The 72,089-nt window shown below is 41.2% G+C and overlaps 1 protein-coding gene across 1 annotated transcript; it reads right to left on the reverse strand.

The window, feature by feature from the left end:
• Positions 1-38,138: 38,138 nt before the first annotated feature.
• Positions 38,139-45,693, reverse strand: LOC107770428 (glutamate--tRNA ligase, chloroplastic/mitochondrial-like). Its single transcript, XM_075232455.1, has 6 exons — positions 45,596-45,693; positions 45,427-45,490; positions 45,226-45,340; positions 40,244-40,344; positions 39,469-39,616; positions 38,139-39,392 (listed from the first exon to the last, which is right to left on the reverse strand). The coding sequence occupies exons 1-6, from the start codon at positions 45,687-45,689 to the stop codon at positions 39,180-39,182; spliced, it is 735 nt and encodes a 244-aa protein (XP_075088556.1). The 5' UTR covers positions 45,690-45,693; the 3' UTR covers positions 38,139-39,179.
• Between the last annotated feature and the right edge of the window lie 26,396 nt (positions 45,694-72,089).

The raw sequence follows: 72,089 nt of genomic DNA on the forward strand, positions 1-72,089 counted from the left end.
GCCTCTAATTCCTTATTTTTTCATTTAAGCAATCTCTAGTCGAAGTTAAAGACTATAGTAGCATTGTCTGATTCGAAAGATGTTTTAGCAAGTGGTTCCTTTCAAATTTGCTTATTACTTTGATATTGGATCTTAACTTGTAACGTTTTTCCGCTCCCAATTCCTAATTTTAACAGTTCTATTTTTCGTTTAATCTCCTAGTTGAGTTTTAACATAACCATGATATTTTCGAAAAACTTTTAACATGGGTAAATACACCATAACAACGGTGAGTAGACTATAAATATCATCCACTTCTGATTTTAGCTAACACTTAAGTGGATTACTCAAACCTTTGTCTTGATAAGTTTGTAGTGTAATATCTCAATAATATCATTTATAATTAATCATCTGAAGACAAGTCATGGTGTTCGACATTTGCTCAATGTAAATAATCAAGGAATAGTAATTCATATCACGAAAACACTTTGCATGGAGTTATATTTAGCAGTATTAATTAGGCGACCATGATTAAGGGTCAAATAGCGGCACTTTGCATGGAGTTATATTTAGCAGTATTAATTAGGTGACCATGATTAAGGGTCAAATAGCGGCACTTAATTAGCGACGGTCACCGGTAACTCCCACAAATTGTATCAAAATTGTGGGACTTTCTCTGGCCGACGCAATTAATTATAATTTGCTTTCCCTCTTTTTTTTTCTCCCCCAAAACCTTTAAACCTTATTACCCAAAAAGTCGTCTCAGACCCGTCTCTCTCTTTCTCTCTCTAGTATCCCTGCCTCTCTCTTACAGTACTGAAAGAGCGTAGTTGTAACACCCCACACTTTAGACAGAGTCCCACATCGGTAAAACACAAGAGAGATGCTGGGTATATAAGTTAACAAGCCTTAGACCCTAGTGGTGCGTATTAAACCCGTGAGGGTGTCATGACCCGGTTCACCCTCCATGAACCATCGTGACGACACCTAGTCTCTACGACTAGGTAAGCCTAAAATGCAGAAGATAAACCAATTTGCGGAAGAAAAATAATTAAAAACAAAAATAGTAAAGTAAAACAGCGTTTAAAAGTGACGCTCGACATACACAATATCAACTCTAAAAAACTAATACATTTTCCCAAAACCCAGAATCTCATGAAACCACAAGCCTTTGAATGTCTACCAGTGTCTAACTCCAGAATATCTAATAAAGAAAAGAAATACAGAAGGGCTAATACTTAAAAGAGAGAATAAAAAGGGACTCCTCGGTCTGCGGACGCGGAAGATATACCTCGAAGTCTCTAGAGCAGTCGCCTCGCCTCAAGGGTGACAGAACTGAGTCGAAGTACCTGGATGTGCACATGAAAAACATGCGCAGAAAGGGCATGAGTGCACCACAGCGGTACTCAGTAAGTGCCAAGCCTAACCTCGGTCGGGTAGTGACGAGGAAGGTTAGGGCCCTACTGAGGTTAAATAAAATATAGGGTTCAACAGTGTAGAAATAAATAGTATAAATAAATACAACAGTAAAAGTAACGCAGGATATAAAGGACAACAACAACTACTACATAGGCAAAATAAACACAGAAAGAGATACAACTCAACACAAAGGTAACAACCGGGGATCTCCTAGGATACCGTCTTGTAGTCCCAAATGTAAATATCCAATGGATCTCCCACGATATCATCCCATAGTCCAACTCATAATGCGAGGGGATCTCCCGGAATACCAATCCGTAGTCTCAAATGTAAATACTCAGTACATGGGAAATCTACCGGGTGCGGTCCCGTATTTCCAATGTAAATGTGCAGGGGGATCTTCCGGAAAACCATTTCTTAGTCCTAAAGTAAACAAATAGGGGGATCTCCCAAGATACCGTCCCGTAGTCCCAAAGTAAACACACATCAACAACAAGAAAAGTTGCACAGTTCAATTCAAGTTCCATACCAAGGTAAATCAGGTATTTCTAACCTAGCATGTCGCACGTAATCCAAATAAGGAAGTTTGAACAAGTAAGGCAGTTAAGTCAATTTGACATGTTTTCCTATGCTAACAATAGGCTAAAATTGCAAGTAATATAAACAGGAAAGGAAACATACTAGTAATTACTTAATGAAAATCGGATTTCCAATAATTAGCACAAGTACGCACTCGTCACCTCACGCACATGGCATTTCAATTATCAATAATACCAAATCCTAAGGGGAAGGTCCCACACACAAGGTTAGGCAAGCCACTTACCTCGAACCGGCTCAATATTCAACCCGAGACCACGTTCTTGCCACGAGTACTCGACTCCAAATGGCCCAAATCTATTCAATTTAATTTCATTATGTAAATAAACTTCAAGTAACTGATTCTACAAAGAAATTCTAAGCTAATACGCAAAATTAGGTAACATGACCAAAACACCCCTCGGGGCCACGTCTCAGAATCGGGTAAAATTTACATTTCCAAAATCCTCATGCTCTCACGAGTTCAGTCATATCAAAAGTACCGAAATCGGACCTCATATGGTCCCTCAAATCATCACTCAAAGGTCTCTAATTAATCAAGCCCTAATCCCCAATTTACCACTGATTTTTCTTTAAATTTTCATGCTTATAATGATAAAATCACTCTAATAACGAGTTCAGGGACCAAAGACCTTACCCCAATAAATTCCTCTGAAAATCTCCCTTGAAAATGCTCCCAAAGGCTTCTTCCCATTTGAAAAGAGGTGAAAATAACTCAAATTTCGTGAAGGCAACTATTTATATGTTCTGCCGAGTTAATCTGCTTCTGCGGCTCTGAAACCGCATCTGCGGTCCCGCTTCTGTAAGGACATGGTCACATCTGCGACATTTCACTTAAGCCCAGCTACCGCACCTGCGGTTAATCTTACGCAGATGCAGTGCCGCTTCTGCGGTGAAACACCCGTTTCTGCGGTCCCTGTTGGCTTCTCCCCTTTCCGCTTCTGTGATGACTCTGTTGCTTCTGCGGCTCCGCACCTGTGGGACCTAACCGCAGGTGTGGTTATGACAAAGATCAGCAGCTTCAGCTGCTTCAAACCACTTCCATTTCTTCCGACAACTCTCTGAAATCACTCCGAGGCCCTCGGGACCTCAACCAAAAATATGAACAAGTCCAATACCACTGTCCAAACTTATACCAATCCTTAAAACACCTAAAACAACATCGAAACGACGAATCAACCACAGATTCAAGCCTAAGAACTCTCAAACTCTAAATTTACGCTTTTGATCAAAAAGTCTATCAAACCTCGTCTGAATGACCTAAAATTTTGCACACACGTCACATTCAACACTACGGAGTTTCTCCAACTTCCGGAATTCCATTCCGACCCTCGGATCAAAATCTCACTATCGAACTGGAAACTTCAAAATTTGACTTTCGGCATTTCAAGCCTAAATTAGCTACGGACCTCCAAAACACAATCCGAACACGCCCCTAAGCCCAAAATCACCCAACGGAGCTAACGGAACCATCAGAATTCCATTCCGAGGCCATATTCACACTGTTCCGAGTACCATCAAATTCTCAAGACTTAAAACTCTCATTTCGAGACTAAGTGTCCCAAAACTCTCCGAAACTCAAAACCGAACATCCCGGAAAATCAAAATAGCATAAATAAACTCGGGGAAAGCAGTTAATAGGGGATCAGGGCGTTAATTCTTAAAACGACTGGCTGGGTCGTTACATCCTCCCAAACCTAAACATTCGTTCGGCCTCTAACAAGCAAAGAGACATACGCGAAGTAGTGAAAAAAATATGGGTAACGGCTGCGCATATCCTACTCGGTCTCCCAGGTCGCCTCCTCGACCGGCTTACCCCGCTGTTGAACCTTTACTGATGCAATGTTATTTGACCTCAACTTTCAAACCTGCCTGTCCAATATCGTCGTTGGCTCTTCAATATAATATAGATCCTTGTCTAACTGGACTAAACTGAAATCCAACAAGTGCGATGGATCACTGTGATACTTCCGGAGCATCGAAACATGAAATACCAGATGAACCCATGCCAAGCTGGGAGGTAAGGAAAGCTCATAAGCAACCTCCACAACACACTGCAATATCTCAAAAGGGCCAATAAACCTCGGACTCAACTTCCCTTTCTTCCCAAATCTCATCATGCCCTTCATAGGCGAAACCTGAAGCAAAACCCACTCTCCAACCATATAGGAAACGTCACGAACCTTCCGGTCTGTGTAACTCTTCTGTGTGGACTGGGTTGTACGAGTCTATCCTAAATCACCTTAACCTTCTCCAAAGCATCCTGAACCAAGTCTGTGCCCAATAATCTAGCCTCACCCGGCTCAAACCAACCCACCGGGGATCTACACCGCCTACCATATAAAGCCTCATACGGTGTCATCTAAATGCTGGACTAATAGCTGTTGTTGTAAGCAAACTCCGCCAATGGCAAGAACGGATCCCAAGACCCTCCAAACTCAATCACACACGCACGAAGCATATCCTCAAGGATCTGAATAGTGCACTCGGACTGTCCGTCTGTCTGAGGGTGAAATGATGTGTTCAACTCCACCCGAGTACCCAACTCATGCTGATAGGCCCTTTAGAACCATGATGTGAGCTGAGTACCTCTATCTAAAATGATAGAAACTGGAATACCATGCAGACGAATAATCTCCCGGATATAAATCTCCGCCAGACGCTCTGAAGAATAGGTAGTACACACAGAAATGAAATGTGCGGACTTGGTCAGCCGATCCACAATCACCCAAATGGCATCAAACTTCCTCAAGATCCATGGGAGACTAACTATGAAGTCTGTGGTGATACGCTCCCACTTCCACTCTAGAATCTCTATATGCTGAAGCAACCCACCCGGTCTCTGGTGCTCATACTTCACCTGCTGACAGTTGAGGCACCGAGATACAAACCCAACTATATCTTTCTTCATCCGCCTCTACCAATAGTGATGTCTCAAATCTTGATACATCTTCGTGGCACCCGGATGAATGGAATACCGCGAACTATGGGCCTTGTCTAGAATCAACTCCCGAAGCCCCTCAACATTGGGTACACAAATCCGACCATTCATCCTCAATACCCCATCATCACCAATAGTCACATATCTGGCATCACCATGCTGAACCTTGTCCTTGAGGACAAGCAAATGAGGGTCATCATACTAACGCTCCCTGATACGATCAAATAAGGAAGACCGAGAAACCACGCAAGCTAGAACCCTACTGGGCTCCGAAAGATCAATCTTACAAATTGGTTGGCTAAGGCCTGAACATCCATCGCCATAGGCCTTTTCGATGCTGGTAAATAAGTCAAACTCCCCAAACTCTCTGCCCGGCGAATCAAGGCATCGGCTGCCATATTGGCCTTGCCCGGGTGATACAAAATAGTGATATCATAGTCCTTTAACAACTCTAACCATCTCCTCTAGCGTAAATTTAGATCCTTTTGCTTGAACAGGTGCTGCAAGCTCTGATGATCAGTATAAATCTCACAAGGAACCCCGTACAAATAATGATGCCAGATCTTTAAGGTGTGAACAATGGCAGCTAACTCAAGGTCATGGACAGGGTAATTCTTCTCGTGAACCTTCAACTGTCTGGACGCGTAGGCAATAACCCTACCGTCCTGCACCAAAACCGCTTCAAGGCCAATCCTCGAGGCATCACAATAGACAGTGTAAGATCCCTAACCAGTAGGCAGTATCAAAATTGGGGCTGTAGTCAAAGCTATCTTGAGCTTCTGAAAGTTCGCCTCACACTCTTTCGTCCGCTGGAATGGAGCACCCTTCTGGGTCAGTCTGGTCATAGGGGCTGTAATCGATGAAAACTCATCCACAAAATGACGGTAATAACCTGCCAAGCCAAGAAAACTGCAGATCTCTGTAGCTAAGAATGGTCTGGGCCAACTCTACACTGCCTTTACTTTCTTCGGATCCACCTGAATACTCTCACTCGACACCACTTGGCCTAAGAATACCACAAAATCCAACCAAAACTCACATTTCGAGAACTTAGCATATAACTTCTTTTCTCTCAAGGTTTGAAGCACTGTCCTCAGGTGCTGCTCATGATCTTCCCGACTCCAGGAATACACCAGAATATCATCAATAAAGACAATGACGAACGAATCAAGATACGGTCGGAACACATTGTGCATCAAATGTATGAAGGCTGCTGGGGCATTGGTTAGCCCAAATGACATAACAAGGAACTCGTAATGACCATATCGAGTCTTGAAAGCAGTCTTTGGGATATCTGGCTCCCGAATCTTCAACTGATAGTAACCTGAGCGCAAGTGAATCTTAGAAAACACCTGTGCGCCCTGAAGCTAGTCAAACAGATCATCAATACGAGGCAAAGGATAGCGATTCTTCACTGTAACTTTGTTCAATTGGCGATAATCAATACACATACGCATAGAACCATCCTTTTTCTTCACAAACAAGACAGGAGCTCCCCAAGGTGATATACTGGGCCGAATAAACCCCTTATCAAGCAATTCTTGTAACTGACCCTTCAACTCTTTCAACTTAGGAGGAGCCATACGATATGGAGGGATAGAAATGGGCTGAGTGCCCGACAACAGATCAATGCCAAAATCAATATCTGTATCAGGCGGCATGCCCGGAAGATCAGCTGGAAACACATCAGGAAAATCCCGTACTACTGGGACTAAATCAACTGAAAGGGTATCAATACTGACATCTCTCACATAAGCTAGATACGCATCACACCCCTTCTCAACCATATGCTAAGCCTTAAGGAAAGAAATAACTCTACAGGGAGTGTGATCTAAAGTACCCCTCCACTCAACACGCGGTACACCTGGTATAGCCAATGTCACGGTTTTGGCGTGACAATCAAGAATAGCATAATGGGGCGACAACCAGTCCATGCCTAAGATAATATCAAAATCTACCATGCTGAGCAACCATAAATCGGCTCTGGTCTCAAAACCACTAAGAGTAACCAAACATGACCGATAAACGCGGTCCACAACAAGGTAATCTCCCACAGGAGTAGAAACATAAATAGGGGAACTCAAAGAATCCCGAGGTACACCCAAATCCAGAGCAAAATAAGAAGACACATAAGAGTAAGTGGAGCCTGTATCGAATAGAACCGATGCATCTCTATGACAAACTAGTATAATACATGTGATGACAGAATTGGAGGCAACAACCTCGGTACGGGCAGGAAGGGTATAGTATCTGGCTTGGACTCCCCCTCTAGGGAGACCTCTACCTCCCCGACCTTCACTTCTAGCTGGCTGAGCAGGTGGGGTAGTAACTAGAGCTGTAACCATAGCCTGAGAACTCTACAGGGCACGCTGTGGCTGAGAAGTCTGTGGAGGTGCACCCCTCCTAAGTCTGGGGCAATACCTCACCATATGGCGTGTATCACCACACTCAAAACAAGCTCTGGGAGGATATGGTGGCTATGAATGGCTCGGGCCAGGTCTGCTGGACTGACTACTGAAAGCACCCCGCGCAGGAGGCATAGTAGATACTGGAGGTGCATAATAAAGTTCCTGAGGTCTAGAATGAGCCGGAATACCACTATCTGCTAGAAGAGCTAAATGAACAGGGCGACTTATATAACCCCTACCATGACGAACTGCAGCTGGGGCATATGCACCAGATTAATGGCCCGACTCTCGATACCTCTTGGCCTCTCTCTCCTCTCTCTCCCTAGCATGCATACCCCCAATCCTCCTAGCAATGCTCACCACTTGCTGATAAGAAATATCCATCTCCAACTCATGAGCCATGCTAGACCTAATGCTGGGAATAAGCCCATCAATAAACCGGCGAACTCTCTCACGAACAGTAGAAACCAAGGCTAGGGCATGTCTAGCCAAGCTAGTGTAATAGACAACATATTCCGAGACAGTCATAGCACCTTGGCGCAAATGCTTAAACTCTGCGCGCCATGCGTCCCTGAAGCTCTGAGGAACAAACTCTCTCAGGAACATATCTGAAAACTGAGTCCAGGTTAGTGAAACAACCTCTTCCGGACTGTTTAACTCATACGTGCGCCACCACTTATAGGCGGCTCCTTGAAGCTGGAAGGCATTTAAAAAAACCCCACTCGATTTCGATATACCCATAGTGCGGAGGATACGGTGACACTCCTCTAAAAATCCCAAGTCATCATCTGATGCTAACCCACTGAACATCGGAGGATCATACTTCTTGAACCTCTCAAGTCTCCGCTACTCATCCTTTGAAGTCGTTGCCCTGTCCTCGGCCTGAACTGGCACTGCAAGTGTTACACGAATAACCTCTGGGTCCTGATCAACATGCACACGCTGCTTAGGAGTGCGGGCGGCGGGAGTTTGTGCTCCTCCCTCGACTTGAGATGTGGCTGCAACAAGGGGAAGCAACCCTGCCTGAGCCAAAGTGGTGTACATGCTCATGAACTACGCAAGAGTCTGCTAGCGAGCTGGAGAAGTAGTAGCAGTAGGCGTACCAGGTGCCTGGACTCCGGCTGGAACTGCTGGTGGTACCTCGGCGGCAGCTTGCGCAGGTGCTCTGGCTGCACCACGTGCGCGTCCTCGGCCTCGACCCCAGCCCCGGCCTCTGACGGCTGCAGTAGGAAGCGCGCGTACCTGATCATCTCAGGTAGCACGTGTCCTCACCATCTATGAGAGAATAGAAGACAGAAGTTTAGAATTGTGATGTCAAAATCTCGCACGACAAGGAAATCAAATGAAGTGGAATTTTCCTAACAGTTACAAAGCCTCTCCTAGATAAGTACAGACGTCTCCATACCGATCAGCGAGACTCTAATAAACTGGCTTGCGATTCATGACTCCTATGAACCTAGAGCTCTAATACCAACTTGTCACGACCCGGTTTGCCCTCCATGAACCATCATGACGGCACCTAGTCTCTACAACTAGGTAAGCCTAAAATGCGGAAGATAATCCAATTTGCGGAAGAAAAATAATTAAAAACCAAATTAGTGAAGTAAAACAGTGTTTAAAAGTGTCGCTCGGCATACACAATATCAACTCTCAAAAACTAATACATTTTCCCAAAACTCGGATCTCATGAAACCACAAGCCTTTGAATGTCTACCAGTATCTAACTCCATAATATCTAACAAAGAAAAGAAATACAAAAGGGCTAATACTTAAAAAAGAGAATAGAAAGGGACTCCTCAGTCTGCGGACGCAATAGATATACCTCGAAGTCTCTAGAGCAATCGTCTTGCCTCAAGGGTGATAGGACTGAGTCAAAGTACCTGGATCTGCATATGAAAAACATGCGCAGAAAGGGCATGAGTTCACCACAGCGGTACTTAGTAAGTGCCAAGCCTAACCTCGGTCGGGTAGTGACGAGGAAGGTCAGGGCCCTACTCAGGTTAAATAAATATAAGGTTCAACAGTGTAGGAATAAATAGTATAAATAAATACAACAGTAAAAGTAATGCAGGATATAAAGCACAGCAACAACTACTACAGAGGCATAATAAACACAGAAAGAGATACAACTCAACACAAAGGTAACAACCGGGGATCTCCTAGGATATCATCTTATAGTCCCAAATGTAAATATCTAGTGGATTTCCAGGGATACCGTCCCATACTCCAACTCATAATGCAAGGGGATCTCCCGGAATACCGATCCGTAGTCCCAAATTTTCATACTTAGTACAGGGGGAATCTACCAGGTGCAGTCCCGTAGTTCCAATGTAAATGTGCAGGGGGATCTTCCAGAAAACCGCTCCATAGTCCCAAAGTAAACAAACAAGGGGATCTCCCGGGATACTGTCTCGTAGTCCCAAAGTAAACACATAGCAATATCAAGAAGATGTACACAGTTTAATTCAAGTTCTATACCAAGGTAAAACAAGTATTTCTAACCTAGCATGCTGCATGTAATCCAAATAAGGCAGTAGGAACAAGGTAGTTAAGTCAATTAGTCATGCTTTCCTAAGCAAACAATGTGCTAAAATTGCAAGTAATATAAAAAGGAAAGGAAACATACTAGTAATTACTTAATGAAAACCGGATACAGTGACCAAGGTGCAAAATTTGAAAGTTAAGTTTGATGGAAAAACAATCAATAACTACCTAGGCTTCCCGGAGGAGGTGAGACTTTATACTTAGAAAATGTAGCATTGGGGGAGGATGCCCATCCATGGTTAGCTGAGTACTTGGCAATCCCAGGTACCACCCCAGCATGGTTGACAGCAGGGGTCAAAATTTGGAGGAGAACACTGAACTTCGAGGCGAAAGGGTGGGAGATATTTGTATGCAGCAGGCTAGACCCCACCACTCATGAGAACTCTCTTCCTATCTCTCGGGCTATATTGGTGGCGTCTATCATAACGGGGTACCCGATAAACATCGAGAATGTTATGTCCAGGATAATTATACGGGTGGTGAATGAAGGTGATAGATCCTACCCCTTCCCAAATTTCCTTACTATGTACTTTGAGGACCAGGATGTAGACAAAAGGAGATTTGATGTGAAGGTGAAAGCAAAAGCACCCTTTTACTGGTACAGCCTACAGGGTGATGACAACCCCAAAGGCAAAGCTCCTAAAGGCAAATTCACTGCTTCTACTGGCCAATCTGAAGAGCTAGTAGTAGTAGCTCCTACTCAGCCTCCTTTAGCTACCCCAGATATGGCCCAAGGACCCTTTACTGCAACTGCCCTAGATATCCCCTCATCTTCAGCCTACCCATTGACTGCCCACCGGTTGAGCCAAACCCTTGCGAGTATTAACAACTGGATGCAGGCAGCGACTTCTAAGCTGTCTATGCATTCGAGCTCGGTGGAGACCCTGTCTGTACCCCCACATCCACAAGTCGCAGTCTCAGTGGAGGAGACTCTTAAGGAGCTTCTGGATAACCATAAGAAGTTCCTGGAGAACCAGAAATTGATATTGGATGTTGTAGATTCTCATGGAAAGGCACTGAAGGAGCTTGCAAAGGAGACAAAGAAGCTGAGAAAGACTCGAGCATCCAAGGAGTCGGTGAAAGAGTTGAGGATGGAGGTAGAGAAATTGAAGGCTGATCACTTGCCTTTGGACCTTTTATTGTATGACCCGGTTCCAGCAGCACAGCCTGAGTCAGAGCAGGAGACAGAGAGGCCAGCAAAGAGGAAGAGGGTGATCCCCCGAGTTGATGATGCAGTGATATATCTGGAGGACCCGCAGGGAGGTTCCTCTAGCCAGCCATAGGCCCCAATGCAGGTCCAGGTCCCAGTGGAGATACAGGTTACAGGGATCCAGTCACAGGTTCCCGAGCAGTCCGAGGACCCAGGGATCCAGGCTCATGAACCCATATAGACAGAGCGCTAATAGGGAATTTCTCTTTACTCTCTATCTTTTATTGATATTATTTTGGTTAGTTAGCATTGAGGACAATGCTAGCTCTCATTTGAGAGGGTAAGCCCTATTTTGATGACATTGGGTTGTATATATGACATTACTTTCTTTTTATTATGATTTCTTTTTACTTTTGGTATGTACATAATTTTACCATTTTAGTTCACTTTTCGTACTTTGTAACTTTGGTCTGTATATAAAGTTTTTCTGATGTATATATTCATTCCCCCTTATGTATATTCATCTAAATCCCCTCTTGTACATATTCATTCTACTTTCCGCATTTTCTCTTTCATAGCTTCTTATTTTATTTTGATGGCTTCTTATTTTGAGTTTTGTGTTCAATAAGCCTTTGATTTTCTTAATGTCATGGTTCTTTCCAAAGGTGGAATTTGTGTGAACCGGGTGGCTCTTCCCGATGATAGATGGCATGACAACCTTCTTAATGGTTTGAGTCTGTTTTCTTTTGCTTTTTGTGTAAATAGTAGCTAGTGAGCAAGGGTGCCTCAAGCAAAGCTTCACTTGGGCCTAACACATTTGCCTTTGATCATATGGTCAAAAACAAATCGTTGTGTATAGGATGGTGAAAGTTATGGCCTTGAAACTCTTGTGTTGGCTGATAATCATCAAGTGGTTTTCGAGACCATTCGTGTTGCTCAAATCTTAGCTAAGGTTGTTGTGGGCCCCCGACACTATCTCTTTAGCAATCCTATAGCTTGTGTGGTGAGAATTTGAATTGCAAGTCCAAGTCCCAAGCCATTAGTCTAAAACTTGCCCTGAATGTTTGTCTAGGCAAAATTCTAAGTGTAGTTTAACTTGAGATGTGATTATAGGATCTCCTTGATCCGAATGATGTCTTGAAAACTTCCATAGCTACCAATGATAATATCCATAGTCAACCCTTTTGAGCCATAAACCTTTTTCTTTCAAAAATCATGATACAAGCATTTATCCATTCTAAAAATACCCTCTCTTGGCACCCAATCTTTCCTTAGCATAAGGCAAAAGTATAAGTTTGGGGGAGAGACAAGGAATGCAACAAAGTGGTAAAAGGTACAAAATGAAGAAAAGTAAAGGCAATGAAAAAGAAAGAAAATCAAAAAGTCAAAAATAATGATCAATGTAGAAAAAAATGAAGGGATTCAATAAAAGTAAAGAGATGAAAGGTGTGAAAAGTTGAGAAAGGAGAAAAAGGTTTGAAATGAACAAGAAAGAGTGACAGTGTGTTTCTTTAACCCTTAAGAAAGAAGTTAATGACTCAAAAAAGTCAAGAGAATGTGTGCCAAAATGAAGCAAATAAAGTGCTTAAAGGAAGACGTAACCTACTTAGACCAAATATTTCCTACCCTAAACCAAAAGCCTTCACTATATCTCCACAAAAGCCCTATATGATCTTGAGTTAGGTGAATCTTACATTAGTGGTGACTCACATAAGGGGCAAGCTTATGGTACTTAGAGCCGAACTTGTGACCTTTCTTTGAGAGAGATGAGTGTGTTTTCCACAATCCTTGTTCTGAGTGCTACAACCTAAAGGTGAGGTTTGCTTAGGGAGATTTGAGGAGTATGAGTTTGGGTTCCACAATAACCAAAGTAGTAAAAAGAGTTTCTTTGATGGGTTGAGTCAACTCTTGATGCTCTTGTGTCGTACTAAATCCATGGTGCTTAGAAGGTCGAATGTTGTTAATGAATCATTTGAATTGAGGGCAATTGTTAGTCCCAATTGATGCTAGATGAGGTCACTTTAGGTCAGCTGAATTTTCTTGGATTTACTCTTAAGGAGGTGGGTCTTATTTTGTTTGCTTGAGAACAAGCAAAAGCTTAAGTTTGGGGGAGCTGATAACTAGGGATTCTAGTTCATTTTACACTCTTTTTTACTTGAGTTTTGATTTAAAATGTATACAAAATAGTCCCAAAGGCTTACATGTTGTACTTGTTTGCAGGGTTTGGTCAAAAAGGTGACAGCTAGTCAAAATCAGCTCAAAAAGGAGTGAAACATGCACAAGTACTAAGAACAAGTCAAAGCACAGCTGCAACAGACCCACCGCGGCCGCAAGCCATTTAGTGCGATCCGCAATAAGAAGATTCAAAGAGGTGCACTTTTGGGATCCCAATGCAATTCGGTCCGCTGAGGATTTTGTGCAGTCGTAGTAGCCTCTTCGCGGCCGCAATCCATTTTTTGCGGTCCGCGAAGATGGGGGTTCAGAGAGTTGGGAGTTTTAAGATAAAGGCCAATACGGTCCACGGTCCTTTTTGTGCGGACCGCAATTGAAACCACTGTGGCTGCGGTGCATTTTATGCGGCCCGCGGTGGCCAGATTCAGAGGATGATTAATCAAGCCAAGAAGCCTCATTACGGTCTGCGGTGCATTTTATGCGGACCGCAGTACCTCGTCAGGGGTATTTTTGTCTAGAAAATTTGGCCTAGTATAAATATTTTCTTTTCACATTTTTATGGCAACTTTTTGTAATCTGTAAAAGATCAGAGCACGTGAACGGCATTTTATGTCCATTTTGAGTAATTTGTAGCTAGATTAATACTGAATCTTCTTTATCTTAGTTTGTAATTAAATCATATAGGTTATTCTTCATCTATTTTTTTGCTTTCTTCCATTATTATGAGTAGCTAGACCCATTAGCTAGGGTTGTAGCTCAACCCTAGTGTGGGTATTTGATGGGTCTTTTGATTTAAGGGTTAGATGTTTATGGGTAGTTGATATTTGGACTGATTTGTGTTTTCCACATTGAATTAGTGGTTGCAAACACTAATTTGTGTCTATTTGACTTGGGATCTTCTTGAGAAAGAGAGCTTGAGTCTAGAAAAATCAGCCCAACAAGGAATTGGGGTGTCATCAAGAGATTGATAGACTCAATTAAAGGTTTAAACCTAGAGATAGTAATACCCGACTTGAGCCTATATTGCTTGCATAATTTTGACACCCAATTGGTCTTGAGAAAGTCAATTAGGGCAAAGTCACTCAAGCTACCGAGAGGTATAGAGTGAGTAATTCCGTGCATTAGCTGTATCACAATCCCCAACGTAACGTCTTTGCTTTAGGCTTTAGATCCCGTCAAGTATTCACCTAGGAGAATTCACTTCCCTAGTGCCTCTTTAACTATTTAGAAAACCTTACAAGCAATCATTCTTAGTTTAATTTAGCTTATTATTATCATAAATATTAGAAGTAATAACCAACCAAAAGATGATTGGAAGCGTAATTAAGAGCACTATGCATCTCTAGTTTAGATAGGAATCTAATTCCCACTTCTAGTTCCCTGCGGATTCGATCCCGACTATCTCGGGTAAAAGCTGCTTCAACCGCTCTCGCCACTTTGTAGTGGTGTAGGGTTGGCTCCGATCAGGGTCCGATGATGTCCATTCCCTATTTGATGAAAGACCTGGCTGAGGTGACTGAATGAAGGTGCTCGCCCGCTTGGTGAATCATGGGGGCGTATTTTTTGCATTGCTCGCACCTTTTGACGAAGTCGGTGGCCTCTGTTTTCATCATGGGCCAATAGTAGTCTGTCGTATGAGGCATCTAATGAGGAATCGGTTACCGGTGTGAGCTCCGTAGTGGCCTTCGAGTACTTCTTCGAGGACGCGCTGTGTTTTATTTCGTCTTAGGCACTTTGCTAGGGGACCACCAAACATTCTTTTATACAAGTCGTTATTGACGATGTTGTACCTGGCCACTTGCATTCGAAGCTTCTTGGCTTCTTATTTATCGGGTGGTAGCACTCCGTCCTGCAAGTATAAGAGAATACGATTACGCCAGTCCCAAGTCAGGTTTATAGATTGTACCTCGATTTGATCTATTGATGAATGGAGGAGAGTGACCACGTCCCCCTCTTTGATTATGATTTTGGTGGACGCTGCCAGTTTGGCAAGGCCGTTTTCCTCGATGTTCTATGATCGGGGTATTTGGTCGAGCTGGCATTTATTGAACTCGGGTAATAGTTTGCAAATTTCGGCCTAATATTTCTATAGTCGTTGCTCCTTAATTTGAAAAGTCTCTGTGACTTGGTTGATGATGAGTTGTGAGTCGCATCGAAGGATGAATCATCGTGCTCCATACTTGAGTGCCAACTTTAACCATGCAATCACGGCCTCACACTCGGCCTCATTGTTAGTCATATCAAGGCACCGTATGGACTAGCAGACAATTTCGCCTGTTGGGACCTCGAGCACAAGTCCCAGTCCAAATCCTGATGCGTTAGAAGAGCCATCGGTATACAAAATCCATTGGCCATGTATTTTTGCAGAAGTACTGGCAGTTTCCCTTTCTACTTCAGACATTATCTTCGTACTGAAGTGGCGACGAAGTCGGCAAGAACTTGTTACTTTATCGTCGTTCGCAGCTAATGGGTTATATCGTGATCGCTCATCTCTATGGCCCACCTGGCCAATTTGCCCGATAACTAGGGTTTGTGCAGGATACTCATTAAAGGGAAAGTCATGACCACCGAGATGGGGTGGCACTAGAAATAAGGTTTAAGCTTTTGTGAAGCTACGACCAGGGCCAGAGCTAACTTCTCGAGTTGGGGTCACCTTGTTTCAGCGTCGACCAAAGTTTTGCTAATGTAATAGATCGGAGATTACGTACCTTTATTTTCACGTACCAAGACTGCACTTACTGCGATATCAGACACAGCCAGGTAAACAAGGAGGCTTTCTTCGGGTTCTGACTTAGTGAGCAACAGTGGTGAAGAAAGGTAGGCCTTCAGTTCTTTTAAGGCATTGACACACTTAGAATTCCATTGGAGTCCGTTATCCTTTTTGAGTACGCCAAAAATTTGTGTTACCTATCGGAGGACCGCGAGATGAATATTGACAAGGCGGCTATCCAGCCAGCTTTTGCACTTGTTTTTTGCTGGTTAGATTTTTGGGATTCCTTCTATGGACTTGATTTGGTCGAGATTGACCTCGATGCCTCATTGTGATACCACAAAACCGAGAAACTTTCCATATATCACGACGAAAGCACATTTCTCGGGGTTTAGTTTCATGTCGTACCTTCTGAGTATGTCGAAGGCCTCCCTCAAGTGGTTGATATGGTCTTTATTTCTTTTTGACTTGACCAACATGTTGTCTATATATACTTCCATGGTCTTGCCGAGGTGATCTTTGAACATTTTGGTCACTAGCCTCTAGTACATTGCCCCCGCATTTTTTAACACGAACAACATCACCTTGTAGTAGTACGTCCCCTGGTGGGTGATGAAGGTGGTTTTTCCTGGTCCTCCTCCTCCATGAGGATTTGGTTGTAGCTCGAGTAGGCATCCAAGAAGCTCAGCAGTTCGTGCCTGGCTGTGGCGTCGATGAGTTGGTCGATGGGGGGCAGCGAGAATGAGTCTTTTGGGCAGGCTTTGTTCAGATTTGTGAAGTCTACGCACATCCTCCACTTACCGTTCTTCTTTTTCACCATGACCACATTTGCGACCCACTGAGGGTACTTCGATTCTCTGATAGGACCTTTCACTAGTAATTTCTCGACCTCTTCACGAACCACGTAGTTTATTATAGAGTTTAACATTCGTCTAATTTGCCTTACTGGGGGGGGGGGTAAAATGGGTCAACGTTCAACTTGTGAGTTGCTATTTCCTTTGGGATACCTGGTTTGTCTGCATGGGGAAAAGCAAATAGGTCTACGTTACTTTTTAAGAATTGGTGAAATTTACCTAGATCTTGGAGTTTATGGTCGATGAAAGTTTTCTTGTTGTGGTCGTTGTCGTCTAATTGGACGGGGTCGAGGTCTTCAACGGTTGACCTCGTGTCTTCTATGATTTCAGGGTCGTTGATGATGTCTTTCCTTTCATCGCCATTTGACCCCGACTTTGTTAATTGTTATGCTTCCTCGGCCTTTTCTTTCAACTGTTGGGTGTATGTGCAGTCTTGGGTTATGCGGTAGCATTCTCGGGCCGTACGTTGCTCTCCCCGGATGCAGAATACTCCCCAAGGGGTGGGAAATTTAATGACTTGGTACAAACTAGAGGGAATGACTTTCATGGTGTGTATCCACTTTCGGCCTATGATGGCATTGCATGTCGTATCTTGGTCCATGATGTGGAACGTAGTCTCCAAGGTGACGCCACTGGCTAGGACGGGCAGTGTGATCTCTCCAGATGTCCGCTCAATTGCATTGTTAGAACTTGTTAGTGTGATGCAACATGGCACTATCGAGGATGGATGATGCATGCGCCATTTCCATCATCGACCATAATGTGTCTTACATCAAAATCAAAAACATGTAAAGTAATGATAAGGGCATCATAGTGAGGAAAAACCAAACCGTGGGTATTTGACTTATCAAAGATGATACTTTCTTCGAGTTTGTCATACCGTTCTGTAGGTGATTGACCGCTTGAGTTTTTGGGTGGTGATGAACTTCAAGCTGTTGATAGATGCGTTGTCGCCTTTTCCGCTGATCATTTGAATGGTCCGGACTAGGGAAGGTGGTTTGGGCAGCCCCTGGAGTTGTTCTCGCCCTCGGGCAAAGTTGGCCCTCCCAGGATCGCTCATCAGCTTTTTCAGGTGCCCTTGGTGAAGCATGTTCGGACCTCCTGTCTAAAGGCGATGCAATCGTCGGTCTTATGACCGCGTTCCTAGTGGAATTCGCAGAGGGAATTTGACTTTCTGGTGCTCGAGTTGGACTTCATCTTCTATGGCCATTTTACCTTTGAGCTGAGCTTTTCCAGTGCGTAGACTATTTCTGAGGGGGAAACACAAAAATTGTGAGCTGATAATAAGGGGGCATACCTTTTTCGTTTCGGTGGATTCCCGTTCACGGCCTGGAAGGATCTTCATCGTGGCATGGAGGTGGTATGAGGGTGCCCCTGACATAAGGCTGATGTCTTTCTCGATTAGGTCGGGACCCTGCTAGTTCTCTCCTACTGTCGTTTCTTCGGTCTTTTCTAGACACCATTTGTACCGAGGTCAGATGTTGGGTAGGTCCGTTGAGATCGTCCTCATTGGCTCTTACCTTGGCACAATAGGCGTTATGTATCTCATCCCAAGTGGTTGGAGGGTATTTCATGAGGCGATTTAGCAACTTTTTGGTCGCCCGCGACCCATTTCTGCTCAGCCCATTCAGAAAAGCGGTTACCGCCATTCCTTCAGATACATTCGAAAGGGTCATTCTTACAAGGTTGAATCAAGCGAGGAAGTCCCTTAGCCCTTCGCTAGGCGATTGCTTAATGGCGAGTATGTTGTTCACCCTCGCCTCTGCTTTTTTGGCTCCGGCATAGGCAGTGACAAAATTGTCTGCCATTTCCTCGAACGTTTCTATGGATCACGCAGGTAGCTGTGAGTACCAAGTCAGGGCTCCGCTAGTTAGGGTCTCTCCAAACTTCTTTAGCAATATGGATGATACTTGTTCCTTTGTGAGGTCGTTGCATTTCACCGCAGTGACATAGTGGGTCACATGATCCTCCAGGTCCATCGTGTCGTCATATATTTTCAAGTACGGTGGCATTTTGAAGGCTTTTGGTATGATGTGTGATGCATCCTTGTCACTATATGGTTTCTCGACAAAACGACCGACGTCTCTTTTTGGCAGAAGTTTTGGGGCACCTGGTATTTGGTCTACCCTTTCTTGGTGCTCCTTCATTTGGCTACGGAGCATTTTTTTTCTTGTTATCCATCTCCTCTATTTTCCTCAAAATGGTTGTGAGGGTGTCATTACCTACATCACTAATATTATGAGTAATACCTAATGCGGGGGGAGCGTGCTGTTCGTCAGTTGTTGATGTGGCACCAGCTCTTGTTTATTCCCTATTCGAACTCTGAGCGGGCTTGTCGAGGAAGCCGGTTAGCGTATTTTCCAACCATGCCTCAAGTAACTTTTTTAGTGCTGGTGGTGCTTCTTCTATCGTGGACGTAGACACACCCTTTCCGTGCGAGGTCGTGACATTGTCGGGAGGTGGAGGTGAGCTATTTTGCCTGGGAGAGGTGTTTGGTTTTATGTCTTCACCCCCGTTTCGTCTACTTAGTTAATGGTGTTGAGGAGATTGCCGGTGAGATCGGCTACCGCCTTTCTCTTTTCCTCTCCATTGCCTGCCATAATAGATTTGTGCAAACATGGAAATATGAGATTTTGCAAAGTTTTGTTTATTCTTTTTTTTAGATCTAGAAGAAACTAAAATTTTAACTAGAAAATCCCAACAAATGACGCCAAATTGTTTGACCAAAAAGTGTTAAGCCTTTTAGCTAAACTAATTATATAAATGATAATGGAAAATTCTAGTTAAATATAATAAGTCATAGATCCAAGATTTATGGATATCAATAACATAAAAACCACATTCAAAGCTATTAAATATCAATGGGGTGTTTAATGATATTGTTATGAATGAATGAGGGGATAGTGACAATCAATAAATATGATAAATGGCAATAAATGTAAATAGAGAGAATGAGTCACCCAAATATTAAATGAGGTGGATGATTCTCCCTCTGACAGTGATGTAAGGTAACCAAACGTGAGAATATAAAGAACTTTATCAGATCTGATGTAAGAAAGCTTGGGACAAACAACAAATCGAATCTTTGGTAAAGATAATGTTTGTAGTTACTTGAGAGTCAACTTTTCTAGAGAGAGCTTATCATATATAATATTATATAACCCTTTCTTTTTCTCTCTCGTCCTACTTATATGGGACATATCCTTACCTAAAAGTACAAATGCAGACAATATTCGGCAGAATAGTTCTTTAAAATATCTTATTGCTAAACTAGCCGTTTTGGCCGATCTGAATGCTCGACCTCGACCTTAGCTGCTCGGCTCGCCAATGTTATTTCTTAAGCATGACCGCGGCCTAATTGATTCTTGATTGCCCTCTTTCAGACAAGGTCTCCTTGATCAGATTTTGACCCATACATCTATGAAGACATTTTTAAGTCAATATTAACCGATCATGGTACTCGTCTATTTTCAATAGTTCATCATGGAAAATCGTGCAGTAAATAAGAAAATTAAATAGTATACTTAAATATTACTTCAAGATCCAGGGTTTGATAACACCTCTATGTGATGACCCGCCATGTCATCATACCACATAGGCGCCATTTGGCATATATTAATGCTATGTGGAAGCTTACATAAGAAGAATGCTAGCATTTGTGAGAAGATTCTAGAGAGGCATGGACATTTCCTTAGGAAGAACCTAGATCTTTATGGATTTGCTAGGAAAGTCCTTGGAATCTTCTAGGCTTGTAGAGAATTCTAGAAAAAAACCCTTATCTTGTAAATATCAAGGACTTGTGTAATAATTAATATTTACACACTAGCCCCTAGAAAACTAGTATATAAAGGGGGTCATTCATTTGTAATTCACCAAGAAAACAATTCAAGTTCTCTCTAATACAAAGCTTCCTTTAACAATTCTCTTGTGTTCTTTCTTCCATTCTCTTGGAGATCTTGAGTGTAGTAAGGCTGACTTGACATAGCAAGAACGTGAGCAAGTTGTGCAAGATCGTGAGCGAGTTGTCAAGTGTCGCACGTGTACTTAGTTAGCAACTAAGGACGTGACATCGTGGTATCAGAGCGAAGGTTTCAACTAAGGGAATGGCGAACGATGGAGAAATTAACGTTGCCAACACCCAAGCCAACGTCATCCAGGATGCTGCTGGCAAGAGCGGCCGTAGCAAAAAAGAGGAATGCCACCAACAAGAGCCAGGAGGTGCCACCTGAGGTTGTGTCAAACAAAGGGCTTACATCCCAAGAACCATCTGCCACTGAGGCGAGCGAGGATGAAGTGGAGGTCCTTCCAGAGGACGTCTCGCTTGGTAAAGAGTGGGTGATGAAGATGAACGCGGGGATGGATGCCGTGGAGATATTTGGCCAACGCTTGGGGAAGGTGGAAGGCACCCTTAATGTTCTTGAGGGGCACACTCTTGAAGAGATTGAGAGTATCCGAAATGACTTGGAGGGACGTACACAGACTGAGATGGAACTAAGGCAAACCATCACTGCCTTAGAGTGCAGACTCATGGAGGCTTTGAGTACTATCGATGCTATGAAGGCAAAGATAGAGTCACTCGAGGAGCATGTCAATGCTGGCATGACCGAGGTAGCCAGCAATGTTGTGGTGACGAGGGAGGCCAAGATCGAGGCTCCCAAACCCTCGGTGTTCAAAGGTGTTCGTGATGAACAAGAAGTGGAAAACTTCCTTTGGCACTTGGAGAACTACTTCAGGCACGACAAAGTGAGGGACGACGAGGCTAAGATTAATATTGTGGTATTGTACCTCTCAGAAACTGCCATGCTATGGTGGAGAAGGAAGATGGCTGACGTGGAAAAAAGTCTAGGTACTATTAGCATATGGGATCAGTTCAAAGGGGAGTTCAAACGACAGTTCTTTCCAAAGAATGTCTTGTACGAGGCAAGGCGCAAGCTTAGGGAATTGAAGCAAATAGGGAGCATACATATCTATGTCAAGGAGTTCACTACCCTTATGCTTCAAATACCCAACCTGACCAATGATGACTTATTGTTCCACTTCATGGACGGGTTGCAAAATTGGGCTAAGTAGGAGTTGCAACGCCGACAAGTCACTGATATAGACCAAGCCATAGTGGAGGCCGAATCATTGATGGATTTCAGGCACGACAAAGGCAATGGCAAGGAGTCAAAGGTTAACAATGTCAAAGGTGGGGGAGACCGTGGCAAAGTCAAGGAGATACAACAACAATACTCCAAGACTCAAGACTTCAAAAGGTCGAGTGGTCGTCAGGGCTACGCCGAGAAGAAGGCACAGGTCAAGAAGAAGGGATGCTATATATGTGGAGGGCCACATGGCTTCAGGAATTGTCCTGACCTCAAGAGCCTCAGTGCCATGGTACGTGAGCGGAAGGAGAAGCCACAAGGAGAGAGTCCGAGAACCGCACAGTTGGGTATGATCAGATTATGTGGTGTTGTCACGAAGCAAGCTATCCAACCTACCGAGAATGGCAATCAGTACGTGGATATCACCATCAATAACAAGCCCACTCGTGCAATGGTGGACACTGGAGCAACTCATATTTTCGTGATTGAGGCTGCCGCAAAGAGACTGGAATTGAAGCTTGCTCCAACCAACTCTCGCGTCAAGACCGTGAATGCCGAAATACAGAATGCTCGTGGGGTAGCTAATGGATTTGGTGTCAAATTGGGAACTTGGAAAGGTATGACAAACTTTACCGTAACCGCTATGGATATCTTTGACATCATACTGGGGCAAGAGTTCTTTAGACATTGTCATACTTTAATCAACCCCTACCTCCAACGTCTCTTGGTTATGGAGAGAGAAGGAGCTTGCATGGTATCTACATTGACTATGCCACACGAACAGAGCCAAACACAACTCTCAGCTATGCAGGTTGTCAAGGGGATCAAGAAGGGGGAGCCGACGTTCGTGGAAACCATCACAAGTCTGGAGGAAAATAAGAGTTTTCAAGAGACACTGCCGCCTTGCATAGAGAAGTTGCTTGAGGAAAACAAAGATGTCATGCCCGAGGAGTTTCCTAAGCACCTGCCTCCTAGGCGAGAGGTGGATCACAAGATTGAGTTGGAGCTAGGGGCTAAGCCACCCGCATTTGCCCCATATCATATGGCACCTCCCGAGCTAGAGGAGCTCAGGAAACAATTGAAGGAGCTGCTAGATGTTGGTCACATTCGCCGATCAAAGGCACCTTTTGGCGAACCAGTATTGTTCCAGAAGAAGAAGGATGGATCGTTACGTTTGTTCATAGACTACCGAGTACTTAATAAAGTCACCGTGAAGAATAAGTACCTGATCCCGCTCATTGCTGACTTGTTCGATAGACTTGGGCAAGCCAAGTACTTTACCAAGGTGGATCTTCGAAAGGGCTACTACCAGGTTCGCATTGCAGAAGGGGATGAGCCAAAGACACCATGTGTGACGAGATATGGAGCCTTTGAGTGGTTGGTGATGCCCTTCGACTTAACCAATGCATCGGCCACATTTTGCACCCTTATGAACAAGATCTTCCATCCCTACCTTGATAAGTTCGTGGTAGTCTACCTAGACGACATAGTCATCTACAACAACACCTTGGAGGAGCACATAGAGCACTTAAGGAAGGTTTTCCAAGTCTTGCGAGAGAACGAGCTATACATCAAGAGGGAGAAATGTGAGTTCGCACAATCAAAGGTGCACTTCTTGGGCCATGTCATTAGCAACGGAGAGCTACGCATGGACGAGGCTAAGGTACGTGCTATCCAGGAGTGGGAGGCACCTATAAAGGTAACTGAGTTGAGATCCTTCCTTGGCCTTGTTAACTACTATCGTCGGTTCATCAATGGATACTCAGCAAAGGCCTCTCCATTTACTGAGTTGCTAAAGAAGAACAAGCCATGGGTTTGGACGGAGCATTGTCAAAAGTCATTTGAATGCCTTAAGGCAGCTGTAACAAAGGAGCCAGTCTTGGCATTACCTGACTTTGCCAAGATTTTTGAGGTGCACACAGATGCCGCAGACTTTGCCATTGGGGGTGTCCTGATGCAAGATAAGCATCCCATAGCATTTGAGAGCAGCAAGTTAAATGAGACGGAGCAGGGTTACACGGTACAAGAGAAGGAAATGACTGCCATTGTGCATTGCCTTCGTACATGGAGACATTATCTGCTCGGGTCGAGGTTCGTGGTCAAGACTGATAATGTGGCTACTAGCTACTTTCAGACACAGAAAAAGCTCACACCAAAGCAGGCTAGGTGGCAGGATTTCTTGGTCGAGTTTGATTATGCGATGGAGTATAAGCCAGGAAAAGGTAATGTTGTAGCCGATGCCTTGAGCCGGAAAGCCGAGCTTGCTGCAATTACTTCAGCAAGATGGGACATTAGGGAGGCTATAAAAGAAGGCATGCAGCATGATCTAGTAGCCAAACAGCTTATCGAGTTAGCCAACAAAGGCAAGACGAGACGGTTTTGGATAGAAGACGGCCTACTACTTACCATAGGTTGGCGGGTCTACGTGCCTAAGTTTGGGGACATTAGACGACGGATCATAAGGGAGAGTCATGATACAATGTGGGCTGGTCATCCAGGTCAACGTCGCACTAGGGCCTTGGTTGAGTCAGTCTACTATTGGCCATGCATGCGAGATTATATAGAATGTTATGTGCAAACTTGTCTTGTATGTCAGCAGGACAAGGTGGAGCAACAACAGCCCGGAGGACTTTTGGAGCCACTACCAGTTGCAGAGCTTCCATGGGAGAGCGTGACTATGGACTTTATTACTTGCCTACTGAAGTCCGACGGTTATGGTACTATTATGGTGGTCGTGGATAGATTTTCCAAATATGCCACCTTCATACCTGCCTCACCAGGTTGCACAGCCAAGGAAGCCGCCAAGCTGTTCTTTAAGAGCGTGGTGAAGTATTGGGGCTTACCAAGGCATATAATCAGTGATCGAGACCCCTGCTTTATTGGAAACTTTTGGAGAGAGTTGTTTGACATACTTGGTACGGAGCTGCACTTTTCTACTAGTTTCCACCCACAGACGGATGGACAAACAGAACGAGTCAATGCCTTACTAGAATGCTACTTGAGGCATTATGTAAGCGCGCATCAGAAAGATTGGGCAAAGCTCCTAGACATCGCCCAATTCTCTTATAACTTGCAATGGAGTGAGTCCACTAGGCGGACACCATTTGATCTAGCCACATGCCAACAACCACAAACTCCACATTCATTACCAGTCGTGTCCTAGGGAAAGAGTTTGGGGGCTTATCATATGGCCAAAGGATGGGAGGAGCAGCTCGACACTGCTAAGTCCTACTTGGATAAGGCAACTAAGAAGATGAAGAAGTTTGCTGACCGTAAGCGGCGTCCCATAGACTATAGAGTTGGGGACATAGTCATGGTGAAGTTTAACCCAAGACAGCTCAAGGCACTACGGGGCATGCATCAGAATCCAATTTGCAAGTACGAGGGGACATTTAAGATTGTCACAAAGGTAGGCAAGATCTCATGCAAGCTTGACATGCCATCGTATCTTAAGATCTACCCTGTCTTCCATGCCAGCATGCTTAAACCATATCATGAAGATAAGGATGATCCAAGTAGGGGTCAATCAAGTCGAGCGCCAATGACTATCACCGCCACACATGATCGAGAGATTGAGGCTATCATAGATTACCAGGCCAGGCGAAAACAAGGGCAAAAAGCCACCGCTATGTTCCTCGTCCATTTGGAAAGGGCAATCACCGGAGGAGGCCACGTGGGAACGATATGAAGACTTGTGGCAATTCAAAGATAAGATCCGAGAGTTTATGCAGCAGCACTGTGTCGCGGTCGTCGCAATATTGGGTGGGGGAGAGTGTGATGACCCGCCATGTCATCATACCACATAGGCGCCATTTGGCCTATATTAATGTCATGTGGAAGCTTACATAAGAAGAATGCTAGCATTTGTGAGAAGATTCTAGAGAGGTATGGACATTTCCTTAGGAAGAACCTAGATCTTTATGGATTTGCTAGGAAAGTCCTTGGAATCTTCTAGGCTTGTAGAGAATTCTAGAAAAAGCCCTTATCTTGTAAATATCAAGGATTTGTGTAATAATTAATATTTACACACTAGCCCCTAGGAAACTAGTATATAAAGGGGGCCATTAATTTGTAATTCACCAAGCAAACAATTCAAGTTCTCTCTAATACAAAGCTTCCTTTAACAATTCTCTTGTGTTCTTTCTTCCATTCTCTTGGAGATCTTGAGTGTAGTAAGGTTGACTTGACATAGCAAGAACGTGAGCAAGTTGTGCAAGATCGTGAGCGAGTTATCAAGTGTCGCACGTGTACTTAGTTAGCAACTAAGGGCGTGACATCTATCTCTAAAAGGAACAACAAAGAATATTTCAAGAATCAATGTTCTGTAACCCTTCTTTCTTTAAAGGGAATAACAATAACCACTTTTTTCCGTAACTTTATGTGTGGCTTAGTTATCCCAATACTCTTTTTCTTCCCATATATCTCTCCATGCACCAACGTCAAACCCAAAGACCATTATTCCAAGCTTCTCTATGAAAAATGATTTAAGCTCATGGTTAGCGATTGTTTCCATAGTCTTATTGGTTCGCCCATGGAATTCTGAACTTCCTGAGAATAGAGAATTTTTTCAATTTCGACGCTCAGAATATGCAGGTATAAAAATGTGAACATACAATAAATTAATATTGCTCTGCTTCTTCCATAAATAGGCTGAAATTGGTATCCTTATGATCAGAAGATAATTTTCACAGAGATAAGATAATACCAAAGAGTTTATGTGCAAAGATTAATAGAATTTTTTTAATCTATTCCGAAATCAGTCTCCTCGCAAAGTTACTTGAACCCCTCATGACTTCAGGTGCATCTTTGAATTTTAAAAATCCGTTATACAAACTATAAAATATCAATCTATTTATTGGAGATTGCCACTACTCAACACATTGAAAATTTTCAAAATAATTGATAGCGCACCACAATACCAAGAATAAATATATACAGGATTTCTAAAGTTTATCAAAAGCTTGAGATTACGTCTTTGGTATTTCCTATGCACGGCAAAATTTAAAGACGCCAAAATTTACGTCTTTGGATAAAATAAATTTTCTGCCTCTTCCATGAAATGGGATGCATTTTTATCCTTATGAGTAGTCAATTTTTGCGAGACAAGATAATACAAAGAACTTTGTGCCAAAATAAATGATTTTTTAGCCGAGCTAAGACTGAAGAGGAGTAAGTTATTCGAGACGTTGTAAACTTGACATACGATTATCATAGAAAATTTAGCACAAAGGATGAGTAGATACAAAAATACATCAAGAAATTAATATATACAAATCAGAGATTTTAGCTCCCCCTATATATTAACAGTTCAATGGGATTATAGAGGCGGTTTCCTTTCAGACACTTCTTGTCCATTTCTCTCATATGTTTTGTTTGACTTTACCTCCCAAATTAATCAATGTAAATATAAAGACATGAGCTTAGAGCGAAAAAGAGCAAATTTTCCTAAGGAAGGCCGAGAATTTGATTGCAACATCAATACAAATAATTGCCAAGTCTAAAAAAATATATATAAGAAACTGCGTAGTTATGATGCCAAAGGAAGGCTGTCACGATCCCAAACCGGACCCGATCGTAATGGCGCCTTTCGTGAAGACAAGGTCAGCCGACACAATTTCCAAATCAACCATTTCCCATTAAAAGTTGTTTTTATACCATTTATAACTCAATAATCTCATAATGAATATCAAAAGAAAAATGCGGAATAATTACACATGCCCGACATCGGAGTGTCACTAGTCATGAGCATCTACCAAGGTCTGAATACAACAACAACAGTCAAAAGTGTACTAAGTACAGTAATGAAAATGAGAGGAAAGAAGCAGTGTTGCGAACGTCGTGCAACCACCTTGCTAACTCTAATGACCCCGCATCTGAGCAATCAACATCCGCTACCGGGTTCCGAAATACCTGAATCTGCACACGAGGTACATGGAGTAATGTGAGTACTCCAACCCAGTAAGTAATAAGAGTAAATAAAGACGGAGCAGTAGGAAACGATGAATCCATAAATATGATAACTCAATAAGCACAACATGCTTTCAATCAGAATACAAGTCAAACGTCTCATTTAAAATCCAGCTTTTGGTAAAAATCATTTAAAATACTTTCCAACAGTTTCAGTAGGGGTTCGATACCATTTATAATAAAAGAGATGAAAACCATAATCGGCCCCTCAGGCAAAACATAGTTCGTAAACAGCCCCTCGGGCAAAACAAGAATCATAAACACCTCACAACATAAAAATCTTAGTGGAAATAACAAAGCCAACTCAGTGATTAAATACTGAATATCTCATAAAAACTCCAGCTTAAATGAAAGTTGTTTAAAAATATTTGTTCCACATTTTCAACAGAGGCTCAGTATAAAAAGGAGTGAAAACAACAATTACATCAAAACAAGCCCCTTGGGTAGAGCATCACTCATATATGTATACAGCCCCTCGGGCAAGCCTCTCAGTCACTCGAGACTCAACTCTCATCAGTCCATGCTCACACTCAGCACTCACACTCAATAAGTGCAATCCAATCCGTATATCGCTGCGGCGTGCAACCTGATCCATATATATATAGTCGATTGCGCTCACTGGGGCTGTGCAGACTCCGGAGGAGCTCCTACAGCCCAAGCGCTATATCGCTACGGCGTGCAGCCCGATCCATATATATATAATCCTCACAACCAGGCCCTCGGCCTCTCTCAGTCATTAGCCTTACAATCAGACTCTCGGTCTATCTCAGTCATCAACCTCACAATCAGACCCTCGGTCTATCTCAGTCATCAACCTCACGATCACTCGGACCATCAGTAAAACAGGGAACTCAGCCCAAATAGTATTCACATTTTTAAGAAATAAAGTGATAAAACCAGATTTAAACAATAACAGGTAAAACATGACTGAGGATATGCTTTCAAAACAAATAAAGTGAGGAAAAATAGTGAAAATGCCTCTAAGGGTCTCAGCAGGTCGGCACAAGGCCCCAAACATGGCTTATAGCCCAAAATATAATATAAATCTCTAGAACGTGGAATATCATAAGATTTCAAATAAAATACGCGACTTAACAGTCGTATGGGACGGACCATGTCACAATCGCCAACGGTGCATGAGTCCACGCCGTCATCTAGCGTGTACGTCACCTCAAAGTAACACTACATGTGTAATCCGGGGTTTCAAACCCTTAGTATTTACAATCATTACTTACCTTGATCCGGTCCAAACTCTAGCCCGCGATGCCTTTGCCCGCATGAATCGACCTCCGGATGCTCCAAGTCTAGCCACAATCAGTACATAACTATTAAAATATGCTAAGAGAATAAAGCCCACTCGAAAATATCCAATTTACATCAAAATCCCGAAATTGCTCCAACCCGGCCTCCGGGCCCACGTCTCGAAATTAGGAAAATTTTATATCAATAGGATCCTTATCTCTCACGAGTTCATACATATCAAAAGTTCTCAAATCCGACCCTAAATGGTCCTTCAAATCCTCAATTAAAGGCCTAAGTTCCCAAGCCCTAGTTTCCCCAATTTTAACCTTTGATTTCCATAATTTCTAGCTTTAATCCATGAAATAATAGCATAGGAACGAGTTTTGGGTCCAAATTCCTTACCTCAATGAAGTTCTCTTGAAATCCCCTTCTCAAATCACCCAAGAAGCTCCCAAGCAGAAGTCAAAAATGGTGAAATAGCTAAATCTCGCGAAATGAAATGACTTATATGTTCTGCCCAGACCCTTCTGCATCTGCGGTCCAAAACCCGCTTCTGTGGTACCGCATATGCGGTCAAATCCTCCCCTTCTGCGAAATTCACTTACCAGCCGCAAACTGCATCTGCGATCCTCTCTCCGCATCTGCGATTCCGCAGATGTGATCTCATTAGCCGCTTCTGCGGTTTACTCCCGCTTCTGCGACGCCGTACCTGTGGCCCCCAAACCGCAAGTGCGAAAATACCAGAAGCAGCAATATCAGTTGCTGCAACAAGATTCCAACCTCTCCGTTAACCATTCGAAATCACCCTGAGGCCCCCGGGACCTCAACCAGAAGCACAAGCATAACCCAATACCTTATACAAACTTGTACCAACCTTCAAAATACCTCAAACAACATCAAATCAACCAAAGCACATCGGATTCAAGCTAAACTTTCTAAAATCTTCCAAATTTCGTTTTTGATCAAAAACCCAACCAAATCACGTCTGAATGACCTGGAATTTTGCACACACATCCCAAATGACATAACGGAACTACTGCAACTTCAGGAATTCTATTCCGACCCCTATATCAAAATCTCACCTATCAACTGGAAAACGCCAAAATCTCAATTCGCCAATTCAAGCCTAAACCTTCCACGGACTTCTAAAAATGCATTCCGATCACGCTCCTAAGTCCCAAATCATCTAACGGAGCTAACCAAATCATAAAAATTCCTCTTCGAGATCATATACCAACAAGTCAAATCTTGGTCAAACTTTTCAAATTTTAAGTTTCAAATTGGGAACTGTTCTTCCAAATTCATTCCGATTACCCTGAAAATCAAAACCAACGATTTACATAAGTCGTAATATATCACGCGGGGCTTTTCATGCTCGAGAACTGGCGAGCAAAGTAAAAAAGCTCAAAACGACCGGTCGGGTCGTTACAAAGGCAAATAGTTCCACATGATGATTACATTAAAGGACACCTCTATTGCCGGATTGTAGTTGTATCACAAATGATGAATATATTGAATTCCTAACTAATCCCTAAAATCTAAATCTAATTAGAGTCTCCATAAGATATTAAACATGATTGGCAGAGGAGCAACATAGCTTGCAGAAGAATGCTAATTAATTAGGTGGCAATTCAAAAATCACAGCAATAGATAAGACTGAGCATGGTGTATCTGACTGAGCATATTGTATCTAGATTTCTATTTATACCTCTTCATACTACACTTATTTTTCTGGAACATGTCAATCAAGTCTTATTTCTCTGAGGTCGCTATAATTTTCTTCAAAATGTAATATCCGGTTCATTGATCTACACAACAAACATATCTTTTTCTCCCCCAACATTAGAGAATGTCCAATATTTATTAAAATTATGCCCACAAAATTGACGATAATTTGTTGATGGTGAGGGTTCATGTCATACTATACCATAGAAATGTGCTAATTACACACACCAAAAAAAAGTTAACTTTTTTGGCAACAGAAAGTCTGCAAAAACACTAAAAAATATGGGAGCAGCAAATTACTAAGAGATTCACGGAAGCTTAATAGTTAATACAACGGCTCACTAGAGGAGTTTAACAATATCACAGTTTCAACATCCAATGCATTCATCAATGATAGGTTATATGCATCTTTGTTATGTTTTGATGATCTAACAAACTTAATGATAAGAACCAGATAAGGAACCTGTTACAAATTCTCAAGTACTTAAGAACAACAAATCTCAATCTGAGGGCGTGGTTAAATTCTTCAGAGTCAAAGAAACAATAGAGGAAACAGATGGACACTTATTCCCTTGCTGACTGTACCAGTCAATCCCCCCTCCCCCTCTTCCCCCACAGCTGTAAAGTTGCTATATGCACATGCAATAGTGCAAACAGTGCAGCAGTCAACTTTATGGGGAATGCCCTTGTACCAAACATGCTTGCATCATTCAAGTGATGTCACCTATGTAATATTAACATTGAAGCAAATGCAAAACAACACACTTGCACATTCAAGAATCTAAGAAGCATTTCTCTCAAGTGTGTGTGTCAATCCTGCAAGTGATACTCAAGGGCATCAAGAACAAAGAACAACATAACAAAGGACCGTTTCCTGTATTGAGTCATTACATGTCCTTAGTTGTGTTGCACCTTTGTTAAAGTACTTTACTTGTAATTCCTACTTAGCTTAGTTAGAAGCATTGTGTAGGAAACCTTTTGTAAAATCATAAACCTTGTGTTTGTATCTTGACTAGAGTTAGTTGAGTTGTAAGCTTTGTAATAGACTTATTACAAAAGGGCTTGTAATATAGTTGTTACAAGTTAGTGAGGGATTAAGAGGTTAATTCCTATGTTACAATAGGTTGTAATATGAAGTTTACTCAGTCGTGAAGTTTAAATCCTACAAGGGTATGTCGTGGTTTTTAATCCCGTGAGCTGGGAGTTTTTCACGTAAAACTCTACTGTGTATTTACTTACTGATGTGTGTGCTTTATGTGGGAACTAATAGAGAACCTGGTTCTCTATATAGTTTTGTGGACCCTTAATTTTGTGTGTGTATGTGTGTGTGTGTGTGTATATATATATATATATATATATATATATATATATATATATATATATATATAAAGAACTCAATTTGGCGCCATGTATCAACTCAGCCTACTAATTGGTAACTCATTTTTCACTTATTGGTATCGGGTAGCTAATAAATATATATCTCACAATAATAATGTGTATATCAAAATGTATATCACAAATTTGTTTTCTCTATTTACATATATCAAAGTGTATATCAAAAATATATTTTCCTTCTTTGTATAAATATGGTGGATTATAATTTATTTTTGTCTCTATATCCAAGCATATAATACAAAAATAATTATATTGTTTGTATATCACTGCGTATAATACATCAAATAATATGTATACCAAAATGCAAATCGCAACTTTATTTTCCTTCTTTATGTATATCAAAATATAGAACAATTTTTTTCTTTTTTTTTTGTATAACCAAAATTATTTTTTTCTTTGTATATATAAATATAAAACAAATAATTTCTGGTAGATAATATATATATATATATATATATATTTGTTTCTCGGCATGTGCATTGCACGTGTATATTAAGTCATGTAATACCCGATTATATTTCTTGCACCTCTCAAGTGAAAGACAGAGCTTGATACTTGCAAAAATGAAGATGATTGGTCATTCATTTGGGTCATATATTGGGCATTTTTATTCGGTGTCAATGATAACTTTTTTATTACAGTGATCCAAGAAGTGTTTCTAATAAGTTTATCTCGAGCTTAAAATATTTTCTAAAGTCCAAGATAACAAATGGTTTACAGTTGCACTCTTAGTAACGTAAAGGATACACATAATAAAGAATAAAATAGATAAAATTAAAGCCAAACAATTCAAACTCAATTAAATTCTACTCATTTCCAAATTACGACTATTTTACATAACATATACAACTCAACAATAAAAGATATTTAGAACTCATATCAGAAATCAATTGATAAACAAAAACAAGGAGGAACATGAGAGGTTTGTATGAATATAAATGTTTTTTGCTAATTAAATAGAAGTGAATTTAAAAGTTGATTTTGCTGAAAATTAATAATATGAAAGTTTAGCAGATAAATAGAAGAAGATGACTGAAGAAAGAAGATGATGGTCTGGTGAAGAAGTAGTAAGAAGCCATTAACAGAGAAGATGGAAAAGGTGATTGCTTATTTTACCATGTTTTTGAGTCAAAATTTTCAAACTACGTTCAACGTACTATGTATTATGTCGAGTATTCCATGCATCCAACATCTTATGTATATATGCCTTTTAATTGTTTCTTTTTTATTGTAAAGAGCACAGTTTGTTGTACTAATAATAATTTGTCTTTCAAATCTCTAGAAAGGCAGGGAAATAGGATATAACGAATAATTACAAAGAAAATAACCATGCACTTGTATTAAGAAACATATTTTCTTAGTGATATATTTATTTGCAACAAATTATTTGGGTAGAGAGACAGGTAAGAAAATTCTAAGAGATTATCCAAATAAAGATAGTGAACCCAACTTCTTCTCAATCACTAATCCCTACACATCAAATATTATGATATCTTTTAATTGCTGGGTCATTAATATGAGACAGTTAACCATGTCACCTAACAACGCCTTATCTTTTATTAGGGAAAACTATCTATGTTTTGAAAGTATGTTAACGCCATATTCACTTCTTGGGGCGAACGTAGAAATATATAAAAAATTTATTATTTATCTTCTATTAGGAACCATGCTGAAATCTTGATAGTTTGGAATGGTGTAGCACAAATGGTACTTCATCATTATGATGGTGAATTCAAAAATTTCACCAAGCGGGCATTACATGTTAAATTAAGTTTAGTTCACATGATGTATCTAAATGCAGCAACATTGAAAGCACTTCCAAATTATAAATTTATCTATTATGTTGGATCATCAAAATATTTTTATTTTATGAACTTTAAACAGAGAGAAAAAAGGAGGAAAAAATAATACTTGATAAAATATGTTTTGGCATGTTATTAAATCAAAACAAAGTTAAAAGTTAGGCAATTAGACGGTGGAAAAGATATTTATGGATTAACTTAGTTATCATACAAATGAATAACACGATTTACATGAGAATGCATCTTTCATTTGCAAGAAGCTGATATGGCATTTACCGAAGTGAGCATATTACAGTTTATGTAACGTATTAAGGGAATCAAACAACAATAGCATGTACAATATAGTCATTATAAGAGTTTTATTTAGAAGAAGATTATTCACTCGATAGTTCAAGGGCGGCCAGACCCTAAAGCATGTGAAGCACTTGCTTAAGGCCCCAAGAATTATAGGGCCCCAAAATTATTATTTCTCTATATACAATATATTATTTGTATAATTATTTCTTAGTATTGATAAATTTATTTCTTTATTTTCATATTAATAATAACTTAGTATCTTCCTCTAATTAATATAACCAAAATAGTTTTCCGTCAATCTTATTTTACGTTTTTACTGAATTATATTTCTCTATTCATTAGTTAGTCATGTAAATATACCTAATAATCTAACATATCATGTATTTTTCTCACATAAATTATACTCCCTCCGTCCTAATTTATATGAAGGTATTTGAATGGACATGGAGCTTATGAAATAAAGAAAGATTTTAAAACTTGTGATCTACAACAAATCAAAGAAACTTATGTTGCTAGAAATTATCTTATTAAGGGTTAAAAAAAATCAAAGTTGAATTATTATTAAATATAGAAAAGGGCTGACTAAAAAAATAAATATATCACATAAGTTGAGACAGAGGACGTATGTTTTATGGATTCTCTCATTTCACAAGTTAAATTCATTCAATTTTTTGTACTTTATAAAACCAAGTTCTTATTTTTTTCATTTCATACTCACTTCTCATATATATATATACACACACACTTGAGGAATTAGACCAAATAAATACCTTAGGAAATAGCCAAACATACATAATAGACATAATTAATTCCAGTGAAAGACATTTACTTATAATATATATGACAAAAAAATAAAATTAATTTTGTGGTACCTGAAGTACGACTACAGTACTACATAACGGCAAATTCATGTGCTCCTTCCATGTATCTCGTTTTTGCAATTGTCCTGCTTTCATCTCGAAGTAAATTTTTAAGAAAGAAGAAAAATAAATGGGAATGATAATGAGAGAATTAAAGTAACCCAAAACTTGGTGTCTCTTTGCAAACGCTTTTTCCCTCTTTCCAAGCGTCGGTTCTTTTCCTTGTTGTTTTATTTTTGTAGGCATCTTTATGTATTGTAGGTGTCTCTTTGTATTTTTTTAGTTTAATAGGTTATTAAAATAAAAAGGTATTTTAACTTTTAAATTAAGAGGTTCTTGTTTTTAATATAGTATAAATAAATAAATATATAAACACACACATTGATATACAAGATGGGAATTTGATTTATTAAGAGAGAAGAAAAACGAATACAGTTATCATGTTCATACTGCATAACGCATCAAATAGACACATTGTAGTTTTCTTTTTCTTTTTCAATGAACTTGTTCCGACATAAATGGGCTAGGTTGCTCTATAGGCTCTGCCATATGCCAAGTGCAGCCGGCGTTTATGGGGGAGAAATTCAAAAATAGCCAGATTTACAATTGGTCGTTACCCAATTTTAAAAGTAATCGAAATTTAGCCACTTTTCATGTAAAGATAAATCTGAGCGAAAACACTGTTCAAAACCCGGAAAATACGCCAGTATATTATACTGGAGTTCTAGCATAAGTATACTTGAACTCCAACATATTATACTGGAGTTCCACGATAAGTATGCTGGAACTCCAGCATAGTATGATAGAGTTCCAGCATAAGTACACTAGAACTCCAGCATAATATATTGGAGTTCCAGCAAGTATAATTGTCCAGTATAATATACTGGAGTTTGGAACACCGGTGCTCCAGTCTCCAGTACATTATACTGGAGTCAACAAAGTATACCGGTCCAGAATAATATACTGGAGTTCATACACAGGTGCACCGAACTCCAGTATATTATGCTGGACTGGTCTCTGTTGCAGCAAAATAGTGGCTATTTTTTATTGACTTCGTAAACGCTAGCTATTTTTGAATGACCAGTCCGAAAATTGACTATACCGTATTATTTTTACTGTTTATGGTAGTTTGGTCCTATATATGTTTGTTTAGGTCCAATCAATAGGGCTTAACCTGCAATCGACAATTCAAATTTTCACGGATGTGTAATCAGATCTCACTGATATTTGCATGATTTGCAATAATATTCCCTAGACCGTGTGAGAGAGAAGCAATAGAAGAAGATATAGGGGGAGAGAGAAATGGGGAGAGAGAGTAAATAGAGAAGTAAGAGCCTGTTTGGATGGGCTTAAAAGATGGTTTGACCAGCTGATGAAATTCAAAAATATCCAGATTTACAACTGGTCGTTCAAAAATAGCCTAGTTTCAAAAGTAATCGAAATTTAGACACTTTTCAAGTAAAGATAAATCTGAGCGAAAATACCGTTCAAAACCCGAAAAATACGCCAGTATATTATGCTGGAGTTTCAGCATAAGTATACTTGAACTCCAGCATATTATACTGGAACTCCAGCATAATATGATGGAGTTCCAGCATAAGTACACTAGAATTCCAGCATAATATACTGGAGTTCCAGCAAGTATACCGGTCCAGCATAATATATTGGAGTTTGGAGCACCGGTGCTCCAGTCTCCAGTATATTATACTGGAGCCAACAAAGTATACCGATCCAGCATAATATGCTGGAGTTCATACACAGGTGCACCGAACTCCAGTATATTATGCTGGACCGGTCTCTGCTGCAGCAAAATAGTGGCTATTTTTCATTGACTTGGTAAACGCTTGCTATTTTTGAATGACCAGTCCGAAAACTGGCTATACCGTGCTATTTACTTTTTAACTTGTGAAAGCGTTTGGCAGCCATAAAAAGGGCTTAAAAAAGTTAAAATCTACTTTTAAAAAAAGCCAAAATCAATAAGTTGGAAAACCCAACTTTTTCGAAATTGGCTTAAAAGTCATATTGCTTTGACCAAGTATATTATATTTTTATCCTTTATAATTTTTCTTAATCCTGAAATTACCCCTTAATAGAAAACCCTACAACATACTAACTTTTTCTTTTCTCCATTCTTGCTGCAGCAACCTTCTTCTCCATTCTTGTTATAACATACTCTGCATTCTTCTTCCTCTTCTTCCATAACTTCCCTCTTTTTTCCTTTCATTTCTTTCTTTACATTTCATTCATTATTTTCCCCTCTTTTTCTTTTTCTTTTCCTTTCATTTCTTTGTTTACGCACTCCTCATATTTTTCAGTAAAACACTTTTACATTTGGTTTACTAATAGCAGACCAAATATATATACTGCTCCTTTCTGTAAATTTCATAGGTCGTAACTACGACTTTTGTGGCTAATTTGCCAACTTTTTCTTTTATCTTTTTTTGGGATTTTCATTTTTCAACTCAAGAATAGCAGCAACAGCAACTCAAGAATGGATTTGATTAACAAAGAAAACGCGTAGAGGGTTTATGACATTTGCATTGAAAACTAAATCCGATAGCTTTTGCCTATATCCGATATTTGTATTGAAAATTTCATTAAATGTATAAGCATATTTAACTTGGAAACTAATTCATTAATCCAGTTATTATTGTTTATTAACTTGAGATTTCTGTAGGAACCCATAAACTTAAAATTCTGGATCCGCCTCTGTCGGCCTTATAGGTCCGTATGTCACATGTATAAGTTTGTATATCATGTTAAGTCGTCCTATATCGAATATTCTCTTATATTTTATTCCAATTATCTCATGACGGCCTTTCCGACACATTTACGCATGATAGTGTAATAATGAGAACGCAAGAAAAGAAACTTAAGTATCTAGAGAAGCTAACTTATCAAATGATGAACTGCTACCGACAGTATCACACCTAATTCCACTGTTTAACCAAGAAAGTGAATGCACGGTTTAGCACTTAACCCAAAAAAGATATCCTCGTCAGTCACGGAAAGTTATACATGTAGAACAATAAATGAAATACATAGCCATTGTTTTTATGAATATTCAACGAAACCCAGTTTGGAGCTGCAAATATGCCCTGCTATCTCTTCTACCATTGTTGTATGACTTGCCCCAACCAGCAAGTGGCAGTAAGATATCAGGCCGGTCATGGTCACACCATTCAAAAATTAAAAGTAGTTTCACACTCAACACGCCCTTACCCCGTGGAGGGGGAGGGGGGAAGATACAAAAAGGAATACCACTAGCGACGGTAGCCCTCTTCGTATTCGGAAGAGAGGAGGTGCAAATACAAAAGAACCCCACTCGTTAGCAGCCCTCTTTGTTTCTACAAGGGAGGGGAGAGACAGAAGGCATAAGATCGAAAATCAAACCAAAAATTGCCTCAATATCAATGAGTTACAGCACCAGCAGACAGAGGCACATATGTGCTGAACGACTCCCATTGAACTTCTCTTAATATTTTAAAATCTTTTATCAAACCCAGCTTTATAGAGCCAGATGTTCCAGCTTTATAGTGTTGGGAATAAACCCCTTGCCAAAATAATATTCACGGTAATAAAGCGGAATAATAATGTAGCACCGAGATACGGTAATTAACAAGAATAAAAGAGTAACAATGACACCAAGATTTTTACGTGGAAAATCCTTCTGAATAAGGGAAAAAATCACGACCCCGAGAGGAGCAACTGATATCACTATAGTAAGGAATTTTACACTTTGTAGGCCGGAGATAAATACTCCAAAGACCACTACAACACTCAAAAGAAATAACCCTCTTTTGATATTCCCACCTCACTACAATATCGCTCACTCTCTATTTTCCTCACAGACTATTTTCTTATACCTTGTCTGTGAAACCTCACTCTTTCTTTCTCTCTTTGTTGGTGTGAAGAAATGAGAGTTGAAGCTCTCATTTTATAGTCAAAGCTTCACCCTCTAAAGCCTACAATATTTGACAATTTACACACACTTTTCACAATTCAACAAAGTTGGCTACCAAACCAAAGAAATTCAACAAGATTGGCTACCAAACCAAACTAATTCAACAAGATTGGCTACCAACCAAACCAAGTCAACAAGGTTGGCTACCAAACCAAAGAAAACTCTTATTAGGCACACTTCTTCAGTGAGATGGACATCATCGTATAGAGCAAAACTATGAATATCAGGTCCATGAAGCTTTCCTGTTAGTAACACCCGAAGGGGCATGAAGAGAGATTTTCCCTGGTACATAAAGCAACCTTATTAAATACTGAAAAAGAATCTTAATTAAGGGGAAAAGAAAATACTCAGATCTAACCTTGCGCTTCAGCAATTTACCAAAATTCTTCACCCACTTTTGCCATCCTTCTGCAAGTGCACCAGAGAGCTCGCCACTGTCGTAGGCAGCTAACAAGCTCTTAGCAACTTCAGAAACCCCATCTTCTAAGATTGGTTTTCCTTCAGCGCTGCAAATGGCATTGCGTATATCATAATAAGTATGTCACATACTATAAGCTTTTCTCCTTTAATTTAACATCATTTCAGGCCTTGTAATAGATAATTGGTTGCTCTTTACAAAGAATCAATGTTTTGTTGAATTGTCTTTTGTATTCAATTTGTAAAGGACTAAATGGGGAATCATTTTTGTGGAAATTATCTTTTCTGTTCGTCTTGTAAATGGGGATAACCATCCGTTTTGCTATAATTAATACCTTTACTTATTCGAACAAATTAAGCTCATTAATCAACAAATATTTTCATTAACACCTTAATGAATAGACCAAGTTGAAATTGTTGAAAACATAATTAAGTAAATAAAAGTATGTTCTCTCTAACATTTTAAGCTTTTAGTTGAGATGGTTACACACTTCAACAATGTACCAGAGCAGGCTGAGGTCTTGGGGTCGAGTCTCATCGTCACCTAATATCAAAAGGAATTTTCACGTGTTTGGCTCATAAAAAAGAATCAAGTCCGCATGTGAGGGGCTTGTTGAAGACATTTTCTATCTAGACTATTCATTCTCTTTAACTAGAGAACTTTTCATCTATAAGCATCACATAGTACAGTTTCTCAAGAGGATTTCATAAATCACCTTGCCAAAGTTTCATATAAAGGATAAGATAGCAAACTTGAAAGCGCTTTCTCTGAATCTGTTATCAAGTCAATCCCATCCTTCAGGAGCAAAACAGCATCCTGTACATATAGAAAAGTTAACAGGTATAAGAACCATAACTCCAATGTACACTGAACATCAACTTTTGAATTGATGTTTAACGAATAGCATTTATGCAACAGTCATTGGGTAAAGGGGGGAATATTTTCAGCATTTCAAAAGTTTCGATCATGTTTGACATTTAGCTAATTCTGTACCTGATGCATTAAGAATCATACCAGCAAACAAAACCGCCAGTTGTGTATTCTACCTCGACTAATTCAACTTTTGCAAAAGTTCGGTCTGATTTTCAGTTAGTGAATTTTGATAACTGAAACGGAACCGTAATAAATTCCGTACGGCTTCGTTATAATTTTCGACTAAATTTACACCTACCGTTAGTACACTAAACAAATTTGCCCTTATACCTAACGGATATCCACAGTGGCCATCTGACGCAGTAAATAAAATGCTAAGGTAGATTCCATGTCACCATTTTTTACTAATATCTTATTTTTTACATTTATCAAATTAGAAAATTTAAAGAGAAATTATCCCACATTTAACCTAGTTTTGTTTAATAACTCACTCCCTCTCTCCTTTAGCAGTTATCGGCGACGGCGAGATCAACAGGCCAGTTAACCAGCAAATCAGATCTCTCTTTACTTAACTCTCTCCCTTTTTTTCCACCCTCCTCTCCCTCTCTCTCATATACTGTATCCGCCTGCAACCTACACGAAAACACCCACCCAGCACCAGAAACCAAATCTGTCCGAACACCACCGGAAGCCACCAGACCCAAAAACTCTTCGACCACAATTTACCTTTCTTGCTTACCCAAATTCAGATCCTAGTCGAAAAAAAGGAAACGATGGTGAATAGCACTGGCCTAAAAAACGGCAAGTCGGGGAAATACAAATATAGATCTGTCCAAAAATAAGAAAAGCAGCTCCACCACCAGTATCTTGCCGGAAGTTGCTTCGGCGTTTGTCGCCGTTAGTAGCAGTGTCTGACATTTTCTTTGCCACTATTTAGCTGATTTATTTCTTAATTGGATATAATTGATTTGAATAATACTACACTGCTAATTAACCTTGGCCAAGAAAACAAGCAAGAACTTTCAGGTCTTGAGTCCTTTTCTTTTTAACAATCAATGAAGACCTCGATTTTATGTGATCCCATGTGATCGATTCAAAGATAATGAAAGTATCTAAAGCTTATTCCCGACCTCAACTTCTTCTACTGTGCCACCTGACATGGCTCTTTGTAAGGTTCTGATAGTGCTTTGCTTTGAGGATGAAATTTGTAGAAGAAAAATATGTTAAATTGTAGAGAATTTTTTCCAAGGGTTTCTCTTTTTTGGGACAATTTCTTTTTAAATTTTCTAATTTAATAAATTTAAAAAATAAAATATTTTTAAAAAATGGTGACTTGGACTAGGATGCTCCAAGGGGCTAATCGATAATTTTCTTTGTACTTTCCATGTGAGAGTTGTAAAGACCCGTAAAATTCTTAACCAAAACTCGGGGTTTCGTGGTGCTGAGTTGGATTTCGGCGTTATTAGCGGTTCGGCCCTTTTGGATTGAACCGTACCTTTCAGACTTGGAGGAAAATGTTGCTCAAAAGGACGCGTTTCTGCGGCCCATTATGCGGCCGCATAATCACTCTGCGGACCGCATAATGGCCGCAGAGTGCAACAGAAAGTTGGCCAATTTTGAGGCTAGTTATGCGACCCAATTATGCGATCGCATAATCGCTATGCAGGTCGCATATTAATCGCATATATGCCCTGAACTTTTGTGAAAGGGAAGTTCTGCGGTGCATTATGCGACCGCAGAACAGGTGTGCGGACCGCATACTGGTCGCATACACAGTCAGAAAACTCAACTTCCTAAGGCCCCTTCTGCGGTGACTTTGCGGGTCGCATAACCATTATGCGGTCGCATATGTGACCGCAAACCTGTGTCGGGGCACCCATTTTCTTAATTTAAAACCGACCCCCATTCCGTTAAAATACCCCTTCCCCCGGGCCATTTTCAACACATTTCTCTGATAATTAGAGTAAGAGGGAGGGGTCAAAGAGAAGGGAAGGGGTCTCCACTCCCTCCCAATAGGTAAGTTTCTATCACCCAAGCTCTCAATTCCATATTGTAGCTAAAGGGACCATTAGTGCGGTAATTCATGGGATTAGGGTGGTTACCTTGCATGCATGTGATCCTAAGGTATGTGGAGGAGTGCTAAAACAAAGATAGGAAAGAATGGGGAGTGGGTTGGGGGAATCTTCCACTAAAAAGGAGTCATGAGACCCTAACTCATAATGTTTGATATAATGCTCAAATGAGCTAGGGTTATGATCAATTTCTTAATAATGACTTCAATTGTGCTACATTGTTAAATAGATTGAAGGTGCTAAAGGTTCCGGAACTTGATGTAGGAATTAGGAAAAGACTCAATTAAGGTATGTATGGCTAACCCTCTTCTTCTTAGTGTTGAACTCTTGGTATCCGAATAATTGGCGTGAGTTCCGAGTTGACCATACTAGATGGATTGCCTTAATGTGTTGGGTTGAAAGATTTTGTTCCAAATTTATTCTAAGTGTTTACCCTGAAATCATGACAGTTGAAAATGTGATTATGCTCCCCAAGTGCTCTTTTTCTTTCCTTATGTGTGCATGCCTTATATGATAGCACTTGTCGTCATGGATTATGAAGTTATTTGAACGAACAATAAAATGGGAAGACTTGAATTATAAAAATGTGTCCAAGTGCTAAGAATTACTTAATAAATGGGGGTGTTTGTGCCATGTAATGAAAAAATGGAAAGAAATGTGAATTCAGGAATAATTGAAAGAGGTTATGTCCCAAGTGAGATGGCTTAGCCGATCGGGCCGAGATCGGACGTCATGCTATACACATGGTGGCATTTACGTTGGATTTCTAATTATCATTGTGAATTTAGATATATCTTACTTGGAATGACTTAGTCGGTCGGGCCGAGACCGGACTCCGTGTAAAAACATGGTGGCATCATGGATTGTGGTACTTGGCATTAAAGATCATTAACCTAAAGAGATGGAAAGATTTAACCGGAACTATGTGAATCTTATTTGGTGTTCCCTTGTAATTCCGTGAAGTACTTGTTGATCTCATAGTTGCCTTCTATTTGTTCATTGTTCATCCTATTAAGATTTGTGTTTGTCTTACATACTAGTACTATTCGACAGTACTAACGTCCATTTTGCGGGGGCGCTACATCTTTGAATGGATGTAGGTGGGTCTATCACATATAGCGTTGATTGCATATAGTGGTGCTCTTTTTCTCTCCTCACAGCAATCTTGGTGAGCCCCATTTCTCCCAGGGGTCATGTAGTCCTTCTTTTGTATAAGTTTTCATATTTTAAGGTATAGTCGGGGCCTTGTTGCCGGCATTGTCATATTGGTCTTTTGTATCCTTAGAGGCTCCATAGACAGTTATGCGGGTCATGTATGGGTGTCGGGGTGGTCATTGGATCACATTGTATTTTGAAACTCTTCGCTACTAGATTGTCAACTGTATGTAATTTTGGAAACTTAACTATGGCATATTGTGTTTAAGTAAAAATGAACTAGCAACGTTTATATATTTATATAACTAATCTCTCCTGTGTTTAACAATTGGTGATGCATTACTTCTTCGGATTATGAATGAGTCGGGTAGGAAAGGCTGGATAGGCTTGCTCGACCAGGTTCACTCGGTTGCGCACTGGTCGCGCTCCCCGAGGATTGGGGCGTGACAAGTGTTTAGCCCTATTTGTTAATTGTCCTCAGCCTAGTATTAAAACAAGTGAAATTAATGTTTTACAATGTTATAGCTACAACTAAGTTTCAGGAACATCACTAGCCTTATATCCCCCAGATCCCAGAGTTTTAAATTAGAAAATTAGAAAATTAGAAATTTAGGATTCTTTTACATCAACACACATCAAATTAAGATTTTCAAGTTTTGATAGAAGGTTGTTAAAATTGCCATCCAACTCCTACAACTCCACAGTTTTATGGATCGAAATATACTGAAGCAACCCTGCCATGAAAACACCTTAATGTGATATACTTAGAGAAATATACCAACCTTTCCAACATCAAGTCACTTTTACATTATGTGACAATAAATTTCTTAATTAGCTTGCTAGTTAACAGCACAAAGAATGTGTTTCACACTTCTAAATTGTAAGTCAAGTTCCAAGATGTTGACTTTCCTGATAGCCTCTAAGGGTAGTACATTTTGATATCATATTACAATTTTCGTTCCAACTCTTTTATGAGACATTTAGGTCATAAATTTATAATGTTTTATAAGGTACTGGGGTATCTTTTTTTCTTTTTCCGGTAACTTTGCATAGAGACACTATCTGCAACAATTTATAACTTGAAGATCCGACCCCAGAGAATCTTAAGTTATCCTAAGTAGGATCTTGAGTTTAATGACTTAGTGTCATATCCGGCACCAAACATCCCTGATTCTTCAGTCATGCAGAAAGAATCCCTGATTTAATTCAACTGGCCGTGTTACACTAGGTCTATCCAGAATCAGCCAGCCAAGTCGTAGCAGACCATCACATGGTAAAACAACTACCTATAGTGGTACTGCTGCTTGTTGCATTTCATACAAGGGTCTGCAACCACTTTATCCCAACTTGCACCAACAGTGCATTAAGAATAAGCTCCATCAGAAGCTATCAGTCACAATACATAAGAAGGTGCTCCCAACCATTAACACGGAACTGTCAGATCACATCACATTGCACAAACATAGTTTATTCTTCTTGGATTGATAAAACTTAGAAGGGATAGGAACAATCACTTAAGGAAGAATGAGAGTCAAACTCTTCATCGAACAGGCTAGAAGATGTGGTGGAGAAGAGAAAAAAAGAGAAAAAGTTCTACCTGTATAAAGATTCCTTGTGATTCTGTAGTGATGCCTGCATCCTTCCACCTTTCACCAATAATTCGGTTCAGCTCTTCAGATGGTATAGATCTCAAATGCTGACCATTCATCCACCTGAAGTTCATATTCAGATTTTAAACAAGAATCAAGAAATGTAAAACCAAGAAATCCTATCTATATAGCAGAAGAAAATATAATACCTTAACTTGGTCGAATCAAAAATGGCACCACTTTTGTTTACACGTTCAATTGTGAACTTTTCAACTGCAAATGAGATGAGAAGCTATCACACTTGAAAGGCAAATAAATAGAAATGAATGCAAGCTAAAATTAGCTATGTGAACATCAGCATAGAGGCAACCAACTGACCAAGTTGTTCAAGAGTGAAAAACTCATTTTCTGTACCATCACCCCATCCCAAAAGAGCTAGATAATTCGCCATTGCCTGAGGCAAATAGCCCATGTCCCTGAACTGTCAGGGAAAAGGAAAACACTGAGATTTCTCCCTTTTCCAGTTCAAAAGGAAAGGGTAGAGAAAATCCAAAGCAAAGGAAGAACATATTTTGCCCGACATGTAAACCCCTAAAATTGTTTCAAAAGGGAAGCATGCTCGTGTCTATCATTTCTGACCGGGGTACGCAGTTTACCTCTCATTTCTAAAGGGCAGTTCAGCATGAGTTGGGTACGCGGGTCGAGTTGAGCATAACATTTCATCCTCAAATGGACGGTTAGTCCGTGCGTACTATTCAGATTTTGGAGGACATGCTCCGCGCCTGTGTTATTGACTTTGGAGGTTCTTGGGATCAGTTCTTGCCGTTAGCGGAGTTTGCCTACAACAACAGCTATCAGTCGAGCATCCAGATGGCTCTCTATGAGGCGTTGTATGGTAGACGGTGTCGACCACCGATTGGGTGGTTTGAGCCGGGGGAGGCTCGGTTAATGGGTACAGACTAAGTGCAGGATGCCTTAGACAAAGTTAAGATCATTCAGGATAGACTTCGTACAGCTCAGTCCAGGAAAAAGAGTTATGTCGACCGTAAGGTTCGTGATGTGACATTCATGGTCGGAGAGAGAGTGTTGCTCCGAGTGTCGCCCATGAAGGGCGTGATAAGATTTGGGAGGAAGGGCAAGCTAAGCCCTAGGTTCATTGGGCCTTTTGAGATAGAGTGGGAGAGGTGGCTTACAAACTTGTGTTGCCTCCAGGTTTATCAGCTGTGCATCCAATGTTTCATGTGTCCATGCTTCGGAAGCATCATGGCGATCCATCCCACATGTTAGATTTCAGCACTGTCCAGTTGGACAAGGATTTGACCTACGAGGAGGAGCCGGTAGCTATTCTAGACCGGCAGGTTCGTCAGTTGAGATCGAAGAGTTATCCTTTGGTTCGTGTGCTGTGAAGAGGTCAGCCTGTTGAGGCAACTACCTGGGAGTCCGAGTTCGATATGCGGAGCAGATATCCCCATATTTTCACTGACTGAGGTACTTTTCTATGTTTGTTCGAGGACGAACGGTTGTTTTAGAAGTGGAGAATGTGATGACCCAAAAGGTCATCTTTTGTTTTAGACCTCGAATCCGTGTTTCGAGGCCTTGAAAACCTCATTTTATCTCTTATCAATTTGCGTGCACAGTCCGGGCGTGTTTCCAAAAAGTCTTTACGTGGAAATTTGAAAAATAATAATGTTGCCTTTAAAAGTTGGTTTTAGTTGACTTAGGTCAACATTTTAGGTAAACAGACCCGGATCCGTGTTCCGACGGTCCCGTAGGGTCCGTAGTAAAATATGGAACCTGGGCGTATGCCCGAAATCGAATTCTGAGGTCCCCTAGACCGAGAAATAAATTTTTGATAAAATTGTTAAACTGAAATTCCAAAGGTTTTGAGAAATTAGTAAATGTTTGATCTCGTTAGTATCGGGCCCATATTTTGGTTCCGGAGCCCGTTACAGGTTTAATATGGCAATTACATCATGTCTATGAAATTTGGTAAAACGGAGTTTATTTGACGTGATTCGGACCTTTGGTTGAGAAAATAGAAGTTTGAAACTATCTTAAAAATTTTATTGATTTTGATGCTAAATCAGTAGTTTTAAGTGTTATTGTAGCAATTTGATCGCACGAGCAAGTCCGTATGATATTTTTAGACTTGTGTGCATGTTTGGTTTAGAGCCCCGAGGGCTCGGGTGAGTTTTCAATAGGCTACAAAGTGATTTGAACTTAAGGAATTTTGCTGGTGTGCTTCGGGTCTGCAGACTTCGCGTCTGGCTCGCAAATGCGAGCATCGCATTTGCGAAGTTATTTCGCATTTGCGATCAAAAGGCTGGGAAGGGGACCTTCGCATTTGCGAAGCTCAGCGTCACAATTGCGATGAGAACGTAGGCCACATTTGTGAACACTTGTTCGCATTTGCGAAGCTAGCAAGCCAAGCCCATCTTCGCATTTGCGAAGTAAAGTCCGCATTTGCGAGTTCACATTTGGAAGTTCGCATTTGCAAGCATGTGATCGCAAATCTGATACCTGCAACTGTTCAAAACGATTTTTGGACGAGGTTTTTCATTCATTCTCCCATTTTTCAAAACCTAAAATTCAAGAGGCGATTTTCCAAAGACTAGTTCTTCCCTAAATCATAGATAAATGATTCTTAACTCATTTCTTTCGATCTATTTCATCTTTTTACAAAATTTCATCCTAGAATCTAGGGTTTTTCATGGGAGAATTGGGTGTTTTTGGGTAGAACTTAGGAATTTCAAAATTTGGGGATTTAGACCTCAAATTGAGGTCGGATTCCAAAACCAATTGTATATCCGGGCTTGGGGGTGAATGGGTAATCGGATTTTGGTCCGAATTTTGAGTTTGGGCCAAGCGGGCCCGGGGTCGAGTTTTGACCTTTTTGGGGAAAATATTATAAAACCTATAATTATACATTGGAATTGATTTCTTTAGCGTTTATTGATGTTATTATGTTAATTATGACTAGATTGGTGGTGGAATCGAGAGGTAAAGCGGTAATTGAGCTTTGAAATACCCGTTGGCTTGAGGTAAGTATTTGATCTAACTTTGACTTGAGGGATTAGGGATCCCCGACTTATTTGCTATGTGAAATCCCATGTGTGTGGCGTATAGGTGTGGTGACGAATACTTATACGCCACCAAATTATTTATTTAGCCTGTTCCCTTCCCCGTTTCCTTATATATTGCTTTCCTGTCTTAACTGCTACTTGCTTATTGATGCTTCCATGTCTAATTGCTTCTTGTTAGATGTTGCTTTCCCTATTGAAGGTATTAATTGTTCCGTAGTTTCATTATATCATATTGTTAGTTTATGTAGGATTGTTGACGTTTCATGGTATACCTTGGTTGGTCTCGCTGTGTAGTATTAACTGTTGGAGTTTCATAATGGTATAGATCTCCTGTTGTTATGATTTGAGGTATTAATATTGTGGATGGTGTTGAGCTAAATTGTGAAATACTTGTTCTTATTTTATGATTGGTACTGATATGTTGGGATCGGGTTGCACTCAGCAACAGGAGGAATAAGGGTGAATTGTGATTATCTGGTGGGATCGGATTGCGCGCTGCAACAAGGAGTAATAAGGTTGGACATGTGGGATCGGGTTGCACGCCGCAACAGGAGGAATAAGGATGATATATTGAGGAGGAATAAGGGTGGACTAGTGGGATCGGGTTGCACGCCGCAATAAGGAGTAATAAGGGAGAATGTTTAAACTGTTATTGATTATATAGTGGGATCGGGATGCGCGCCGCATCATTTGCTGCTTATATATTCTTCTTCTGCTGAGAATCATTATTTTGGTGTTGAAACTGCCTTAAGGATTGGTTATAGCTGTGTATTAGTAGAACGACAAGGTTACGTATTTTCTTAATGCAAGTTATTGTCATATTTCATTCCATATTTTCTTTTTGCCCTATTATAAACTATTGCAGGATATATTGTTTATACCCCGCCGTAGCCTCGTCACTACTTCGTAGAGGTTAGGCTCGACACTTACCAGTACATGGGGACGGTTGTACTGATACTGTACTCTACACTTTCTGTGCATATTTCGGAGCTAGTAGTTGCTGATCGAGAGGTCGATTGTTGATACTTCAGACAGGAGACCCAAGGTAGTCTTGCAGGCGTCCGCAGGCCCTGGTGTCCCCTCCTATCTTTACTTCATTTCTGTTTTACTTTCTTCGAGACAAATGTATTTTCTTTCAAACCATTACTTGTAGTATTCATAGAATGTTCGTGAGATGTGACACCAATTTCTGGGTGGTATCTATTTCGGCTTTCGTTAATAGTATATGAGTAATTAGTTAAATTATGTACTTTCACTTTTATTTTCACTAATTTAGTTTTGTTAAATTTTAATTATAAAAAGGATAAAGAAAAAATGTGAAATATTATGTAACGTTGGCTTGCCTAGCGAGTGCAATGATAGGCGCCATCACGGTCCCGAAGGTGGGAAATTCGGGTCGTGATAGAAGAGTCAAGGTCTACGGACGTCAGGCAGCTTCCTCGAAATCTTCGAATGACTAAGCTGCTCAGATAATCAGCACCCACTGTGACCGAAAACACTGTATCTGCACACGAAGTGCAGGGTATAGTGTGAGTACAACCAAATCAATAAGTAATAAATCTAACCTTTGGACTGAAAGTAGCGACGAGTTTGAGTAACACATTCCACATGCAGTATGAACAGTACCGAAACTTACAACAGATATAACAGTGATATCTCAGAAATTTAAAATCTACAAGAATTTTGACATGCTTGTAGATTTTGCAATAAAACTCAACACAGAACAGGGCAGATCCAGCCTAAAATGCAAATAAACCAACGCAGATCCAGCCCAAATATAAATAACTACTAGCATTGCACCCACTGTTGATGTGCAGACTCCGAAGGGGCCGATCCAGCTCAAGCGCTATATTAAGTCAAATACTGGCATGAATCAATAAAGCATGCCACGGCGTGCGGCCCGATCCCATGAATAGCACTCACAATATACCTTCAATCTCACTCAGTCATTAATCTCTCCAGTCTCTCAGCTCACCAGAATCATGATAATCAGCCCAGACAATGATGATATGATGTATCAAATAAAAGACAATCGAGACTAAGATATATTATGCAAATAATAGTTGTGACTGAGTACAATTGTAACAAATTAAGCAAATAATTCGACATGTAATACTACCTCTGTGGTTCCCAACAGTACCAACAGGGAGCCTAAATAGGATTTCTAACATGACTGACAACTCAATTGCTCTAACACATGGTGAAAATGCGGGAAGCAACAAGATTATTCAGCTATGCAGTTCCATGGAATCGACCAAGTCACAATTCTTACGGTGCACGACCACACGCTCGTCACCTAGGATGTGCATCACCTCAATACGAATTACATAACATGTAATTCGAGATTTCGTACCCTCAGAGCCAAGTTTAGAAGTGTTACTTACCTCAAACTGTGCAAAACTCTACTCCAACAAGCCCTTGCCTCGCGAAACGGCCTCTGAATGCCTCAAATCTAGCCAAAAAGAATTCGATACGATCAACTCAAGCTATAGGAAACAATTCCATATACAAATGCTAAGTTCTTGATCAAAAGTCAAAAAGTCAACTCAAAAGTCAACTCCCGAGCACACGTCTCGGAATCCAATAATAGTCATAAAATCCCAACACCCATTCAACCATGAGTCCATCCATACCAAAATGAATCAAATCCGATACCAAAATCTCGATCAAATTCCCAAAATTCGGCCTAAGAACTTTCCTCCATTTTCCCCCAATTTTCCAACCCAAATCACTAATTAAATGATGAAATCAAAGACATAAACATGGAATTTAACCAAAACTAAGTAAGAATCACTTACCCCAATCACTCCTTTGAAAATCTCTCCAAGAATTGCCTCCCGGCGAGCTCCCAAAATCAAATTTGTATTATGAACTCAAACCTTCATTTTTGAGATTTAATATTCTGCCCAGAAGTCCTCAATCGCGATCTCGGCTCTACCTTTGTCCAAATCGAAGTGACGACTAAGTTGGGAACGGCCGGGGCGGGATGTATAGTTTCGACATTCTACATATATAGTCTTATTAATTCTTGCTGTTTGAAGCTATTAACTTCTGGTAGTATTCCCAGATTTTTGAAAAAATAAATTATTGATATATTTGGAAGAATCAGTGGCAATGTCTAGATTTATTGTATTCAACAGTAGTCTTGATAATAATATTTTGATTGAATTCGAAGTCTTGGATGTTGGCTTTTTAAATATTTTACTATAATATTTTCTATCATTAGCCATAACCATTTAGTCTTTTAATCTCATACACCGTAAAAAAACCTAAATTAAAGTCTTAATTAGACTCTGTACTAAGTAGATATTTGGATGTTATATGGTTGTTATGGCTTTCTTTTCCATGTCAACATGCTTCTTTATCTTCTTCTATTTTAATTGGTACATTGACTTTCTCATTTTCTTCCTTTGGGAAAGTGAGTAGCTTAATATCTTCTTGAATTTCTCTTTTAACTCTAACATGTTCTTCTTATGATGTTTTTTTTTGTAACTCCGTATAAATAAAACTCTCGTTCATAATGACAATTGTGTCCTTTTCTAGTGGAAATTAACTTTATGGTTCTAGGCTATTTTGGACCTTTATAATATACTAATATCCATGAACGTGCGTTGCACGTTAATAATGGCACATGATGATTTAAACATTTATTTATATGAAGGAACAATAAAATTTAATTAATAAGAGAAATTTTATGTATAATAATACAACAATCATCTAAATGCCGAAAAATATTATTACATTAGCATAATACATGAATATAAAATAAAAGGACATCACAAAACTTACACAAATAATTAACTTTGTCATATTAGTTAGATAATTGTGTATTATAATTTAAAAGCATTTAATGTGGTGGTATCTTAAAGAACACTTCGTTGTGGACAATATATTTTTGTGTGTATGTTCCCTTCTAATGTTTTGGTTGCTCTGCCTTAACCAGAACTCTTGTTTTCGATCTTGATATCCCTCTTGAAAGTGCAACATATAGTTGTTCGTGCAAGAAAACATATTGCGGTAAATATAGTCCAATATTTAGGATGTTTGTCCTTGTACTTTATTTATTATATTTGCAAAACATAAACATACTAAAAAATATTTTCACACAAATTTAAAAGGATATTCCTTAGTTTCGGGAGACGAAAGTTGAATTCAGGGATAAGAATATACTTAGAAGCACATTAACCAGTATCATAATTTTTACATGTGTGGCGTTATTGTCAATACTTCTATATACTATTTGTGTGCTATTACATAAGCTATTCGGCGTATTTAAGTTTTTCAGTAGCATGACGGGCATATTTTTCTTCGAAATCAATCTATATACAATGGAAGATCAACTTAGTCTATTATATATACTGTGACATTAAAGTACGTAAGAAATAATAAACTTGACAACAAACATGTATGGTAGAAGGCTGTTTGGTATTAAAGTATACAATTTTTCTTCTTGGTAAATTATTGGTACCATTTTTTGTTGAGCCAAAAACAGAAAAATATTTTGTTTTAACTATAAAATTTTGCAATCAACCTTTTATTTAGTTGATCAACATATTCATTTCTCCTAGCCAAGATATCTTTTTAATTCCATCATGCATTTGCACAAATTGCTTTTTAATCTAATTATAGAAATATTTTGGTGTCATCACGTGTTTTAGAAATGAATTCTGCATTCTGAGGCCTTAAAAACCTCTTTCAGTATTACCTCGATTTGTGTGCGCAGTCCGGACGCATAACCGGAAAGCCATTATGTGAAAATCTATGGAAAATGATGAATTTTGACTTTAAAATGAATTTAAGTTGACTTCGGTCAATATTTTGGGTAAACAGACCCGGACCCATGATTTGACGGTCCCGGAGGGTCTGTAGGAAAATATGGGACTTGGGCGTATGCCCGAAATCGAATTCCGAAGTCCTAAGCCTGAGAAATGAATTTTCAAAGAAAATTATTTTCTGAAATACTTATGAGATTTTAGAAATAAAATGTGTTTAAAATTTGATGGTATCGGGCCCGTATTTTGGTTTTGGAGCCCGGTATAGGTCTTATATATGATTTAAGATGAGTCTGTGAAATTTGGTAAGAAACGAACTTAAAACAACGTGAATCGGACCGTATTTGAGAAAATTGGAAAATTTTGAAGTTCTTAGGTGATTTCATGATTTTGATGCTAAATTCATGGTTGTTGATGTTATTTTGGCGATTTGATCGCACGAGTAAGTCTGTAGGGTGTTTTTGAGGTAGTGTACATGTTTGGTTTGGAGCCCGGAGGGCTCGGGTGAGTTTTGGATAGGCGTCGGAGTGTTTTTAGACTTAGAAATCTGGTCTTTTTACTGTTGCTGGTGTCTGAGTTTTTAACTCTATGCAATCGCGTGGTGTGACGACCCGGCTAGTCGCCTCATGAGTTACCGCTCCATTTCATTCCTGCTTCTTATTGTTTTGTATAATGATTCTATATGTGATCGGGTTGATTGGTTAGGATTCGGAAAGGATTTGGTAAAGTTTGAGAAACTTAGTCTCTTTTGAAGAAGCTTAAGTTGAAAAAGTCAACCGGATGTTGACTTATATGTTAGAGGGCTCAGATGTGAGTTTCGATAGTTCGGTTAGCTTCGCGAGGTCATTTGAGACTTAGGAGCATGATCAGAATGAGTTTTGGAGGTTCGGAGTAGATTTAGGCTTGAATTGGCGAAGTTGATATTTTGGCGATTTACGGTTGGTAGATGAAGTTTTGGTATAGGGGTCGGAATGGAATTTCGAGAGTTGCAGTTGTTCAGTTGTGTCATTTGGGATGTGTGTGAAAAATTTCAGGTTATTCGGACGTAGTTTGGTTGAGTTTTTGATCAAAAGCGGAATTCGGAAGATTTCGGGAACCTAGGCTTGAATCCGGTGTGTTTTGATTGATTTGATGTTGTTCGAGGTATTTTAAAGATTGGTACAAGTTTGAATAAGGTTTTGGGATATGTTGGTACTTTTGGTTGTGGTCTCGGGGGCCTCGGGGTGATTTCAGATGGTTGACGAGAAGTTTGAAGAATTGTTGCAGCTGCAGATTGTGGATCACAGGTGCGACGCCGCATATGCGGGAAAAAGGTCGTAGAAGCAGAAGTTGGGATGTAGGCAGGAAACCGCAAAAGCGGCGAGGAGGACCGTATCTGCGATGTCGCAGATGTGGATAAGGGATCACAGATGCAGAATAGAGGAACATAAGTGAAAACCGCAGAAGCGGTTGGTTGGCCGCAAATGCGGTACCGCAGAAGCGTTTATAGGGTCGCAGATGCGAAAATGTCTGGGCAGAAGGTATAAATTGTCTCCTTCGCGATTTTGAGCTATTTTCACCATTTCTAATTCGGGTTGGGAACCTTTTGGACGATTTTGAAGAGGGATTTCAAGGGAACTTAATTGAGGTAAGAAATTTGGACCTAAAACTCGTTCCTATGCTATTATTTCACGGATTAGAGCTATAATTAATGAAATTTAAGGGCTAAATTTGGGGAAACTAGGGCTTGAAAACTTAGACCTTTGCTTGAGAATTTGAAGGACCATTTGAAGTTAGATTTCATAATTTTTGATATGTATGAACTCGTGGGGAGATAAGGAATCTATTGATGTAAAAATTATCGAATTTTGAGACATAGGCCTATGGGTCGGGTTTTGGTAATTTCGGGATTTGTGTTGTAAATTGATTATTTTCGCTTGGGCTTCGTTCCCTTAGAATATTTTGATGCCGTGATTTTGATTTTGGATAGATTCGACGTGAGTGGAGGCCGATTCGAGGGGCAAAGGCGTCGCGAGCTAGAGATTTGACCGGTTCGAGGTGAATAATGATTGTAAATGATGTTTTGAGGGTATGAAACCCCGAACTTGCACATCGTTGTGTTATATTGAAGTGACGCACACGCTAGATGACGAGCGTGGGGTCGTACACTGTTGGGGATTGTGACTTAGTCCATCCCGAATGACTATTTACCGCGTATTTGACTGAAATCTATTTGCTATCATCATTATTTGGGATAAATGCCATATTTGGGCTTCGTGCCAATTATTTGAACCCTTAGGGGACTTTTATTGTTATTTCCTCACTGTTGTGACTTTATACTTGAACTCAGTCATGTTATATTTCACTATTTTCATACTCAGCCATATTTACTCTGTTTTAACACTTAAATGATCTTTTAAATGATGTTTTGGGCCGAGAATCATGTTTTACTATTGCCCGAGTGGCTTGTGAGGATTTTGACTGAGTAAGGCCGAGGTCCTGAGATATGTACGCCACGAGGTGGCTTGATTGATATGAGGCCGAGAGCCTAGTGATGATTCCAGTAGATGGCTTGATATTGCGCTTGGGCCGTAAGGGGCCCCACAGGAGTCTGCACACCCCCAGTGAGCGCGTGTACCCATTGTGATGTGAGATTTAGCTCTAGGGGCTGGTATTGTTCTAAGATGTTGCCCGAGAGGCGGATTTGTTGATACGGTGCCCGAGGGGCGAACCTTTATGTGTTTATCTTTTCTTAATTGCCTGACAAATATCACGACCCGGATTCCCACCCTCAGGAGTCGTGATAGCGCCTATTAATGGGAGCTAAGCAAGCCAATCATCAAACAATTACCTTTTTACCAATTTTATTTCTCTTTAACAAACATAAAGCGATAACGTATAAATAATGGAAGTTTAAATTTTAAACGGAAGTAAACAATGAAATATCTGAAATCTGCATTTATTACAACTACTTAAGCCTTAATCACCCAAAACCTGGTGTCACAGTGTCACAAACGGTCTAAGATTTGCTACATACAAAGTTTGAAGAATAACCGTACACTGTTTCTGAAGTAAGGAAAATGAAACAGGGAATAAGGGATAGAGGGAGACGCCAGGGCCTGCGGATGCCTATAGGTCTACCTTGGATCTCCGACTCCAAACTACGGTCCAAGAGCTGCTCCGAGATCTGCACATAGTGCAGAGTGTAGTATCAGCACAACCGACACCATGTGCTGGTAAGTGCCTCGCCTAACCTCGGCGAAGTAGTGACGAGGCTAGGACCAGACTACCAAATAACCTGTGAAATTCAATATATATAGCGAAAAAAGAAGTACGTAAATAAACAGTGAAGTATAGGAGGGGGAGCATGCTGCGGGGGAGATATCAATTCCGAATAGAAGGACATCAAGTAAACGAATGAGGCAATATAACTCGGATATCAACAAAGAATCAGAAATCAATGAATGCACGACATCACCCTTCGTGCTTTTACTCTCGTCCTCATCAAAGCAACCATATAATAAAAAAATGTGCACGGCATCACCCTCCGTGTTTTTACTCTCTTTCCTCACCATATAATCAATATAATCGGCACGGATTGGTACATCGTGCGGCACATCATCACCCGTCATGCTTTACACTCTTTCCTCCCAATCATATACGGCATCACCCTTCGTGCTTTAACTCTCTTCCTCACCCAAACAACAATCACAAACAATAGGGCAAGAGAATAAATGAAATTACAATAAGAATCCCGGTAAGGGAACAACAATTTAACAATTAAGTCCCGGCAAGGTAACAACATCAATAACATTAATATCCCGGCAAGGGAGATAACAAATAAATCAACAATGGCCCGGCAAGGGTGACAACATAATGATCTCCTCTCTTTGTCACCTTTACTTCACAATTCACTTCACAACTCGAGCCAAACTCTAGAGGTTCAATTATCACTTATACTTTCACAATTCACTTCACAACTCGAGCTAATGCTCTAAAGGTTCAATTATCACTTATACTTTCACAATTCGTGACACAACTTCAGCCAACGCTCCTCAATGTTCATAGGTCACAATTCCTTCCACAACCTTTACACAACAGATAAAAACCATCACCAAGGCATGAAAGATACAACGAAGTAATGATAATCACAATATAAAGACTCACGTACATGCTAGACACCAACGTATAGATACCCGTCACCATGCCTATACGTCGTACTCAACAATTACCACATAGAAAATAGGACTCGACTCCTAATCCCTCAAGTTAAGGTTAGACCAAACACTTACCTCGATGCCACAAACACAATTCACGTTTCAATTATAGCTTTACCCCTTGTTTCCACCACCAGTTCACTCGTATCTAGTCACAATTTACTTAATTACATCAATAAACGCTAAATGAATCAATTCGAATGCATGAAAATGAATTTCCCAAAGTTTTAGCCAAAAAGCCAAAAATCTCCCCCGGGCCCACATGGTCAAAACCCGAGGTTCAAACCAAAACCAGATTACCCATTCCCCCATGAACCCAAATATATAATTTGTTTTGAAATCGGACCTCAAATCGAGGTCCAAATCCCCAATTTTTGAAAAACCTAGGTTCTACCCAAAACACCCAATTTCCCCCATGAAAATCATTGATTTTGAGTTGAAATCATGTTAAAAGATGTTAATTATTGAAGAAAATGAGTTAAAATTAACTTACAATCGATTTGAAAGAAGAGTTGTTCTTGAAAAATCGCCCTAGGGAGTTTGTGTTTTGAAAAGATGTGAAAATGGGTTTAAAATTCGTTTAAGTATAAAAGTTGCAGGTTGTAGATGTGGGAAATGAGAACAGGGCGACCTGTGCGGGGTTGAGAAATGCGAAGGGAGGCTCGCATTTGCGAGCTGGGAATTGCGAACCAGGCATCGCATTTGCGATCACTGGCCAAATTGGGAAACTTCGCATTTGCGAGAGGGAGCTGGCCTAGGCTTCTTTCGCAATTGCGACAAGCCGCTCGCATTTGCGATATCGCACTTGCGAGCCAGGCCTGCTATGCACAGCTGAAAAACCTGCAATTTTCTAAGTCCGAAATGCACCCTATGGCCTATCCAAAACTCACCCGAGCCCTCGGGGCTCCAAACCAAATATACACACAACCTCAAAAACATCCTACGGACTTATTCGTGTAATCAAATCACTAAAATAACATCATGAGCATCGAATTAAACCTCAAGATCAATGAAATTTCTCAAAACTTCTTTAAACATTAATTTTGCATTTAAGGTCTGAATCACGTCAAATGGATTCCATTTCTTACCAAACTTTACCGGCAACACATATAAATCATATTGAACCTGTACCGGGCTCCGAAACCATAATACGGGCCCTATACCATAGGTTTCACATAACATTTCACTTTAAAAAACCTTTATATTTTTCAGAAAATAATTTCTTTCAAAAATTCATTCCTTGGGTTTGGGACCTCGGAATTCGATTCTGAGCATACGCCCAAGTCCCATCTTTTCCTACAGACCCTCCGGGACCGTCAAATCACGGGTCCAGGTCCGTTTACCCAAAATGTTGACCGAAGTCAAATTAATTCATTTTATAGTCAAAATTTATCATTTTTCATAGATTTTCACATATAAGCTTTCCGGCTACGCGCCCGGACTGAGCACGCAAATCGAGGTGATGCTAAAAGAGATTTTTAAGGCCTCGAAACATAGAATTCATTTTAAAAACAAGTGAATTCCCTCAAAACATAGAATTCATATTCTTGAAATTCTTGTCGTGCGAATTTGTTGATCCGAGTACTAAACTTATATTATTCTATTCTCTCATAGATGGTGAGGACACGCACTACCGGTCAGGATGAATGACCACTAGTACCACCAACTGTGCAGTCGTGGTCGCAGTAGGGGCAGAGGTGTGGCCCGCACAGCAGCTAGGGCAGCACCTGCAGATCCACCAGCCGCCCCAGTTCAGGATCAGGTCCCAGTTATAGATGCTCCAGCAGCACCAGCTCAGGCACCAGCTGTGCCCATTGTGATTCCGGGTCTTCAAGAGGCCTTGGCTCAGATCTTATCAGTTTGCACTGGAATAGCTCAGGCGGTTTGAGCCACTACAGCCACAACTACTTCTTAGGCCGGGGGAGGCAATCAGACTCCCGCCGCTCGCACGCTTGAGTAGGTCATGCAGGGACTTCAGACGCCGGGGGCACATCCAGCTTAGCCGGTTGCAGCTGCTCAGGACTATGTAGTTCCTGCCATGCCAGAGGACGAGCAGCGTAGGTTGGAGAGGTTTGGTAGACTTCAGCCTCTGACCTTCAGTGGTACAGAGGGCGAAGATGCCTAGGGTTTCTTGGATAAGTATTAGAGGATGCTTCGTACAGTGGGTATTCTGGAGACCAGCAGGGTCGCTTTCACTACTTATTAGTTTTCTGGAGCTGCCTTCACTTGATGGGAGGATTTTGAGAGGCGTAGGCCTGTTGGTGCAACACCCCTTACTTAGCAGCAGTTCTTTGTTCTCTTTCTGGAGAAGTTTGTGCCGCAGTCTCGCAGAGAGGAGTTACACAGGTAGTTTGAGTGGTTGCATCAAGGGGAGATGACTATATCGCAGTATGAGTTTAGGTTTTCCGAGTTAGCTTGTCATGCCATCTGGTTGGTTTCGACAGATAGAGAGAGGATTAGGAGGTTTGTTGACGGCCTCACTTATCAGCTTCGTATTCTCATGACCAGGGAGAGGGTGACTGGTTCTACCTTTGAGGAGATTGTGGATATCGCCCGTGAGATTGAGTCTGTTCATCGCCAGGAGAGGGAGGCCAATAGGCCTCGAGGATCCAGCAGTTATATTGGTACTCCTTCTAGAGGTCAGTTTCAGCACGGTAGAGGTCATCCATTTAGGCATGCTCAGCCAGCTCACCCAGGTTATCGTGGGCGTTATCGGGTTATGGTTCTCATAGTTCTCATCAGGGCCAGTTATCACTTAGTGCCCTTCCAGCTCAGAGTTCGTCCCGTGCTCCATCAGTTCAGGGCTCTTCTATGTCGAGTGCATCTTCTAGTCACTCTGGTGCAAGGGGTTCTCTTCAGTCCCCTTCTCCAGCACCTGGGAGTTGTTATGAGTTTGGAGAGATGGGTCATATGTGGAGGCAGTGCCCTCGTCGTCTTGCGAGTTCATCTCAGCAGAGGGGTTAGTCATCGGCTTTAGCGCCTGTTACTTCATCATCACCCACCCACCTAGCTAGGGGTGGAGGTCAGTCAGCTAGGGGTTGCCCCAGAAGGGGAGGTCGATCAGGTGGCGGTCAGGTCTGCTTCTATGCACTTCCAAGCAGACCCGATGCTATTGCTGCAAATACTGTTATCCCAGGTATTGTCTCAGTCTGCCACAGAGATGCCTCTGTATTATTTGATCCCGGTTCCACCTTTTCATATGTGTCATCATACTTTGCTCGTTATTTGGGTATGCTCCGTGAGTTTCTTGCTTCACCTATTCATGTATCTACCCCGGTGGGCGATACTATTATTCTACCGTGTGTACCGATCGTGTGTGGTGACTATTGGGGGTTTGGAGACCTGTGTGGATCTTTTATTATTGTGTATGGTGGATTTCGATGTCATTTTAGGCATAGATTGGCTATCTCCATGTCGTGCTATTCTGGACTATCATGCTAAGACAGTCACCTTAGCTATACCGGGTGTGCCACAGATTGAGCGGTGAGGTGTGACTGATTATGTTCCCAGTAGAGTGATCTCATTCTTGAAAGCCCAGTGCATGGTTGGGAAGGGTTGTCTTATATATCTAGCCTTCGTGAGGGATCGGTGTTGGGACTCCCAGTATTGATTCTGTTCCAGTTGTAAGGGATTTTTCCAATGTGTTTCCTGCAGACCTGTCGGGCATGCCACCGGATAGGGAAATTGATTTTGGTATTGACCTGGTGCCGAGCACTCAGCCCATTTCTATTCCTTCGTATCGTATGGCACTAGCGGAGTTGAAGGAATTAAAGGAGCAGCTTTAGGAACTCCTTGATAAGGGGTGCATTCGGCCTAGTGTGTCACCTTGGGGTGCACCGGTTCTATTTGTGAAAAGAAGGATGGCACTATGAGTATGTACATTAATTATAGGCAATTGAACAAAGTAACAATTAAGAACAATTATCCTTTTCCTCACATTGATGATTTATTCGACCAGCTTCAGAGAGCGAGAGTGTTCTCCAAGATTGATCTCCGTTCAGGTTATCACTAGTTGATGATAATGGATTCGGATATTCTTAAGACAACTTTCAGGACCCGATAAGGTCATTATGAGTTCTTGGTGATGTCTTTTGGGCTAACCAATGCCCCAGCAGCATTCATGCATTTGATGAATAGTGTGTTCCGGCCTTATCTTGACTCGTTTGTCATAGTCTTCATTGATGATATTCTGGTATATTCGCATAGTTAGGAGGAGCACGCAGAACATTTGAGAGTTGTGTTGCAAAGATTGAGGGAGGAGAAGCTTTATGCAAAATTCTCCAAGTGTGAGTTTTGGCTCAGTTCAGTGGCTTTCTTGGGGCATGTGGTGTCCAAAGAAGATAGAGGCGGTTCAGAGTTGCCTAGACCGTCCTCAGCCACAGAGATTCGCAACTTTCTTGGTTTGGTGGGTTATTATCGCCGGTTTGTTCAAGGATTCTCATCTATCACATCTCCCTTGACCAAGTTGACTCAGAAGGGTGCTTCATTTCTATGGTCGGACGAGTATGAGGAGAGCTTTCTGAAGCTCAAGACAACCTTGACCACATCTCCAGTGCTGGTTTTGCCATCTGCTTCAGGTTCATATACCATGTATTGTGATGCTTCGAGAGTTGGTATTGGTTGTGTATTGATGAAGGAGGGTAGAGTTATTGCTTATGCTTCTCGTCAGTTGAAGCACCATGAGAAGAACTACCCCGTTCATGATTTGGAGTTGGCTTCCATAGTTCACGCATTGAAGATTTAGAGGTATTACTTGTATGGTGTGTTTTATGAGGTGTTTACTGATCATCGTAGCCTCCAACACTTGTTCAAACAGAAGGATCTCAATTTGAGGCAGTGGAGGTGGTTGGAGTTGCTTAAGGATTATGATATCACTATATTGTACCATCCGGGAAAGGCCAATGTGGTGGCCAATGCCTTGAGCCGAAAGGCGGTGAGTATGGGGAGTCTGACATATATTCCAGTTGGGGAGAGACCTCTTGCAGTTGACGTTCAGGCCTTGGCCAATCTGTTCGTGAGGTTAGATATTTCGGAGCCCAGTCGGGTATTGGCTTGTGTGGTTTCTCGATCTTCCCTATATGATCGCATTAGAGAGCTCCAGTATGATGATTCGCATTTGCTTGTCCTTAAGGACAGAGTCCAGCATGATGATGCCAAAGATGCAACCATTGGTAATGATGGGGTATTGAGGATGTAGGGCCAAATTTGTGTGCCCATTGTAGATGTACTTCGGGAGTTGATTCTAGAGGAGGCCCATAGCTTGCGGTATTCCATTCATCCGGGTGTCGCGAAGATGTATCAGAATTTGAGGCAGCAGTATTGGTGGAGGAGAATGAAGAAAGACATTGTGTGATTTGTAGCTCGGTGTCTCAATTGTCAGCAAGTGAAATATGAGCATCAGAGACCGAGTGGCTTGCTTCAGCAGATGGATATTCCAAAGTGGAAGTGGGAGAGGATCACTATGGACTTTGTAGTTGGACTTCCACGGACTTTGAAGAAGTTCGATGCTATTTGGGTGATTGTGGATCGGCTGACCAAGTCTGCGCACTTCATTCATGTGTGTACTACCTATTCTTCAGAGCGGCTAGCAGAGAGATCTATATCCGGGAGATTGTTCGCTTGCATGTTGTCCTAGTTTCCATCATTTCAGATAGGGGCACTCAGTTTACATCATAGTTTTGGAGGTCTGTGCAGCAAAAGTTGGGTACTCAGGTTGAGTTGAGCATAGCTTTTCACCCTCAGACCAACGGGCAGTCCGAGCGCACTATTCAGATATTAGAGGATATGTTGTGTGCTTGTGTCATTGATTTCGGAGGGTCATGGGATCACTTTATACCGCTTGCAGAGTTTGCTTATAACAACAGCTACCAGTCGAGTATTCAGATGGCTCCATATGAGGCTTTGTATGGGAGGCGGTGTAGATCTCCAGTTGGTTGGTTCGAGCCCAGTGCGGCTAGGCTATTGGGGACAGACTTGGTGCAGGATGCTTTGGAAAAGGTGAAGGTGATTCAGGAGAGGCTTCGTACAGCGCAGTCGAGGCAAAAAGAGTTATACGGACAAGAAGGTTCGAGATGTGTCCTACATGGTTGGTGAGAAGGTTCTATTGAAGGTTTCTCCCATGAAAGGTGTCATGAGATTTGGGAAGAAAGGTAAATTGAGCCCTCGGTTCATTGGGCCTTTTGAGGTGCTTCGGAGGATTGGGGAGGTGGCTTATGAGCTTGCTTTGCCACCCAATTTGTCGAGTGTGCATCCGGTATTTCATGTTTCTATGCTCCGGAAGTATATTAGGAATATGTCTCATGTTCTGGATTTCAGCACGGTTCAGTTGGATGGTGATTTAACTTATGATGTGGAGCCAACAGCTATTTTGGAGCGTCAGGTTCCAAAGTTGGGGTCAAAGGATATAGCTTCAGTGAAAGTGCAGCGGAGAGGTCGACCCGTGGAGGAGGCTACCTGGGAGACCGAACGGGAGATGCGGAGCAGATATCCTCACCTATTTGAGGCTTTAGGTATGTTTCTTGACTCGTTCGAGGACGAACGCTTGTTTAAGTTGGGGAGGATGTAACGACCCGGCCAGTCGTCTCATGAGTTACCGCTTCGTTTCTCCCATTCCTGCTTCTAATTTCTTTGTATAATGGTTCTATATGCGATTGGGTTGATTGGTTAGGGTTCGGAAAGGATTTGGTAAGGTTTGAGACACTTAGTCTCTTTTGAAGAGGCTTAAGTTAGAAAAGTCAACCGGGTATTGGCTTATGTGTTAGAGGGCTCGGATGCGAGTTCCGATGGTTCGGTTAGCTTCAGGGGTGATTTGGGGCTTAGGAGAGTGATCTGAATGAGTTTTGGAGGTTCGGAGTAGATTTAGGCTTAAATTGGTGAAGTTGATATTTTGGCCATTTTCGGTTGGTAGGCGAGGTTTTGGTATAAGGGTCGGAATGGAATTCCGAGAGTTATAATAGTTTCGCTGTGTCATTTGGGATATGTGTTCAAAATTTTAGGTTATTCGGACATGGTTTGGTTGGGTTTTGATCAAAAGAGGAATTCGGAAGATTTTGGGAACTTAGGCTTGAATTTGGTGTGTTTTGGTTAATTTGATGTTGTTTGAGGTGTTTTGAAGATTGGTACAAGTTTGAATAAGGTTTTGGGATATGTTGGTGCTTTTGGTTGACGTCTCGGGGGCCTCGGGGTGATTTCGGATGGTTGACGGGGAGTTTGAGGAATTGTTGCAGCTGCAGATTGTGCTGCTTCTGGTATTTCCGCACCTACGAATTGGGGACCGCAAGTGCAACGCCACATATGCGGGAAAAGGTCGCAGAAGCAAAAGTTGGGATGTAGGTAGGAAACCGCAAAAGCAGTGAGGAGGACCGCATCTGTGATGTCACAATGCAGATAAGGGATCGCAGATGCGGAATAGAGGAACATAAGTGAAAACCACAGAAGGGGTTGATTGGGCGCAAATGCAGTACCGCAGAAGCGGTTATAAGGTCGCAAATGCGAAAATGTCTGGCAGAAGGTATAAATTGTCTCCTTCACGATTTTGAGCTATTTTCACCATTTCTAATTCGGCTTGGGAGCGTTTTGGACGATTTTGAAGAGAGATTTCAAGAGAACTTCATTGAGGTAAGGAATTTGGACCTAAAACTCGTTCCTATGCTATTATTTCACGGATTAGAGCTATAATTAATGGAATTTAAGGGCTAAAATTTGGGAAACTACGGCTTGGAAACTTAGACCTTTGCTTGAGGATTTGAAGGACCATTTGAGGTCGGATTTCAAAACTTTTGATATGTATGAACTCATGGTTAGATAAGGAACCTACTGATGTAAAAATTATTGAATTTCGAGACATGGGCCCAGGGGTCGGGTTTTGGTAATTTCAGAATTTGTGTTGTAAATTGATTATTTTTGCTTGGGCTTCATTCCCTTAGCATATTTTGACGCCGTGATTCTGATTTTGGATAGATTCGACGCGAGTGGAGGCTGATTTGAGGGGCAAAGGCGCCACGAGCTAGAGATTTAACCGGTTCGAGGTGAGTAATGATTGTAAATGATGTTCTGAGGGTATAAAACCCCGGACTTCCATATCATTGTGCTATATTAAAGTGACGCACACGCTAGATGACGAGCGTGGGGTCGTGCACTGTTGGTGATTGTGACTTAGTTCGTCCTGAATGACTATTTTACCACGTATTTGACTGAAATCTATTTGCTATCATCATTATATGGGTTGAATGCCATATTTGGGTTTCATGCCAACTATTTGAACCCTTAGGGGACTTTTATTAATATTTTCTCACTGTTGTGACTTTATACTTGAACTCAGTCATGTTATATTTCATTGTTTTTGTACTCAGCCATGTTTACTCTATTTTAACACTTAAATGATCTTTTAAATGATGTTTTGGGTTGAGAATCATGTTTTACTATTGCCCGAGTGGCTTGTGAGGATTTTGACTGAGTAAGGCCGAGGGCCTATGTTGTGAGGAAACATTTGGTTATGATTATGAGGCCGAGGGCCTGAGATATGTACGCCACGGGGTGGCTTGATTGATATGAGGCCGAGAGCCTAGTGGTGATGCCACGAGATGGGTTGATATTGCGCTTGGGTCGTAAGGAGCCCCTCCAGGAGTCTGCACACCCCTAGTAAGCATGGGTACCCATTGTGATGTGATATTTAGCCCGAAGAGCTGGTATTGTTCTGAGATGTTGCCCGAGGGGCGGATTTGTTGATACTGTGCCTGAGGGGCAAACCTTTATGTGTTTTTCTTTTCCTAATTGCCTGCCAAATTACCTGCTTAATTGTTGAAAAAGGCTTTTTATGAAGTTAAATTTGAGTTAAAGGACTTTTACCTATCTTTCACTGGTTTACTATTTTTAAGGGTTTTAATGCTTCATTATAGCATGCCTTGTGCCTTACGTGATTTCCTGCTTTTAGTCTTTCTTTATGCTTATTACTCATTGAGTTGGAGTACTCACTTTACTCCCTACACCCTATGTGCAGATTCAGGCGTATCTGGTCCCGCTCCCGAGTACTGATCATTTCTAGCTTAGGCGGATCCGAGGAGTCTCTATGTAGCTGTCGGCGTTTACAGCCCGGAGCTCTTCTCTATCTTATTTCTTCATGTTCTTAGTTCTTATATTAAACTTTGTAGTTTGGTTTGGAGTATTCCGGATTGTTTAGATGCTCATGACTAGTGACACCCCGGTATCGGGCTATGTTGGGTTGTATTCTGCACATTAGGAGTTCACTCTACGCGAACGTACCCGGGCTGACACGAACGTATAGAATAAGAGATAGGTCGGGGCTGGGTAGTTTTAACCCTATGTGAATGCGGCCCCTAGCTCGCGAATGCGTAGGTCAGGAGAGTCAAACCTATGCGATCGCATAGTCTTGTTCGCGATCACATAGCATCTTTTTGCCCTATCATTTAAACAGTAACAGAACACATACAGGATTTAACCCAAAACTCATAACTTCTTCTTCCAAACTCCAAATTGGGCGATTTTTGAAAGAGAACTTCACCACAAATCCATAGGTATGTAATCTTAGACTCATTTTCTTCAATTTCCATTAACATCCATTAGATTTCTAGGCCTAAATCATGTTCTTAAGGGTAGAAAATTAAGGATTTGGGTAGAGTTAGGGCTTTTTGTATAATTGGGATTTAGACCTCGTTTTGGAGTCGGATTTTGGAACTAATTACATATTCGGGCTCGTGGGTGAATGGGTGATCGGATTTTGGTTCGAACCTAGTGTTTTGACCATGCGGGCCCGGGGTCGATTTTTGACTTTTTGGGAAGAATGATAGGAAATCTATAACTAAGCATTGGAATTGAATTGTTTAGCGTTTATTGATGTTATTAAGTTGATTATGTCTAGATACAATCGATTTGGATCCAAATCCAAAAGGAAAAGTGATGTTTGAGGCTTGAGTTGGCCGTGGAAGTTCAAGGTAAGTGTTTGGTCTAACCTTAGCTTGAGGGATTTGGAGTCGTATCTTATTTGCTACATGTTAACTGTGGAGTACGACGTATAGGCATGGTGACGAGTATCTATACGTCAGTGTCAAGCATGCCCGTGAGTCTTGTATTGTAATTGTTATAACTCTGTTGTGGTTTATTGTGCTTCATATAAGGATTATCATTGTTGTTCCCTTGCCGGGATGTTATCATCATTGTTGTTCCCTTTTCGGGATGTTATTATCATTATTGTTCCCTTGCCGGGATGTTATTGTCATATTATTGTTCCCTTGCTGGGATGTTTGTTTTGATATTATTGTTCCCTTGAATGGATGTTGTTGTAATATTATTGTTCCCTTGTCGGGATTCTTTTATGATCGGTGTTGATAAATAAAATAGGAGCGGGTTGCGCGCCTGCAACAGTAATATATGAAATGGGAGCGGGTTGCACGCCTGCAACGGTAATATATGAAATGGGAGCGGGTTGCACGCCTGCAACGGTAATATTCCCTTGCCGGGATTCTTTTATGATTGTTGTTGATAGATGAAATGGGAGCGGGTTGCACGCCTGCAACGGTAATATATGAAATGGGAGCAGGTTGTACGCCTGCAACGGTAATATATGAAATGGGAGCGGGTTGCATGCCGTAGCGGTAATATATGAAATGGGAGCGGGTTGCACACCTGCAACGGTAATATATGAAATGGGAGCGGGTTGCACGCCTGCAATGATAATATATGAAATGGGAGCGGGTTGCACTCCTACAACGGTATCAAATGAAATGGGATCGGGTTGCACGCCTGCAATGGTATTACGTGTGTACCTGTTCTTCTATTTCCTTATCTTTGCTAGTAATTGATTTATGGCATTCCTTATATTTCTCTATTGTTGTTCTATCGTTATTTGTTACTCCCCGCAGCATGTTTCCCCCGCCCAACTTTAGTTGTAATTATCTGCTTTATTTGCACTGTATATGAATTAACTGCACAGGTTATTTCGTAGTCTGGTCCTAGCCTCGTCACTACTTCGCCGAGGTTAGGCTAGGCACTTACCAGTACATGGGGTCGTTTGTGCTGATACTACAGACTGCACTGTGTGCAGATACTGATACTGGAGCGTTTGGACCGCAGTGAGGGTGCTATCTTCAGTCCATACAGGCGACCCGAGGTAGTCCTGTAGATGTCTGCGGGCCTTGGCGTCTCCTCCTATCTTTTATCTTGTTTTTTTTATTTATTTAGAGACAGATTTTGTATTTCATTCAGACCTTGTTTGTAGTATTCTTAGACTGTTTGTGAAGATGTGACTCCAGTTCTGGGTAGTCTTGTTTAAACAGTTGTATTGGATATACTCAATAGTTTTATTATTTTTCTTTCGCTTGTCTTAAATTCCGATATCTTTAAATTATTGCTCATAATTGCTAAAGGATTAAAATGGAAAAAAGGTAGATTGATCAAGCAGTCGGCTTGCCTATCTCACATTAGTAGGTTCCATCACGACTCTCGAGGGCGGAAAAACTGGGTCATGACAAGTTGGTATCAAAGCTTTAGGTTACATAGGTCTCACAATTCACGGCCAAGCTTAGTAGAGTCTGAGGGATCGGTACGGAGACATCTATTTTTATCCCCGAGAGGCTACGGAGTTAGGAAAAACTTCACATTTATTCTTTCATATCGTGCGGTTTGGTTTCTCAATGCTAATTGAATTTCTACTCTGTTCTTTCGTAGATGGCGAGAACACGCGCTTCCTCATCCACTAACCAGAAGCCCGAGCCCCAAGTAGCAGCTCCTACAAGAGGCAGAGGGCGAGGCCGAGGTCGTGCTAGAGTCTGAGGTAGGGGCAGAGCTCAGCCCAAAGCAGCAGTACCAACGGCGGAGCCTCCGGGCGGAGCTCAGCCCAGAGGGGTTTATTGCTACCCCAGTACTCCAAGATGCTCTGGTCCGTCTAATGGGCCTTATGGAGAGCGTCACTCTGGCAGGATTGCTTCCTGTAGCACTAACCGTCACTTAGGCTGGAGGAGGAGCCCAGACTCCTGCTACTCGCACTCCGGAGCAGATGGCTCCCCAGTTTCAAACTCCAGCAACTCAGCCAGTTAGAGTAGTTCAGCCGAGTGTGGTAGCTCAGACCGGTAATGGAGCAGCTATGTTTGCCGATGCTTTGTGGAGATTGGACAAGTTCACCAAGCTCTTCACTACTACTTTCAGCGATGCATCTTCTGAGGATCCCCAGGATTATCTAGACAATTGTCATGAGGTTCTCAGGAATATGGGGATAGTGGAGATCAATGGGGTTGACTTTGCTACTTTCCGCTTGTCTGGATCCGCCAAGACCTGGTGGAGAGATTATTGTTTGGCTAGTCCATCCGGATCACCAGCTTTGACTTGGGAGAAGTTTACTCAGCTATTTCTGGAGAAGTTTCTCCCTATCACCCAGCGAGAGATCTACCGAAGGCAGTTTGAGTGTCTCCAGCAGGGTTCTATGACCGTTACTTGGTATGAGACCAGATTCATCGACTTGGCTCGTCATGCTCTTATCATACTTCCCACTGAGAGATAGAGGGGGTGAGGAGGTTCATTGAGGGACTTATTCAGCCGATTCGATTTTAGATGGCTAGGGAGCCAAGGAGTAAGATTTCTTTTCAGGAGGAAGCCAATATGGCCAAGAGAGTGGAGATAGTTCTATCGCAGAGAGGTGGTCAGGGGTCTGACAAAAAGCCTCGTCATTCAGGCAGATTCAGTGGCGCCTCGTCTGGAGGTAGGGATTAGTATGGTAGAGGACATCCTCCTAGGCCTTCTTAGTCGGCACTTCAGGTTTCTCATGGTGCTTCAGGTGGTCGTGGTTCTCATATGCAGTATTATGATCAGCAGTCCTACAGTGCACCACCAGCTTCTATCAATGCACCGCCACCTTAGAGTTTTCAAGGTCGTCATCCCTAGTAGCCGAGGGCTTGTTTTACTTGTGGCAACACGAGGCACATTGCTAGATATTGCCCTCGAGTACCAAGCAGTTCTCAGCAGCAGGGTTCACGTGCTATGGTTTAGGCACCAGGTGTTCCACCACCCGCTCCGCCAGCTAGGGGTGGGGTGGAGGTGCTAGAGGTGGAGGTAGAGGTATTAGAGGTGGAGGTCAGGAAGCTAGAGGTGGAGGCAAGCCAGCAGCAGGCCATCCCAGAGATATAGTTCAGGGTGGTGGGGTCCAGCTCTGATGTTATGCTCTTCCAGCCAGGCTTGAGGCTAAGGCTTCCGATGTAGTTATCATAGGTACTGTTCTGGTTTGTAATATATATGCGTCAGTACTATTTGATCAAGGTCTACATACTAATATGTGTTATCTTATTTTTCACCGTATCTAATCATGCCTAGTGATTCCTTGAGTTCCCATGTATATATGTCTACATCGGTGGGTGATTCTATTGAGGTAGATCGAGTCTATCGTTCGTGTATAGTTGTGATTTGGGGTCTAGAGACTCGTGTAGATTTGTTACTTTTGGACATGGTTGATTTTGGTGTCATATTGGGGATGGACTAATTATCACCTTACCACGCTATCTTGGACTGTCATGCCAAGACTGTGACCTTAGCCTTACCGGGTTTACCTCATTTAGAGTGGAGAGGGATTCCTGGTCATTCTACCCGTAGTGTTATCTCTTATGTGAAGGCTCGGCGTATGGTCGAAAAGGGGTGTTTGGCCTATTTGGCATATGTTCGTGATTCTAGTGTCGAGGTTCCTTCTATTAATTATGTGCCTGTTGTTTGTGAGTTCCCTGAGGTATTTCCTTCATACCTGCCGGGTATGCTACCCGATAGGGATATTGACTCCTGCATTGATTTTTCTTCGGGCACTCGACCCATTTCTATTTCGTCGTATCGTATGGCTCCGCCTGAATTGAAAGAGTTGAAGGAGAAGTTGCAAGACTTGCTTGAAAAAAGCTTCATTAGACCTAGTGTCTCGCCTTGGGGTGCGCCGGTGTTGTTTGTTAAGAAGAAGGATGAATCGGTGAGAATATGTATTCATTACTAGTAGTTGAACAAGGTTACAATCAAGAATAAGTATCCATTGCCGAGGATCAATGATTTGTTTGATCAGCTTCAGGGTGCCAAGGTATTTTTGAAAATTGACTTGAGATATTTCTATCATCAGTTGAGGATTAGGGAATCCGATGTCCCTAAGATAGCTTTTCGCACTCGTTACGGCCATTATAAGTTCTTGGTGATGTCATTCGGGTTGAAAAATGCTACAGCAGCTTTTATGGATTTGATGAACTGAGTGTTCAGGCCTTACTTGGATTCATTTGTGATAGTCTTCATTGATGATATTTTGATCTATTCCCGCAGCCGGGAGGAGCATGAGCATCATCTTAGGGTGGTTCTTCAAACTTTGAGGGATAGTCAGTTGTATGCTAAGTTTTTGAAGTGTTAGTTCTGGTTGAGTTCAGTTGCATTCTTGGGTCATGTTGTATCGGCAAAGGGTATTCAGGTTGATCCGAAGAAGATTGAGGCAGTCAAGAACTGGCCTAGGCCAGTATCAGCTACAGAGATCCGGAGTTTCTTGGGAATAGCAGGCTATTATCGCCGGTTTGTGAGGGGTTTTCGTCTATTGCAGCCCGATGACCAGGTTGACTCAAAAGGGTGGCCACTTTAGATGGTCAGACAAGTGTGAGGCGAGCTTTCAGAAGCTCAAGACAGCTTTGACTACGGCACCAGTGTTGGTTTTGCCCACAGGTTCAGGTCCTTATACGGTTTATTGTGATGCATCTCGTATTGGACTTGGTACGGTGCTGATGTAGGATGGCAAGGTCATTACCTTTGCTTCACGACAGTTGAAGATTCATGAGAAGAACTATCCGGTTCATGATTTGAAGTTGGC

The sequence above is a fragment of the Nicotiana tabacum genome, chromosome 16 (genome assembly GCF_000715075.1).
Source record: "Nicotiana tabacum cultivar K326 chromosome 16, ASM71507v2, whole genome shotgun sequence".
Classification (NCBI taxonomy): Eukaryota; Viridiplantae; Streptophyta; class Magnoliopsida; order Solanales; family Solanaceae; genus Nicotiana; species Nicotiana tabacum.

Coding starts and splice junctions, on each gene's coding strand:
- LOC107770428 (XM_075232455.1), bottom strand. CDS start 45,689: ATGGGCTATTTGCCTCAGGCAATGGCGAATTATCTAGCTCTTTTGGGA. Junction 45,341..45,426: donor TTTGATTCGACCAAGTTAAG/GTATTATATTTT, acceptor TATGAACTTCAG/GTGGATGAATGGTCAGCATT. Junction 39,393..39,468: donor GTAAATTGCTGAAGCGCAAG/GTTAGATCTGAG, acceptor TTTATGTACCAG/GGAAAATCTCTCTTCATGCC.